The sequence below is a fragment of the Myotis lucifugus genome, unplaced genomic scaffold (assembly GCF_000147115.1).
Source record: "Myotis lucifugus unplaced genomic scaffold, Myoluc2.0 scaffold_50, whole genome shotgun sequence".
In the NCBI taxonomy this organism is placed as follows: Eukaryota; Metazoa; Chordata; class Mammalia; order Chiroptera; family Vespertilionidae; genus Myotis; species Myotis lucifugus.
In genome coordinates, this window is record NW_005871098.1 from 1,404,863 (window position 1) to 1,475,261 (window position 70,399).

Below are 70,399 nucleotides of genomic sequence, written 5' to 3' on the forward strand. Positions count from 1 at the left end.
CCTAACACTCTGCTGCTGGCCTGCTTGCCCCCCAACTGCCCCCCTGCTGGCCTGCTTATCCCCACCTTCCCTTCCCCACTGGCTGATGGCCCACAAACTGCCCTCTGCTGGCCTGCTCACTCAAAACTGCCTCCCCCGCTGTCCTGATCACCCTCCACTGACCCCCACTGGATGGCCCTGCTTGCCCCCCCAACTGGACCCTGCTGGTCCGCTGTACGCCCAACAGCCCCACTCCCCCATCAGCCTGAATCACTACAACTTCCCTCCCCTTTTGGCCTCTAACCACCTCTACCTCGGCCCTGCCACCATGGCTTTGTCCAGAAGAACATCTGGAAGGTCTTCTGGAAGGTCTCCCAGTCTAATTAGCATATTACCCTTTTATTAGTATAGATAGAAGCCTGGTGCATGGGTGGGGGCTGGCTGGTTTGCCCTGAAGGGTGTCCCAGATCAGGGTGGGGGTTCCCTTGGGGTGTGGGGTGGCCTGGATGAGGGGCCTGTGGTGGTTTGCAGGCCAGCAATGCCCCCATGGGGTGAGGGTCCCCACTGGAGGTGTGTGGCCAGCCTGGGTAAGGGGCTGATGGCTGTTTGCAGGCTGGCCACGGCCCTCGGCAACCCAAGCTCCCAGCCCCTCCTTTTTTTCTTTTTTTTTCAGCACCTCCTTGAGCGGAGGGAAGCAGGTATCTGGGATTTATTTATCTTCTATAATTGAAACTTTGTAGCCTTGAGCAGAGGCCAGGGCTGGCTAGGGTGGGCGGGAAGCTTGGCTTCCTCCATCGCCGGGGGCAACCCAAGCCTCCTGCTCGCTCCAGCACTGTGGCCGCCACCATCTTGGTAGGGTTAATTTGCATACTCGCTCCTGATTGGCTGGCGGGTGTGGCTTGTGGGTGTAGCAGAGTGACACCAATTTACATGTTTCTCTTTTATTAGTATAGCTTTTCCTTTTTTTATTTATTTAAGAATTGCACCTTTATTAGGAGTCCTACACTTGCCCTTCTTAGCTTTTATTCTTTATTGTTGAAAGTATTACATATGTCTGCTTTTCCCCCCATTATCCTCTTCAAGCCCATCCCCACCCCCAAGCCAGACCTTCTTTTTCTCTGGAACTATTATGGTAATCAGGTTATGCTATTCTCTCTAATAACAGCGTTGTATGCAAATTGTCTCCTCAACCAGAGTTCTTCCAGGAGTTCAACCAGGAGGGTGAGGGCAGGGCAATCTGGGGGAAGGGAGGGAAGCCCTGGACAGCAGCCCCTACCAGGGCAAGGGAAGGAGGCCCTGTCCGGCAGCTGCGACAGGTGGCTGGGGGAAGGGAGGAAGGCCCCAGCTGGCAGCAGGCAGCCAGTAGGGACTCTACCAGTGTAGGTATTTCATGCACTGGGCCTCTAGTTTATTATATTCCACAAATGAGTAAACTTAGCTTTCTCTGACTTATTTCACTCAGCATAATGCTGTTCAGGCCCATCCATGCTGTTGCAAATGATAAGAATTTCTTCTTTTCTACAGCAGCATAGTATTCCATGGTGTAGATGTACCACAGTTTCCTAATCCACTCATCTGCTGATGGTCACTTAGGCTGTTTCCAAATCTTAGCTACTGTATACTGTGCTGATATGAACTTAGGGTCATATATTCTTTCTGATTGGTGTTTCTGAGTTCTTGGAATATATTCTTAGATGTGAAATTACTGGGTCAAATGGGGTTTCTTTTTTAAATTTTTTGAGAAAACTCCATACTGCTGAACTAGTATGCAATCCCACCAGCAGTGAAGGAGGGTTTTCTTTTCTCCCTATCCTTGTCAGCACTTGTTGTTGATTCATTGATGACAGACATTCTGACAGGTTTGAGGTGGTATCTCATTGTCATTTTGATTAGCATCTCTTGGATGATTAGTGACTTTGAGCATTTTTCCATATGCCTCTTTGACTTTTGTATATGCACTTTTGAGAAGTGTATATTTAGGTCCTTTGCCAATTTTTTGATTGGATTGTTTATCCTCCTTTTTGTTAAGTTTTATGAGTGCCCCTATAAATTTTGGAGATAAAACCCTTATTAGATGTAACATTAGCAAATATGTTCTCCCATAAAGGAGGCACTCTTGTTATTTCCTTGATTCTTTCTTTTGCTGTGCAGAAGCTTTTTATTTTGATGTGGTCCCATTTGTTTATTTTCTCCTTAGTTTCCATTGTCCTAGGAAATGTATTGGTAAACATGTTGCTAGCAGATATGTCTGATATTTTTCTACCTATGAATTCTTCTAATATTTTATGATTTCCTGTATTATGTTTAAGTCTTTTATCAATTTTGAGTTTATTCTTGTGAATGGTGTAAGTTGGTGGTCTTGTTTCATTTTTTTTTTGCATGTATCTAATTTTCCAAATTCCATTTATTGAAGAGACTGTCTTGACTCTATTTTATGCTCTTGCCTCCTTTGTCAAATTTTAATTGAAAAAAATGGCTTGGGTCGATTTCTGGGTTCTCTGTTCTGTTCCATTGGACTATATGTCTGTTCTTGTGCCAGTACCAAGCAGTTTTGAGAAACGTGGCTTTGTAATATAGCTTAATATCTGGTATTGAGATCCCTCCAACTTTGTTCTTTTTTCTCAGGATGGCTGTGGCTATTCAGGGTCTTTTTTTTTTTATTCCATATGAATTTTGGGAGAGTTTGTTCTAGGTCTGTGAAATATGCTGTTGGTATTTTAATGGGAATTGCATTACATTTATAGATTGCTTTGGGTTGTACCAACATTTTAATGATGTTGATTCCACCAATCTATGAACACAGTATATTCTTCCATTTGTTTATGTCTTCCTCTATCTTTTTTAAAAAAGTACTGTAGTTTTCTGAGTACAGGACTTTTACCTCCTTAGTTAAGTATACCCCTAGATATCTTAATTTTTTGTTGCAATGTTTAATGGGATTCATGTATTAGTTTCTCTTTCACAGAGTTAATTATCTATACTAAGAGGAATATCAAATTTTCTGGGACGCCGTCACATAACGACCAATCAGAATGGGGGTGGGGCTGGGCAGAGAGCTCTCAGCATGCCTGTGCTGGGGGTCTAAAGGACACGGAGAGGAAGGGAGAGAAGATAGGCAGTTAGGGCGATCAGGCCAGGAAGGGAGAGCAGGTAGGCAGTTAGGGGGATCAGGCCAGGAGGGGAGAGAAGTTAGGGAGATCAGGCCAGCAGAGGAGAGCAGTTAGGGCCATCAGCCAGCATGGGAGCAGTTAGGGGCATCAGGCAGATAGGCAGGTGAGTGGTTAGGAGCCAGTGGTTCCAAATTGAGAGAGGGATGCCAGATTGGAGAGGGTGCAGGCTGGGCTGAGGGACCCCCCCATGCACAAATTTTGTGTACCAGGCCTCTAGTCCTATATAATAAAAAGCCAGTGACTTAATGGTGGAATGATCAGAATGACCACAGCCCCTCGCCCTGGCTGGTCCTGCCCCACAGCAGAACCCCCAACACAATCGGGGATGGCACTAGTCAGCAAACCACCTGTGGCCCCTTGCCCCACCTGGCCATGCCCCAAGTGGGCACCGCCACCACATTCTGGGGCAGGGCCAGCTAACAAACCACCCATGGCCCCTCACCCTGGACTGCCACACCTGATAGCAGGCCTCATCAAAGTGGGCAGGCTGGACCCCACCAGTGCATGAATTCATGCACCAGGCCTCTAGTAGGTGTATAAAAAAAGCCATAGATTTCTGGGTGTTAATTTTGTATCCTGCAAATTCATTTATTAAGTCTAGTAGTTTTTTAGGGATTTCCATGTACAATATCATGTCATCTGCAGATAATGACAGTTTTACTTCTTCATTTCTCACTTGGTTACCTTTCATTTCTTCCTCTTCAGTACTATTTTAAACAGGAATGATGAAAGTGGGCATCCCTGTCTTGTTCCTGTTCTTAGGGGAAATGGTTTTAGTTTTTGCACATTGAGTATGATGTTGGCTGTATGTTTGTCATAGAAGGCTTTTCTTATGTTGAGGTATGATCCTCTATTCCCACTTTGCTGAGAGTTTTTATCAAGAAAGGGTATTGGATGCCCGAAGCTGTTGCACCCTCTGCAGCCAGGGTCCTGGAGCTACTGAACCTGGAGGCCAGGAGTAGGAGCCAGAGCACTAAAACTGTGGAGTTTTAGGGAGGACAAAATGGCGGTGGAATAGTTGGATGTGTCCCGAGACTTGTTCTGGAGTAGATATAATGAGCAACTAAATCAAATAACAGCAATCCCGAATTGGTGAAGTAGACACAGCTGGTGAGACAAATTTGCAGCCAGGAAGGGCAGAGGATGCCTGGAGAATGGTAAAATAAGGGATCTGGGCTGGAGAGAACTGCGAGATCTCCAAGCCCAGAGGGTCAGAGAGAAATCGCATGGCACCGAGGCTGCGTCCCTTGGGACAGTCATAGTGTCTGACTGTGGAAAGGAGGTCTGCAGGACTTCTGGTGGCAGGGGATTCTAGATCTAAGTCCACAGCCAGGAGATACTGAGCCCAGAGGGGGCAGCCTGGTGGGCTGCCCATGCCAAGCTGTGCCGGGGGGGGCAAAGGGGCTCGCAGTGGTGCAGCTCTTTCTCCTCTTTTTGGTTGTTGTTTTTATTCTCTAAACCTAGTTCATAAGACATTTCAAATACAAACATTCACCCGTGGGTGAGGTTTAGGTGGAGGTTCAGGCTGGGCTGAGGGACCCCACCATGCACAAATTTTGTGCACCAGGCTTCTAGTCCTATATAATGAAAAACCAGTGACCAAATGGTGGAATGACTGGAACGACCACAGCCCTTCGAACTTGTGGAGTCTGGGGAGAGGCCAGGGAGAGGAGAGGGTCAGGGAGAGGTGGCCGCAAGTCTGGCGCTGAGTCATACCTGTTGTGCCAGACCTAGTCATCCATTTTCTCCTGAAGTCCCTCCCTGCAGTCTCCAGGCAACCAATACAACCACACCCAGACTATAGCCTGAGTGGTACAAAGGATACCAAAAAAATCTGAATAGTCCCTGAGAGCCCTCAGGGACTGGCCTAAATAGAGGCCATTCAGTCTCTGCAACAGGAAACTGAGAAGTGGAAAACAGTACAGAAGAATGGGATCCTAAACTAGCCCTCATGGGTAATTAAAACTCAGTGGAAATGAATGGCACTTCACTTTTTCATTTTTATTATTATTTTTTATTATTATTTTGTTATCTCTTTCTTTCTTTTTTCTTTATTTTTCTTTTTTATTTGTTTCTTTATTTTCTATTTCTTTTCACATTATTTTTTCATCATTCTATTTTTTAATTTTATACTTTTTAAAATAAATTATTTTAATTTTTTATTTTTTTTTCTTCTCTTTCTCTTTCTTCTTATTCACTCACCCTCTTTCTACTTCCTCTATACTGAACTGAGGTCCTCCCCATATTCATCCAATTACTTAACCTTGCTTTCTGTCTCCACCCTCTTTACTGGGTATTTGGTGTTTGTATGTTTTGGTTTATCTGTTTGTTCTCTGGTGTTTTCTCCCCATGTATATATATATATATATATTTCCTTTTTCTTTCCTTTTCTTCTTTTTCTTTAATCTCATACTATATTTTCTCTCTTCGATATCATTTGTGCTCTCTTTTCTCTCCCCTAATTCTCTTTTCTCTGGTGGTCACTTATATTGGGGTTATCGGTGTCATGAGTACATTAGTGTTTTGTACCTCTTGTATCCTGTCTTGTCAAGGTGCATTTTGTTATTTTTGGCCAATGTGGTAGAGAGCAAGCCACATAACCAGACACCCACAGAGGAGACTCCATCCATGAACATGGCAATAACACTCCAGACCCAACTACAGAGACAGGACGAAGACAGCAGTGAGGGTGAGAACATGAGTGAAGGAGTAAAAGAGAGAGAGAGAGTGAGAGAGTGTGTGGGTGTGGGTGTGTGTGGTGCAATTAGATCCCGTAGGACGCTCAGGGGTAGGCTGATCAGATTTGCCTAATGATGCAGCCTCTGCTACCATTTCAAACAGTCCTGAAGTGGCAAGCTCTTCTGCAGAGGCTGCATATTTTTGAAGGGGAGAGCTGCTGTGACTGGGAGCCCAGCCTCACCTCCACCCAGGATGCCCTCAGATAACACCTGGGACTCTACAGCCACCCCCACCAGGGACCTGATGCCTCTGGTGCAGTTCCATGGTCACTGAGACTCCAGCCACCTTGTGCACGGGCTCCTGTATGTTCTGAAGTATGCTCCCCACTGGCTGGCCCAAAGGTTTAGCCCAGGGCACCGTGAGCATGTGAGCAGCAGCCATGTGAGCAGCCCACCCCAGTTCAAGGAGCAGCAGCCTCACGTGGCCAGCACTTGTCCAAAGACCAGCAGCCAAGCGAGCTGCCACCACCAAAGCAGCTTGCCTCTGTCCAAGGAGAAAAAGGTATGCAAGAAGCCCACCCCCATCTGAGGAGTAGTAGCCTCGTGAACAGCCCACCACTGTACTAGGAGCAGCAACCTTGTGAGCAGCCCACCCCTGTACAAGGACCAGCAGCCATGTGAGCACCCAGACCCCACCAGCCAGAGGAGTCACCACTGTTGCAAACAGTGCCTACCAGAGGAGCCACTGCCAACTGAGGAACAGCCACTGCCACAACTGTCGGAGGAACAGCCGCTGCCTGAGGAGCAGCCCCCATATGACTCGACAGCCAGATCCTTAGATGAGAGCAAAAATGGGGAGACAAAGAAACCCTCAATGGAAAGAAAAGGAGTAATTGCCAGAAAAGCAGCTAAGTGAAACGGATGCATGCAATATGTCAGAAAAAGAATTAAGAATAAGGGTCATACAGTTCATATACCAGATGGATAAAAAAAAAAAAAACAACTTATGTAAGAATCAAGAAGAAATAAAGAGTGACATAGCTGCAATAAAAAAACACCATGGAAAGTTACAGCAGTAGACTAAGAGAAGTGTAGAATCAAATTAGCGAATTAGAAGACAGGGAAGCAAAACAAACACAAAATGAACTGCAATTGGAGAACAAAAGTAAAATACAGGAGGAGAACCTAAGGGAGATTTAGTACAACATGAAACGAAGCAACATATGAATGATAGGGGTGCCAGATGACAAAATAAGGAACAAGTGTTAGAAAACTTATTTGAAAAAATAATGTGAGAAAAATTCCCTAATGTGGAGAAGGAAAAAGTCAGACAAGCAAAGAGAGTCCCAAACAAGATAAACCCCAAAAGACCCACACCAAGACACATCGTAATTACAATGGCAAATGTTCAGGACAAAGAGAGAATCTAAAAGGCTGCAAGAGAGAGACAGAAAGTTATGTACAAGGGATCTCCCATTTGATTATCAAATTTCTCAACAGAAACACATCAGGCCAGAAAGGAATGGAAGGAAATCTACAAAGTAATGCAAAGCAAGGGACTGAATTCAAGAATGCTCTATCCAGCAAGGCTATCATTCAAAATTGAAGGGGAAATAAGGAGCTTCACAAGCAAACAAACAAAAAGGCTAAGGGAGTTTATCACTACCAAGCCAGCAATCAAGAAATGCTAAAGGGACTGGTGTAAAAACAAGAAATAAAAAGGGAAGAAGGAACACAGGCACAAAAAATAAAAGTGGCTACAAACAAGTACCTACCAATTATAACTTTAAACATAAACAGACTAAATGCTCCAAACAAAAGATATCAAGTGGCTGAATGGATAAAAATACATGACCCATACATATGCTATCTATAAGAGACTGACCTCAGAACAAGGGACTCACACAAACTGAAATTAAAGGGATGGAAAAATATCAGGCAAATGAAAATGAAAAAAACATCTGGGGTAGCAATACTTATATATGATAAATTAGACCTCAAATTAAAGGCTATAACGAGGGATAAGGAAGGCCACTTCATAATACTGAAGGGATCGATACAAAAAGAGGACTTACCCTTGGTAAACATATATTCACCCAATGCAGAAGCACCCAAATACATTAAAAAACCAACCAACCAAACAAACAAACAAAAAAACTCCTGGAAGATATCTAGGGATAGATTGACAACAATACAATCATAGTAGGGGACTTTAATATCCCACTGACATCACTGGATAAATCTTCTAGACAAAAATCAGCAAAGAAACAGCAAAGAAATGTCTTGCTAGATCAGATGGAATTAATTGACATCTTCAGAACATTTCACCCCAAAGCCAGAGAATATAAATTTTTCTCAAGTGCACATGGGACATTTTCAAAGATACACCACATATTGGGTCACAGGCAAAGTCTTTACGAATTCAAGAAGATTGAAATCATATCAAGCATCTTCTCAGAACACAATGACATAATATTAAAAATAAAGTACAATAAAAACAATAAAAAATTTAAACACTTGGAAGCTGAGTAGCATGCTATTAAACAATGATTGGGTTACCAAAGAGATCCAAGAAGAAATTAAAAACACTATGAAAATGAATGATAATGAAAACACATCAATCCAAAATCTGTGGGACAGTGTGAAAGAAGTCTTGGGAGTGAAGTTCATAGCTCTACAGGCTTACCTCAAAAAGCAAGACAATATAGTAATAAATCATCTAAGTCTACAACTTAAAGAATTAGAAAGAGAGCGACAAGAAAACCCAGAGTGAGCAGAAAGAAGGATATAATAAAAATCAGAGTAGAAATAAATGATATACAGAAAAAAAACAAAACAAACAAACAAACAAAAACAACAACAATACAAAAGATCAATGAAACTAAGAGTTGGTTCTTTGAAAGGATTAAAAATATTAATGAACCTCTAGCCAGGCACACCAAGAAGCAAAAAAGAGGACTGAAATAAATAAAATCAGAAATGAAAGAGGTGAAATAACAGATCCCACAGAAATACAAAGGAATGTAAGACAATTCTATGAACAACACTATTCCAACAAACTAGACAACCTAGAAGAAATGGACATATACCTATGAAAAATACCACCTTCCAAAACTCAATCAGGATGAATCTAAAAATCTCAATAGGCTGATAACTATGGAAGAAATTGAAGCAGTCATCAAAAAGTTTCCTGCAAACAAAAGCCTTGGGTCCAGACGGCTTCACAGGGGAGTTCTCCCAAACATTCAAAAAAGAACTAAAACTTCTCCTCAGACTATTCTAAAAAATTCAAGAGGAAGGTACACTTCTAAGATCATTCTATGAAGCCAGCATTACCCTAATACAAAAACCAGATAAAGACAACACAAATAAAGGGAATTACAGGCCAATATCCCTCATGAACATAGATGCGAAATTCCTCAATAAAATTCTAGCAAATTGGATCCAGCATTACATCAGAAAGATCATATACCATGATGAAGTAGGATTTATCCCAGGGGTGCAAGGATGGTACAATATCCACAAATCAATAAATGTGATACACCACATAAACAAATTGAGAGATAAAAAATCACATAGTCATATTAATTGATGCAGAAAAATCATTTAACAAAATCCAACACCCTTTCTTGATAAAAACCCTCAGCAAAATGGGAATAGAGAGATCATACCTCAACATAATAAAGGTCTTATATGACATAGCTACAGCCAACATCATACTCAATGGTCAAAAACTAAAACCATTTCACCTAAAAGCTGGAGTGAGACAGCAATGCATACTTTCACCACTCCTGTTTGACATAATACTGGAAGTGGTTGCCATAGCAATTAGAAAAGAAGAAGAAATAAAATGTATCCAAATTGGAAAAGAAGACATAAAACTGTACTTATTCGCAGATGACATGATACTGTACATAGAAAACCCTAAAGACTCCATCAAAAATTATTAGACTTAATAAATGAATTTGGCAATGTAGCAGGATACAAAGTTAACGCCAAGACATCTATGGCATTTTTATACAGCAATAGTGAACTTACAGAAAGAGACATTAAAAAACCTCCACACAATTCTGTTTACCATCACTCAAAAAAAAAATGTAAGATATCTAGGAATAAACTTAACTAAGGAATAAAAGACCTGTACTCAGAAAATTACAGGACCCTGAAAAAAGAGATAGAGGAAGACATAAAAATAAAGAAGAACAAACTGTGATCATGGATTGGTAGAATCAACATCATCAAAATGTCCATACTACCCAAAGCAATCTATAGATTCAATGCACTCCCCATTAAAATACCAATGGCATATTTCACAGACCTAGAACGAACTCTCCAAAAATTCATCTGGAATAAAAAAAGACCCCGAATAGCTGCAGCAATACTGAGAAAGAAGAACAAAGTATGAGTGATCTCAATATCAGATATCATCTGTATTACAAAGCCACTGTTCTCAAAACTGCCTGATACTGGCACAAGAACAGACATATCGACCAGTGGAATAGAATAGAGAACCCAGAAATCGACCCAAACCGCTATGTGCAATATTTGACAAAGGAGGCAAGAACATACAATGGAGTCAAGAGAGTCCCTTAAATTAATGGTGTTGGAAAAATTGGACAGATACCTGAAAAAAAATAAAACTAGATCACCAACTTACAGCATACAGTAAAATAAACTCAAAATGGATGAAGGACTTAAACATAAGGCGGGAAACCATAAAAATATTAGAGGAGTCCACTGGCAGCAAAATCTCAGACATATGCCAAAGCAATATCTTCACTGATACAGCTCCTAGGGCAATGGAAACTAAAAAGAAAATAAACAAATGGGACTACATAAGAATAAAAAGCATATGTACAGCAAAAGAAAACACCAACAAAACAACAAGAAAGCCCACTGCATGGGAGAACATATTTGCCAATGTTATCACTGATAAGGATTTAATCTCCAACATTTATAGGGAACTCATACAACTTAGAAGGATGATAAACAACCCAATCAAAAAAATGGGCAATGGTCCTAAATAGATACTTTTCTAAAGAGAACATACAAAAGGCCAAGTTTATTTTAATGTATTTGTGTGCTTCTGTCCCATAGATATGAAAACATGCTCAAAGTCATTAATCATCTGAGAAATGCAAATCAAAGCAACAATGCGGTACCATCTCACACCTGTCAGAATGGTATTACCAACAAATCAATAAATGACATGTGTTAGCAAGGAAGTAGAGAAAAAGGAACCCCCGTGCACTGCTGGTGGGAATGCAGACTGGTGTAGCCACTGTGGAAAACAGTATGGAGTTTTCTCAAAAAACCAGAAATGCAACTCCCATTTGACCCAGTGATCCCACTTCTAGGAATATATCCCCCAAAACTAGAAACACCAATGAGAAAGGATATATGCACTCCTATGTTCATAGCAGCACAATTTACCATAGCTAATATTTGTAAACAGCCTACAAAGTGCCCATCAGCAGATGAGTGGATTAAAAAACAGTGGTACATCTACCCAATGGAAGGAATTCTTACTATTTGCAACAGCATGGATGGAACTGGAGAGCATTATGCTAACTGAAATAAGCCAGTCAGAGAAAGATAAATATCACATGATCTCACTCATTTGTGGAATGTAATGAGCAACATAAACTTTTGAACAAAAACAGATCCAGAGACAGAGAAGCATCAATCAGACCATGAAACCTCAGAGGGAAGGTAGGGGAGGGTTAGGGTAAGGGGGAGAAATAAACTAAAGGACTTGTATGCATGCATATAAGCCTAACCAATGAATACAGACACCAGGGGAGTGAGGGCATGAGTGGGGGATGAGGTAGCCAAGGGAGGATAAGGACACATATGTAATACCTTAATCAATAAAGAAAAAAAAAGAAAAAAAGAAAGGGTGTTAGATTTTGTCAAATGCTTTTTCTGCAACAATTGGAATGATCATGTGATTTTTGTCCTTCAGTTTATGTGATGTATCATGTTTATTAATTTGCGAATATTGTACTAGCCTTACTTTCTGAAAATAAACCCCACTTGTTCATGGGTGTATTATTTTTTGAATGTATTTCTGGATGCAATTTGTTAATATTTGTTGAGGATTTTAGCATCTACATTAAAAAGCATTGCTGGATGCGATTTGCTAATATTTTGCTGAGGATTTTAGCAAGTATGTTCATCAGAGATATTGGCCTGTAATTCTCTTTCTTCGTCTTGTCTTTACCTTTTTTTTGTGGTTTAGGGTAATACTGGCTTCGTAGAATGAACTTGGAAGTGTTCCTTTCTCTAGAAAGTTTTGGTATAGTCTGAAGAGGGTAGGTTTATTTCTTCTTTGAATGTTCAGTAAAACTCCCCTGTGAAGCTGTCCAGACTAGGGCTTTTGTTTGCTGAATTTTTTTAAATTTTTATTTATTTTTTTTCTATTTCAAATTGAGTTTTTTATTTCCTTATTATTTTATTTTTTTTTTTGCTAAAAGTATTACAAAGGGTATTACATATGTGTCCTCCCCCCCCACCCTTGACAATCCCCTGGCCTCCCTTACCCCCCAGTGTCTTATGTCCATTAGTTATGCTTATATGCATGCATACAAGTCCTTTGGTTGATCTCTTACCCCCCTCCCTCCTGCCCCCCAACCCTCCCTGGCCTTCCCACTGCAATTTGACAATCAGTTTGAGGCAGCTCTGCCTCTGTATCTATTATTGTTCAAAAGTTTGTAATGGTCTTTATTATCCATGAATGAGTGAGATCATGTGGTATTTTTCCTTCATTGACTGGCTTATTTCACTTAGCATAATGCTCTCCAGTTCCATCCATGCTGTTGCAAATGGTAAGAGTTCCTTCTTTTTTACAGCAGCATAGTATTCCATCATGTAGATGTACCACAGTTTTCTAATCCATTCATCTACTGATGGGCACTTAGGCTGTTTCCAGATCTTAGCTATGGTGAATTGTGCTGCTATGAGCATATGGGTGCACATATCCTTTCTGATTGGTGTTTCTGGTTTCTTGGGATATATTCCTAGAAGTGGGATCACAGGGTCAAATGGGAGTTCCATTTCCAGTTTTTTGAGGAAACTCCATACTGTCTTCCATAGTGGCTGCACCAGTTTGCATTCCCACCAGCAGTGCACAAGTGTTCCTTTTTCTCCACATCCTCTCCAGCACTTGTCGTTTGTTGATTTGTTGATGATAGCCAGTCTGACAGGTGTGAGATGGTACCTCATTGTTGTTTTGATTTGCATCTCTTGGATGATTAGTGACTTTGAGCATGTTTTCATATGTCTCTTGGCTTTCTGAATGTCCTCTTTTGAAAGGTGTCTATTTAGATCCTTTGCCCATTTTTTTGATTGGATTGTTTATCTTCCTTCCGTTAAGTTGTATGAGTTCCCTATAAATTTTGGAGATTAGGCCCTTATCAGATATGACGTTGGCAAATATGTTTTCCCACGCAGTGGGTTTTCTTGTTGTTTTGTTGATGGTTTCTTTTGCTGTGCAGAAGCTTTTTATTTTGATGTAGTCCCATTTGTTCATTTTCTCTTTAGTTTCAACTGCCCTAGGAGCTGTATCAGTGAAGAAATTGCTTCGGCGTATGTCTGAGATTTTGTTGCCTTTGGATTCTTCTAGAATTTTTATGGTTTCCTGTTGTACATTTAAGTCCTTTATCCATTTTGAGTTTATTCTTGTGTATGGTGTAAGTTGGTGGTCTAGTTTCATTTTCTTGCATATATCTGTCCAATTTTCCCAACACCATTTATTGAAGAGACTATCTTGGCTCCATTGTATTTTCTTGCCTCCTTTGTCAAATATTAATTGAGCATATTGGTTCGGGCTAATTTCTGGACTCTCTATTCTATTCCATTGATCTATATGTCTGTTCTTGTGCCAGTACCAGGCAGTTTTGAGAGCAGTGGCTTTGTAATACAGCTTGATATCTGGTATTGAGATCCCACCTACTTTGTTCTTTCTCAGGATCGCTGCAGCTATTCGGGGTCTTTTTTTATTCCAGATGAATTTTTGGAGAGTTTGTTCTAGATCTTTGAAGTAGGCCATTGGTATTTTAATGGGAAGTGCTGAATTTTTTTTTTTTAAATACTGTTTCAATTTGCTCAGTATTTATCAGCCTATTCAGGTTTTCTGATTCTTCCTGATTGAGTTTTGAAGGTCATATATTTCTAGGAATATGTCCATTACTTCTAGGTTGACCAATTTGTTGGAGAGTTGTTCATAGTAATTTTTACAACCCTTGTATATCTGTGGGGTCCATTGTTATTTTGCCTCTTTCATTTCTGATTTTGTTTCTTGGTGATACTGGCTAGGAGTTCATCAGTGTTTATTTTTTTCAAAGAACCAGCTCATGGTTCTATTGATCTATGGTACATTTTTTTGGTCTCTGTCATTTATTTCCACTCTTATCTTTATTAGTTCCGTCCTTCTACTTACTCTGGGGTTTTCTTTTCTCTTTCTAATACTTTAAGTTGTAGGGTTAGATAACTTATTACCAATTTTTCTTGTTTTTTTGCAGAGGGCTTTAGAGCTATGAACTTCCCTCTCATAATTGCTTGCACTGTGTCCCATAGATTTTAGATTGTGTTTTCATTCTCATCTATTTCCAGGATTTTTAAAATTTATTCTTCGATCTCTTTGGTAGCCCAATCATTTTATAACATTTATTGATTTGCAAATATTGTACCAGCCTTGAATCTCGGAGTCAGCATGCTATGGAGGCATGCTATTTAGCCTCCATATTTCTTAATTGTTTTTACTGTAGTTTATTTCTAATTTTATTCCATTGTGATCTGAGAAGAAACTTGATATTATTTCAATCTTCTTGAATTTGTTGAGATTTAGCCTGCATCCTAATATGTGGTCTATCTTTGAAAATGTCCCAGGTGCACTTGAGAAGGATGTGTATTTCATAGCTTTTGGGTAAAATGTTCTGAAGATGTCAATTATTTCTATCTGATCTAGTGAGTCATTCAGTATTGATGTTTCTTAGCTGATTTTTGGTCTAGAAGATTTATGCAGTGATGACAATGGGGTATTAAAGCCCCCTACTATGGTTGTATTGCTGTCGATCTCTCCCTTGATGTTCTCTAGAAGTTTATTTTAATGTATTTGCATGGTCCTGTATTGGGTGCATATATGTTTATCAGAGTTACTAGTGGCCCGGTGCACGAAATTCGTGCACGGGGGAGGGTGTGTTCCTCAGCCTGGCTTGCACCCTCTCCAATTTGGGACCCCTCGAAAAATGTCCTGCCAGTTTACAGGGATCGGGCCTAAATCAGCAGTCAGACATCCCTCTTGTAATCCAAGACTGTTGGCTCCTAACCGCTCACCTGCTTGCCTGCCTGCCTGATTGCCTCTAACCACTCTGCCTGCCGGCCTGCTTGCCCCCAACTGCCTCCCCGCTGCCGGCCTGCTTGCCCCCAATTGCCCCCCCCACCAGCCTGCTCGCCCCCAACTGCCCCCCCGCTGGCCTGCTCACCCCTACTTTCCTTCCCCACTGGCCTGCTCATCCCCAACTGTCACCCTGCTCCAAACTGCCCCCCTGCTATCCCCCCTGCTATCCTGATTACCTCCAACTTACCCCCACTAATGGCCTGCTTGCCCCCAACTGCCACCCCTGCTGGTCTGCTTACCCCCACCCCCCACCAGTCTGATCACCCACAACTGCTCTCCCCTCTTGGCCTCTAACCGCCTCTACCTCGGCCCTGCCACCATGGCTTTGTCCAGAAGAACATCTGGAAGGTCTCCTGGAAGGTCTCCCAGTCTAATTAGCACATTACTCTTTTATTAGTATAGATACATTTGTCTGTAAATATGATTATGATTACAGACATGAGTAGGACCAGGTAAAATTTTATAGAATGGGCCTTTTATTACAGATGGTTTGCCATGTATGCATTTTTTCTAAAGAAGTAAAAATTACTTTAAAAAAATGTTTCAGGAAGATTTTGAGAAATTTACAGTATCTGCTTTTCTTCTAAGAAAGTTGTCACTTTTATGCCAGAGTGAGAATTATTTGTATGCTTTGTATGTCAGCATTGGGCCTCTGTGACTGGGGGGCACTTAGCTTGACTTGAGAGTAATTATCTTGCTCACTGGCTGGGAGGGAGGGTGTGTGGCAGAGGAGATAAATACTCGGTTCCGGATTATTCATAGATTGCTGACTTTCTGGATTGCTTGTGCAAGTCCCTCCTTTTATTGATGTCCACCTTCTGTTGACAGACATCTACCCTGGGATAGAAATGAGATGAAACTCTCTCTTTCTTGTCATTGTAAAAAGTATTTGAATTTCTAAGGTGTGATAAGGCCACCCAGCCATCCACAGTCAAGGTACACATTTTCATGGAGGATGTTCCCACTCTTGAATAAATTAAAACAATTTTTTTCTTTTAATTTAAACTTTCTTCTATAACTGTTTTCTTGTTATTTAAAAGATAGTTTTTTTTGAAACTGCTTCCAAAGCTTTTCAAGCTATATATGTGCTTGGAATTAATTTATAAATAAGAATTAAGCCCGGTGGGTGTGACTCAGTGTTTTAGCATTGACCTATGAACCTGAAGTCACAGTTTGATTCCAGGTCAGGCCACATGCCCAGGTTGTGGGCTTGATACCCAGTACAGGGGCGTGTAGGAGGCAGCCAATCAATGATTCTCTCTCATCATTGATGTTTCTATCTCTCTCCCTCTTCCTTCCTCTCTGAATCAGTTAGAATATATTTTAAAGAGAGAGAGAGAAGAGTATATATGTTTGTAAATAAGAAAACATGTATTTGATGCTCATAGAAAGTCTTATTTTCTTTCATTAAAACTTGTGCAGTATAGGGAACTCCATAGGTTCTCTTAATTTGAAGAAAGTTAGAGGGAAAGGTACTAATTCAGAGTTCCTTGGGAAAATGTGCCACTTATATATTTTTTACGTTTATTTTTTTTAAATCAAAAACTGAAATATTTTCTATTCAGAAAATATATTTGGATCTAAAGATCTTCTATAATTTTAACCCTAAAATATCAATTTAAATATTTTAAAAATGGTTTGGATGTTTGCTTTTTAAATAAGTTAAGTTACTGGAGTTCTACATGTTACTGGATCACCTGGGGTAATTTTCTGATTGGAAACTTAAGAATTATAGTCAGAGGGGAGGACATGAGAATTTTTAAAGAACATATTCAATTTACTTTAGAAGCTGAACCTCTCTTATCATGTGACTTGTTTTGTATGTTTGTTAAACTATATTATCACATAAGCATTGCTGCTATTGGCACAAACAGTGACAGTTGATTCGGGTCATCTGAATGTCCACTGTCTGTTTTAATTTGTATGTTCGTTTTGATTCTGTCGTATGCTCAATCTTCAGTGGAAGTCATGAGAACATATTATTTTTGCCTGCTCCCTACTTTACATTGGAAATATTCTTTTTTACCCAGACGGACCTTAAGTTTGATGTAAGGGATTGTTTCCATTGCCAAATTTTTTCTTTCTTGCCAAGTAAGAGAGTTGTGAACTCTTCAGTGATGCCTTCCCCAGGATATTTGCAGATGTGGTTGGGAAAAGTCATTTCATCCCCAACCTTTGCATGTCAGGTGCTGGGGTGTCCAGGCTCCTGCTTGCCCCGATTGCCTTGGGGATCATGCAGCCAGCCTGCGCCCGGGCTCCTGCTCACCACAATCACTGCGGGAATCATGAGGCCACAGGCCAGCCCGGCTTTCTGATGGCCGCCTTTGCCCACCCCCATCTCTTGCCTGCCGCCTGGGTTTCCGATCACCATTTTTCCATTCTTCCCCTTTCCCCTCCCATCATTGCAGGATATGCAAATTAGCCGCCATCTTTGTTGGCGGTTAACCGCCATCTTGGCTGGCAGTTAATTTGCATATCGCCCTGGTTAGCCATTGGGAAGGGTAGCGGTCGTACGCTAATCACCATGTTTCTCTTTTATTAGATTAGACTAGAGGCCCGATGCACAAAAATTTGTGCACTGGCGGGGGGGGGGGTCCCTCAGCCCAGCCTGTGCCCTCTTGCAGTCTGGGACCACTCAGGAGATAACGACCTGCTGGCTTAGGCCTGCTCCTGGGTGGCAGAGGGCAGGCCCAATCCCTAGGTGCAGCCCCTGGTCGGGCTCAGAGCAGGGCTGATTGGGGAGTTGGGGTGCCACCCCTGTCATGCACAGAGCAGGGCGGATCAGGAGGTTGCAATGCCACCCTCAGTCACGCTCAGGGTGGGGCCGATTGGGGGGTTGGGGCACCGCCCCCTGTCACACTCAAGGCAGGGTCTATGGGGAGGTTGCGGCGCCACCCCCTGTCATGCACAGAACAGGGCCAATCGGGGTTGGGGCGCTGACCCCTGTCACGCACAGAGCAGGGCCCATCAGGGGGTTGGGGAGCTCCCCCCTGTCATGCACAGAGTAGGGCCGATAGGGGAGTTAGGGCACCGCCCCCTGTCACACACAGAGCAGGGCGGATCAGGGGGTTGGGGCGCCGCCCTCTATCAGGGCCCGTGGGGGGGGGGTTGGGGCGCCGCACCCTGTCACACACAGAGCAGGGCGGATAGGGAGGTTGTGGCCCCGCCCCCTGTCACACACAGAGCCGCAGGGCGATCAGGGGGTTTGGGCGCTGCCCCCTGTCACACTGATCCCGGTGCTGGGAGGCATATTACCCTTTTACTATATAGGATAGAGGCCTGGGGGCCGGCTGGTTTGCCCTGAAGGGTGTCCTGGATCAGGGTGGGGGTCCCCACTGGGGTGCCTGGCCAGCCTGGATGAGGGGATGATGGCTGTTTGCAGCTGGTCACACACCCTTCAGGTTGGGGGTCCCCACTGGGGTGCCTGGCCAGTCTGGGTGAGGGGCTGAGGGCTGCATTCAGGCTGACTGAAGCTCCTAACCGCTCCTTTTTTTCTCTTTTTTTATTTTATTCTGGGCCAGCTTTAGCTCTGGCTCTAGCTCTGAGGCTTTGTATCTGGTTTGTTTGCCGTTCTATAATCGAAACAATGTATAACTTCAGCTCTGAGATCCTGGCTGGCTGAAAGCTGGTTTCAGCTTCTTATTTGCAACATAGTACATAGTTGCTTAGAGTTGCAACTCAGAGGCCGGCAAGTCAGGCGGGGAACGTTGGAGTCTGCAGTCCCTGGAGCAAGCAAGCCTCATGTTCACTTCCAGCTGCCTGGCTGCCGGCTGCCATCTTGGCTGACAGTTTATTTGCATAAGGATATGCTGATTAGCCAATGGGAAGGGTAGAGGTCGTACGCTAATTACCATGTTTCTCTTTTATTAGTGTAGATAGCCTATTGTTGAATCAATCCCTATAGTATTATGAAGTGGCCTTCCTTATCTCTTGTTTTAGTTTTCACTTTGATGTCTATATTATCAGATATAAATATTGCTACCCCAGCTTTTTATTCACTTCTGTTTTCCTGAAAAAAATTTTTCCATCCCTTCATGTTCGAGTCCTTTGTTCTGAGGTGCATTTCTAGTATACAGCATATATATGGGTCATGTTTTCTTATCCATTTGGCCACCCCATGTCTTGTGATTAGAGCATTTAGTCCATTTACATTTAAGATTACTATTGAAAGGTATGTGTTTGTTGCCAGTTTTATTCTTTTTTAAAAAATATATTTTATTGATTTTTTACAGAGAGGAAGGGAGAGGAATAGAGAGTCAGAAACATCGATGAGAGAGAAACATCGATCAGCTGCCTCCTGCAAGCCCCCTACTGGGGATGTGCCAGCAACCAAGGTACATGCCCTTGACCGGAATCGAACCTGGGACCCTTCAGTCTGCAGGTCGACGCTCTATCCACTGAGCCAAACTGGTCAGGGCGCCAGCTTTATTCTTTACATATATGTTTCTCCTTCTCTTTCTATTCCTTCTTCTTATACCAGTCCCTTTAGGATATCTTGCATTGCTGGTGGTGGCAATACACTCTCTTAGCCTTTTTTTGTCTGTGAAGCCCTTGATTTCACCTTCTATTTTGAATGATAGTCTTGCTGGATAGAGTATTCTTGAATTCAGTCCCTTGCTTTGCATCACTTTGTATACTTCATTCCATTCCCTTCTGGCCTGATGTGTTTCTGTTGAGAAATCATTTGATAGTCTAATGGGAGATCCCTTGTAGGTTACTTTCTTATTCTTTCTTGCAACCCTTAAGATTCTTTCTTTGTCATTAACGTTTGTCATTGCAATTATGATGTGTCTTGGTGTGGGTCTTTTTGGGTTCATCTTGTTTGGGACTCTTTGTGCTTGTGTGACTCCCCCCAATCGGGGAAGTTTTCTGTCATTATTTCTTCAAATAGTTTTTCTATTCATTGCTCAGCTTCCTCTCTTTCTGGCACCCCTATTATGCAGATGTTGCTTCATTTCATGTTGTCCCAAAGCTCTCTTAAATTCTCTTCCTGTTTTTTATTTTTTTTTAAATTGCTGTTCAGTTTGGGTTTCTTTTTTACCCTATCTTCTAACTCACTGATTCAGTCCTCAGCTTCTTCTAGTCTACTGTTAAAACCTTCCATTGTGTTCTTTAATGGAGCTAGGTCATTCTTTATTTCCTCTTTATTCTTATACATGCTGGTAAATTTCTCATCTAACATCCTTATAACCATTACTCTGAATTCTTTCTCTGAGAAATTGATTGCCTCCATTTCATTTAGCTTTTTTTCTGGTGATTCCTCCTTTTCTTTCTTTTGGGGATTGTTTCTATGTCTCCCCATTTTTGCTGTCCCTTTGTATTTGTTTCTATAAAGTGAGTTGCTGTCAACTTTTTGCCCTGGGCAACATATTTGAGTTCTGAAAAGTTGAAGGCCCTAGTGGTCCAATGATCCTGGATTCCTTAGCCCAGATGCTGGGTCTGCATTGAGTCTTATGCCTTTGTTTTCTCTGCTCTGAGTTGTACTCACTTCCCCTAGGGATCTAGTCCCTCAGTTGTCTGCTGCAGATTCTTGGGTTCATTGTGGGGGGGCGGGGCGTGCACAGTTGCTCTGGTGTGTAACTCCCTATAAGGTCCTAGAGCCCCCTGGAATTCAATTCACTGTGTGGCCCGGCACTCATGACAGGGTGATGTCCTAGGATCCTCCGGCTCATAACGTCAGTGTGGTCCTGGGGGCTGGACGGGGTGGCAGTGGTCCTTTGTAAGTTATAGCTTCAATTTTATACTTGCACTGTGTCTACCCAATGTGTTTGGCCAATTGTTTCAGTTCTTGCTGTTTTTGCTGTATTATTTTCTCTTCATAACAAATCAAAAGCCTCTCATTGGTCCATCTAGTTAAGCATGTAGTTAGTTGGTTACATTTCTAGGTTTCCTGGGTCTCCTTGAGTCCTGCCTTTGCAATCCAGACGTTTAAGATCCTTTATAACCAATACTCTGAATTCCATGACCAGTGCAAATCACAGTGTGGCAGAGGCTGTTCAGAGCCACCAGGGACAGTGAAGGCCACAGGACTCCCAATTGCAAAGAAAACCTGAGGAAGAAGTGGAGTGCCTTATTTGTGATTAATGAGTTCTGTGCTACACTACCCCAAAGTCATGAAAATATTCTATGATTTGTTTTAGAAGGCTTTTATTTTTTGCCCCACCCTGTACATAAGTCAGCATCAAATTTAGATATTATTCATAAAATAAGTATTTTGTCTTTTAATACCTGACATATTTCAGCTTGTTTAAGCACTGTGCATTTTCTTTTTTTTTCTTTCTTTTTTTAAAATCTTTATTGTAGAGAGTATTACAGCTATCCCCTCATTACCACCTCATTTCTCCCCTCCACCCAGTTCCTGCCCTGCCCCACCCCAGGCCTTCACTACTCTAATGTCTATGTCCTTAGGTAAGATCTTTGGTTAATCTCTTCCCTCTGAGATTCATCAGTCTGTTCCATGTTTCCATGCCTCTGATTCTATTTTATTCACTAGTTTATTAGATTTCTTGTTTGTTTATTTTCATGTTTAGATTCAATTGTTAATAGGTATGTATTTATTGCCACTATATTGTTCATATTTTAAATCTTTTATTTTTTTCTTCTTCTTAAAGAGTACCCTTCAACATTGCATGTAATACTGTCTTGGTGGTGATGAACTCCTTTAGCTTTTTCTTGTCTGTGAAGCTCTTTATCTCACCCTCAATTCTCAATGAGAGCTTGCTGGGTAGAGTAATCTTGGTTGTAGGTTCTTGCTATTCATCACTTTGAATACTTCTTGCCACTCCCTTCTGGCCTGCAAAGTTTTTATTGAGAAATCAGCTGACAGCCATATGGGCGCTCCCTTATAAATAACTAACTGCTTTTCTCTTGCTGCTTATAATATTCTCTCTTTGTCTTTAACCATTGGCATTTTAATTATAATGTGTCCTGGTGTAGGCCTCTTTATGTTCCTCTTGTTTGGGACTCTCTCTGCTTCCTGGACTTGTAAGTCTATTTATTTCACCAGGTAAGGGAAATCTTCTGTCATTATTTCTTCAAACAGGTTTTCAATATCTTGCTCTCTCTCTTCTCCTTCTGGCACCCCCATAATGCGAATGTTGGTACACTTAAAGTTGTCCCAGAGGCTCCTTACACTCTCTTCATATTTATGGATTCTTTTTTTTCTTTTTGCTCTTCTTTTTTTATATAAATCTTTATTGTTCAGATTATTACAGATGTTCCTCTTTTTTCCCCCCATAGCTCCCCTCCACCTGGTTCCCACCCCACCCCATGCCCTTACCCCCTGCCACTGTCCTCATCCATAGGTGTAAGATTTTTGTCCAATCTCTTCACGCACCCCTCACACCCCCTCCCCCCAAGAATTGTCAGTTAACTCCCTTTCTATGCCCCTGCTTCTATTATATTCACCAGTTTATTCTGACTTAATTTTTAGGTTCACTTGTTGATAGGTATTTATTTGTTGTCACTTTATTGTTCATAGATTTTATCTTTACCTTTTTCTTCTTCTTCCTCTTCTTAAAGAATATCCTTCAGCATTTCATATAATCCTGGTTTGGTGGTGATGAACTCCTTTAGCTTTTTCTTGTCTGTGAAGCTCTTTATCTGACCTTCAATTCTACATGATAGCTTTGCTGGGTAGAGTAATATTGGTTGTAGGTTCTTGCTATTCATCACTTTGAATATTTCTTGCCACTCCCTTCTGGTCTGCATTGTTTCTGTTGAGAAATCAGCTGACAGTTGTATGGGTAGTCCCTTGTAGGTAACTAACTGTTTTTCTCTTGCTGCTTTTAAGATTCTCTCTTTGTCTTTAGCCCTTGGCATTTTAATTATGATGTGTCTTTGTGTGGTCCTCTTTGGATTCCTCTTGTTTGAGGTTCTCTTCGCTTCCTGGACTTGTAAGTCTATTTCTTTCATCAGGTAGGAGAAGTTTTCTGTCATGATTTCTTCTAATAGGCTTTCAATATCTTGCTCTCTCTCTTCTTCTGGCACCCTGATAATTCGGATGTTGGTACGTTTGAAGTTGTCCCAGAGGCTCCTTACACTATCTTCATATTTTTGGATTCTTTTTTCGTTTTGCTTTTCCGGATGGGTGTTTTTTGCTGATCCTTGAAGGTTTCACTAATTTCCTCGGAAGTTCATAGAAGATTCTTGAGTAATCTTATAACTGTGGTTCTGAACTCTATGTCCTCCATTAGTTTGCTTTCCTCTATTTCTTTCATTTGTGACATGTTTCTTTGTCTCCACATTTTTGGCTGACTGCGAGGACCCACTGTGTCTATAAGAAGAACTGCTATGCTGGAGACACCCTTATGGGCCAGGACTTGCTTCAGTGGGGCTTTGGTGCTCACTGAGTCTGCCTCTTGAGTGTGTCCCTTATGAATGTGAGGAGTTGAAATCTGGTATTTGACCAGGGGTACCCTGGCTCCTGGATCTCCAAGTCAACCACTGTGTGAGTCCACCCAGCAGGAGCTACAGCGATATCAGCAGGTTTCTCCTCTTTGTTTGGGATTTGGAAGTTTTGGAGCTCTCTGACCCAGCTGCAGTTAGATTAGGCTGCAAAAGCCGAGGTGATTCCTTTGTGCCGCTGAGCCCAGCTTGGGAGGGGATGTAATATGAGTGGGGCAGGGTCTCAGAGAATCACCAGGGTGGAGCAAACAGCAATGGCTGTGGTCAGCGTCTCCGTGACTCCTCGCATCTCCGTGACTCCGTGTCTCCGCAACTCCACATCTCTGCAGTCCTGCGCCCCCACAGCAACAATGATCCCTGCAAGAAGCTCTGTGAGAAAGCCACCCTCACTTTCCAAACCGCTGCAAGACAGTCCAGTTTCTCCCGTAGAGTCTGGGACCCAGAATCTCGCTAAACGAGTTCAGTGCATTCAAGAGCTTGTATTTCCTTCCAATTGAAAAATACCGCGCATCCAGGTGCAGCCCGCCTCGCGGGCACCTTTGTACCTCTGTTCTTGGCCCTTCTGCACCTCCTACCCAGTCTCAATGTGCTTCTTTCTTTCCTTCTAGTTGTAGAACTTCCACTCGGCCAGCTTTACCATGGTTCTGGATGATAGCTGTTTTGTCTTACAGTTGTAGTTTCAACGTTCAAGCATTGTGCATTTTCTAATGTTTTTAATTAACTCTGGTCAAAATCTTGCATTCAAATTATTTTGCCAGTGTAATAACCACCTTAGATCCTAAAAATTAATTTTAAAACTGTTTTAAAGAAGTTATGAAAGGCACAAAACAAGTTCTTATCTCTCAACAGGATAAGAATGAAAAGAACTATAATTATGTAGTTGGAAAGAGTTTTAAATGATCAATTAATAGTGTAACTTAGTAATTCCTGAGTGGCAGTGATATAAAAAAACATTCTCCAAGCAGCATTAAATTTACTATTTATTAGTTACCCGTAATTAACAATGGGTAAATATGGGAACAAAATATTTAATCAAATGCTTTAAAGCTTTGAGTAAATATTAATAGTTGAAAATTGTATCCAAGAATGGTTAAACATATTTAGAAGAGACAATGGTGACTCAGATAGTACCTTAGATATATTGCTGTTTCAGTTCCAGACCACCACGATAAAGCAAGTGTTGCAATAAAGCAAGTCGTTATCTTTTTTTTTCTTGAGGAGAGAAAATTTTTTTTTGCCTTGTAAAAGGTGCAACATCTGTGAAGCACATAAAGCAATAAAACGAGGTATGCCTATAAACGGTTAACTATTAATTAGAACCAAGTATATATATTATAATCAAGGTCCATGATCATTTCAAAATGTGGTTTTATTAATGCACATTAGGATGAGTGCCATTCTTATTCTACCTTCTTCTGAAAGAAATATTGCCAATTTTAAATAGTCACAACAAAATTTAGATTAGCCAAAACTACACACGGGTATGTGTTGGGAGAGGAGGGGTTCATTTTTACCATACTGTGAATATAAACTCATTTTGAGTTTATAAACAACACTGAACAACAATACTTCCTTCTAAAATTTTAAGGCAGATCTGTTTAGCATCATGTGTGTGTTATTAATATGGTACAGTGTAGTTTTAGCAACTGTTTTAACTTCCCAGTGAAAATAATACATGTGGTCAGAAACAGGGAACAAAATCTTTTTAGCCCCTCTGCCTTACCAACATTATAAAAACACAAGTTTTTCATATATATATATGTTACTGTATCAAAACACATTTTAACAGACTTCACAGCTTATTAAAGCTTCAGTTTATAGGCATTCATATGAAAGATTTCTAATATGGAATGTTCATTTAGAATTCTTGCCCTAACCGGTTTGGCTCAGTGGATAGAGCGTCGGCCTGCGGACTGAAGGGTCCCAGGTTCGATTCCGGTCAAGGGCATGTACTTTAGTTGCGGGCACATCCCCAGTGGGGGGTGTGCAGGAGGCAGCTGATCGGTGTTTCTCTCTCATTGATGTTTCTGACTATCTCTCTCCCTTCCTCTCTGTAAAAAATCAATAAAATATATTTAAAAAAAAAAGAATTCTTCACTGGGCTTCCAGTGTTCTACATCAGAAATGCAGAAGTTCTTCTTCAGTGCAATGTTAGACATTTTACCTCTGTTCATTTATGCTTTTCTTTCAAGGTTTCCAAATTTTACTTTGGATCTTCATTTTTGTATGCTTGACTTATTTCCTTCCCTATATTTTCAGGTAAGGCAGGTTGATATCTGTATAAATATCCATATGGACGAAGATGATAAACGAGGTATCCTAACTCATACATGGTTGTAGGATCAACATAGTGAAAAGAAACTGCAAGATCAGAACAGCAACCAGGACCCTCTACAGGAGGGTAATAGTTATAATTCCAGTACCAAAATGTTTTAGGTAGATAACCCTTGATTAAGTGGTGCTCTGGTACAAAGGGATGAAAAGTTTCTTTTCCAATGGTATCTCTGGAATCTCCCGCTTCTACATTTATAATTTCCATGCATCTTCCCAGTGCTAAATCTTCAATGGAGGAACTATGTGTACATTTCTTTGTTTTAAACGCATCAACAAATCTCTTCAAGGTTTCTTTGCTCGGTACATATCCTGCTCCTTCACTCATGTGGCCCTACTTAACATAGGGCTTAAATCTTCTCCCAAAGTAAATGGGTTCTTCAGGGCTGTGTTTTGAGAGAAGCCATCTCAAATTGTCTAGTATAACATATGTATCGTCATCAGCTTTCATAAACCAATCAGCATCTTCTAAATAGTGATCATGAACATACTGAAAAGCTTTAATTGTTTTCCAGCATAGCTGGTCTCTGCCTTCTCTGGTTTCTAATCCCACAGCAGGGAAGTCTTTGTCTTCTTCTGAACTCATAAACAACACTTTATTACAGCGCTGGGCCCATGTAGCTTTGACATGTTTAGCCTTTTTCTCTAGATTTTGAGGTCCTGTCATAACCCAGCAAAGAATTTTAACCTTCTGATAGAGGTTTTCAGCGATGTCAGTGTTCTCATCTTTATGTTGGCTAGCACCTGCATTGAAGTTCATCTGTCCTTCTAGATGATTCTGTCCATTATCATCTGAATGCCTAGCATGAGGATCATTATGAAGAATCTTGGGTTGGGTGTCACCCTGTTCTCCCAACAAAATACTAAATAGCTGAGAACATAAAACAAATCCAACTGCTGATCTACAGAGGAAGATTAAAAAATTCAGCCAAGATTTAGAGGCGATTTCCCAAAAGTGTATTTCTGACATCAGCGGCGACCTTCGCTCCACTGGGCAGCCGCAGAAGTGCTCGTGGCCGCTAGCTGGGGCCGCCCACTGCCGCCTAGATTTCTCCCTGGCAGCAGCGGGGGCTGTGGTCGCGGCCAAGGGGGGCCCCCGGCGCCCCGCTCCCGCCCTCTCGCACTGCCCCTCCCCTCAGCTGGTCCAGGCTGCGGCCCGCCTGTTTTAGAAGGCTTTTAGTTAGAGCTTTTATATTAGGTTTATTGTCCATCCCAAATTAATTTTCATGTTTGGTTTGAAGTATATGTCAAGATTCATTCACAAATAAAACCACAATTATGTAAACTATAATCGAATTTCTAAAATCTATGATGAGGCTATGTACAATTTTAACTTGAGAGATTTACATTGTGAATAGTGACCTGGAATGGTAGAAGTTTAAAAGAGTTCTTGAGGATGGTTTAATTACCTGCCTCAGAATTCCCAAGTGGTTGTAAAATTTTCTACTTCCAAAGCAACATACATGAGTCTCAATTTCTTCATAGTCTTGGTGTAGCACTTTTCAATTTTAGCTCTTCTAGTGGGTATCTCATTATGGTTTTCAAGTATTTTTATAATGAGATTTTGTTAAGTACTTTGAACATGTTTGGTATTCTCCATATTATCACTGACAAAAGGAAAAGAGTATAGACAAAATGCATGAGAATACTGATGCAGGGTGAGTAGACTTAGCATCATGGAATCCAGTTGGGGGCTACGGGGAAAGCGTTTGGGCAGAATCTGAGATGATTTAAGGTCAGAATTTAAGCCTATGAATTTGTTATTTATTACTTGAATATCAGCTTTTTCACAAGAAGGTGAGGATCTAGCTTAATAAAATACTATTCTCTTTTTTCTCTCAAATAATCTGAAGCTCAATTATTTATATTTAATACTTATATTTTTGTTTATCTTAAAACATTAATAAATTATTAGCATTTCACAGTAACATTTAATAGCTATTAATAAGGCTTCACATATTTTAAAAGTGTAAACTAATGAAATATTTATACTTTGCCAAAGTTGGGATTGAAAGCATTACCTTCACATATGCCACCTCTTTATCAGGTTCTCATCCAGATATCCATCTGCTGTTTTTCTTTTGTTAGAAGTTAAATAATACATTTTTCATGTAACACAATCAAGAACTAGAGAATTTGATATAGTTATAAATACTCAGGAGCGTGGGATCCAATGGCATGTGGTATGCGATAGAAACTGAGCAAATTTCATTTGAGTCCAGATGTATACAGCATCCAGGTTGTAAGAATAAACATGTTTTGTAAATTTTTTTAAACAACCAACTGCATTGTTATGTTTTTTAGCCTAATACTGACATTTCTGTACATGATTCCAGAATGTTGCTTTAATGAACTACGTCGGAACAAGGAATTCCATACTAGTATTCTGACACATTCGTCTGAAAAATACTCACATACCACTTCATGTCCTCTGTTTTCCTTTAAGTTTTATTTATTCTGAGATGTTTACCCTTATTTTACATAGAAATATAAAGAGAATATCAAATCCCCAAATCATATTTCTGCCTTTGCCAGAAACAATCATCACTATAAAAGAGAAACCCCCCCGCAAATGATGATTGTGTGCTAGCTAGAGTATGAGAGGGCTACCATTTCTACTTCTTTTTTTTTCAGTCCTTTATTGTTTCCAATTTCTATCATCTATAATAATAAAAGCGTAATATGCTAATTAGACCAGATGTCCTTCGGGACTTCCTTCTTCCGGACAAAGCCCCAGTGGGCGGGTGGGTGGGGGCTGTGGCAGAGGCAGCAGAGGCCTCCCAGCTGCAGCAGAGGTGGTGGGCAGGGGCCGAGGCAGAGGCAGAGGGGGCCAAGGCCCTTGTAGGAATTTCATTCATTGGGCCTCTAATAAGCTATAAAAATATGTTTACTGAAATGTGTGAAACTTTAGAATATAACTGAAGATAAATGCTAAATTATATATAATTTAATCTGTTTTCATAGAAAGCAAACTTATTGTAGATTACATTTTCAAATATTTCACATACTTATCATCAACAGAAAACAACAGAGTTACCCATGGCATTAAACCAGCCCATGCCAATTATGTTATTTTATATGCTGCTTTCAAAGCAATAGTTCTGTAAGGAATCCAAATGAAAGCTCAGTTCAGTAGCACTCTGTATTCTAAAGTGTTTGTTATGAGATCAGAAATATAACAAATGTGACATGAGGGTACAGTGTTCAAAGAAGAAAAATGGCATATCATACATACAAGATGAGCTGATTATAATTAGTGAAGGCCAAATTATAGTGTGTCTATAGATATTATAAAAACACAAAAACATTGAAACTACCTAAAATAACATAATCAACAAAGTCTGAATTTACTGATTAATTTTAGCTAAGCTTTTTAAAATTTTACATATTACATTTTACTACCACTAGCATCACAACCTGTTGCTCTGTGTTTTTTTTTCCTAGAGAACTTGTCTTCTGTTTCAATTTATTGTAAACTAAAGTAAGATATTTATTGTCAGTTGGTAAACATGCCAACATCTACTGTACATAGAAATAGGAAAATGTCCTTGGAAAAATCATCATTTTTTTGTTTAGGTAAAGAATGCCATTTATTTAGGTACAAATTTTTGATTTACATTACTTTAAGTATGAGACAAAAATAGAAATTTCTCACCTTTTCGATGATTTCCTTGGGCATGAGACCAGCACAAGGATGGTTTAAAAATAAATTTTTCATTAATTTTCTACCCATGTAATCACAGATGCTGTTTAGAAATGCTTGTGTGTGCATGCATGAATGTCTGTGCACATATGCATGTGTGCATGAGTGTGTGCATGGGCATGGGTGTGTACAGCATTCAACTATCTTCCCTTGCACCACTCTAAAATCTTGGTTTTAAGGATAAAAGTTTAATCCAAATATGAAACATGGGAATGGAAAAAGAGGAGTTAAGTTGGCTTCCTTCCAAATTACATTTAAGTTTCCCATCAAACTGGTATCAGAATTGCCTTTCCTAACAAAACACAAATATTAATGGGTTAATCGTGCCAAGGTATAATAGAAAGTAGCTTAGCTTTCCTTGTGCTGGCCTTATATGCACTGATGTCTAAACTTCTAATTTACCTTTCTTTGCCTCTTGATGACAACACAAGTATATCCCATGATTTTATAGTAACTTTACAGTAATAGAAGTGTCTTAATTTCAGGAATTATATAAGCCCAACCCATTCTATATCAAAACATTAATTTCTCCTTCCATTGAAATACCGCCCTAACCTAGTTGACCTATGGCCACACAAACAGCAACAAGGAAAATGATATGCATTGTCTATTCTTTTACTTTTTTTCTACTCAGGTTGTGGAGCCTAAAGCATTTACAATTTGGGACAATGCACTCCCTTTATGAAAAATTAATACAAATAATAAATACAGAATTTGGTCCATGGCATCCCAAGAAGGCCTGTGCACGTGAGAGGCTCTGAATTTGAACTTCATTAGCTTCAAGGTACATTCTCCCCTACCTTCACCTAGCACTTCCTCTCTTTCTCCTCATCCTCTTGGTTCTTCAAGAATTAAAGCATAATGAGGAAGGTCTGGAGCTGAAGAAAGAACAGGTATTTTCACCAGGCAGAATTATTGCCAGTTCCTTCTTAGCTAGTACTGGCTGGTTCTGGCCCTTTGTCATGGCAAACATCCAAACTTGAATATTTATGAAATACATCCTTGGATTATTTATGAATCATCTCTTTGTATCTACCCAATCACATGTATGTTCTCTGATTAAAAACTAGAACTCCTGAGCTGACCTCTAGATTTTCTGTCAGCTAGTGCCTCTGGCAGTACACTTTACTAGGTCCCCACCATGGCACACAATCTTTTTATTGGTGGTTGGTGGGGAGGAGAGTACTTTCAAAATGACTTCAGCATATTTGTCTCCCACAGTATCCATTTGACTCAAAGGAAAATAAACTCTCTTGTTTGTCAAATTTCATCTTGCTTCTACTGTGTTTTTTCTTATCTTTGCCTTCCCAATGTAGGGATGTTCGAGGCATCCTCCCACCTGCCAGTGTGAGAGCCAGGCTGCAATTTCTTTGCTACCAAGACTCTAGGGCAGGAGTGGGCAAACTTTTTGACTTGAGGGCCACAATGGGTTCTTAAACTGGACCGGAGGGCCGGAACAAAAGCATGGATGGAGTGTTTGTGTGAACTAATATAAATTCAAAGTAAACATCATTACATAAAAGGGTAGGGTCTTTTTTTTGTTTGTTTGTTTAGTTTTATTCATTTCAAATGGGCCGGATCCGGCCCGCGGGCCATAGTTTGCCCACGGCTGCTCTAGGGTGTGACAGGCCAAACTTTCCTAAGACTTCACAACATTCTCCACCCTGGTAGCAGCATGGCCCTGTCGATGGGTTTTTGAGCTCAGCTACCCAAGGCCAGAGAGCAAGACTTAGTTTTTCATTTTTGACCCCAATTTTTTCCAATATCTCAAATATATTTAGAGGCTTATAATTTGCCTTAAAGGGCACCTCAAGGAAGAAAAAAAACCCCATCTTCACCAATATACCCCTAGCTTTCATTTATATAGATTGCAGGTAGGAAATGTTGGCTGGGTGAGTTTGGCTTTTTTTTATTGTTTAAAGTATTACAAATAGTAGTATATATATCTCCTTTTTTTTTCCAATTGACCTTCCCCCAGCCTCCCCCGGCACATGCCCTCACCCCCCTCCCAGTGTCTTGCGTCCATTGGTTATGCTTATATGCATGCATACAAGTCCTTCGGTTGATCTCTTACCTCATCCTCCCAACCCTCCCCAGCCTTTCTGCTGTAGTTTGACCATCTGTTCGATGCTTTTCTGCCTCTGTATCTATTTTTGTTCATCAGTTTATAATGTTTTGTTTATTATCCATAAATAAGTGAGATCATGTGGTATTTTTCTTTCACTGACTGGCTTATTTCACTTAGCCTAATGCTCTCCAGTTCCATCCATGCTGTTGCAAATGGTAAGAATTCTTTTTTTTATAGCAGCATAGTATTCCATTGTGTAGATGTACCACAGTTTTCTAATCCACTCATCTGCTGATGGGCACTTAGGCTGTTTCCAAATCTTAGCTATGGTAAATTGTGCTGCTATGAACATAGGGATGCATATATCCTTTCTGATTGGTGTTTCTGTTTTCTTGGGATATTTTCCTAGAAGTGGTATTATTGGGTCAAATGGCAGTTCCATTTTTAAATTTTTGAGGAAACGGCATACTGTTTTCCACAATGGCTGCACCAGTCTGCATTACCACCAGCAGTGAAGAAGGGTTCCTTTTTCTCCGCATCCTCTCCAGCACTTACCATTTGTTGATTTATTGATGAATAGCCATTCTCACAGGGGTGAGGTGGTACCTCATTGTTGTTTTGATTTGCATCTCTCAAATGATTAGTGACTTTGAGCATGTTTTCATATGTCTCTTGGCTTTCTGAATGCCCTCTTTTAAAATGTATCTATTTAGGTCATTTGCCCATTTTATGATTGGGTTGTTTATCTTCCTTTTGTTAAGTTGTATGAGTTCCCTATAAATGTTGGAGATTAAACCCTTATCAGAGATAACATTGGCAAATATGTTCTCCCATGCAGTGGGCTTTCTTGTTGTTTTGTTGATGGTTTCTTTTGCTGTGCAGAAGCTTTTTATTTTTATGTAGTCCCATTTATTTATTTTCTCCTTAGCTTCCATTGCCCTAGGAGCTGTATTGTTAAAAATACTGCTACAACAAATGTCTGCTATTTTGCTGCCTATGGCTTCTTCTAAGATTTTTTATGATTTCCCATCAATTGGAAAGAAGAAATAAAACTGTCTTTATTCACAGATGACATGATATTGTACATAGAAAACCGCAAAGGCTCCATCAAAAAACTACTAGACTTAATAAATGAATTCGGCAATGTAGCAGGATACAAAGTTAACACCCAGAATTCTATGGCTTTTCTATACACCAGTAATGAACTCACAGAAAGAGAAATTTAAAAAGCAATCCCATTTACCATTGCCACAAAAAATTAAGATACCTAGGAATAAACTTAACCAAGGAGAAAAAGGACTTGTACTCAGAAAATTTCAAAATGCTGAAAAAAGAGATAGAGGAAGACATGAACAAATGGAAGAATATACCATGTTCATGGATTGGTAGAATCAAAATCATTAAAATGTCCATACTACCCAAAGCAATTGATAAATTCAATACAATCCCAATTAAAATACCAATGGCATACTTCAAAGACCTAGAAAAAATTCCCTAAAAATTCATCTGGAATGAAAAAAGACCCCAAATAGCTGCAGCAATCTTGAGAAAGAAGAACAATGTTGGAGGGATCACAATACCATATATCAAGCTATACTACAAAGCCACTGTTCTCAAAACTGCTTGGTACTGGCACAAGAACAGACATATAGACCAGTGGAACAGAACAGAGAACCCAGAAATCGACAAAAGCCATTATGCTCAATTAATATTTGACAGAGGAGGCAATATCATAAAATGGAGTCAAGACAGTCCCTTCAATAAATGCTGTTGAGAAAACTGGACAGATGCTTGCAAAAAAATGAAACTAGACCACCAACTTACACCATACACAAAAATAAACCCAAAATGAGTTTGGCTTTTTTTTAAATGAGTCCCACCATGATGTGTATACTACTCCTCTTTGGATTATGATATTTGTACACAATATCATAAGCAATATGGCATCAGTCAAGATTATAAGATAACAGAAAAAGTCCTATTCTAAATGTTGTTGCATAAACATTTCTTTATGGGCTTTGAAATGACCAAGCAACTATTTAGCCCAAATTCAATGCTTAATATGTGACCTATAAATGGGAAAGTTATATTAATTCAGCCAGAATTTTATTCATGTACTAGAGGTCCGATGCATGAAATTCGTGCCTCAGCCTGGCCTGCACCCTCTTGCAATCTGGGACCCCTAGGGGGATATCCAACTGCAGGAATCCTTGTGGGATCGGGCCTAAACCGGCAGTCGGACATCCCTCTCACAATGCGGGACCACTGGCTCCTAACTGCTCTCCTGCCTGCCTGCCTAATCGCCCCTAACCACTCTGTCTGCCTGCTCCTAACCGCTCTCCTGCCTGCCTGCCTAATCGCCCCTAACCACTCTGTCTGCCTGCCTGATCACCCCTAATCGCTCGTCTGCCTGCCTGATTGGCCCTAACTGCCTCTGACTGCCTGATCGTCCCTAAGCACTCTGCCTGCCTGCCTGATCACTCCTAACCATTTGCCTGCCTGCTTGATTGCCCCTAACTGCTCATCTGCCTACCTGATTGCCCCTAACTGCTCATCTGCCTACCTGATCGCTCCTAACCGCCTCTGCCTCAGCCCCCGCCATGGCAGCTTCGTCCAGAAGGTAGTTCAGTTGTCCGGCCTAATTAGCATATTACACTTTTATTATTATAGATTTTTGCAGTGGAATACCAATGTAAAGTTTTAAAATAAGTGTGGGAATATTATTTAAGATGGGAGACCTATATGCATATATGGATGGGCTTTTAGTGATGTCTCAAAAACTGTCAATATTTAAATTCTGTGGGTCTCAAAACTCTTCTTCTCCAATGAATCTTTTGCACATGGTTTCCTGGTTGATCCTTATAAAATGAAGTTTTTATAATTTAAAAATGTTCTTTCCCTCTTATATTTCCTAAAAATCTTTTAGCAGCTATTTCATTGTCCAACAACTAAATTTCAGCTTTCTTCACTTGTTTATTTAAGCCCCCTTTTATTAGAGCTTAAGCCTCTTTACAGTCTTATTTTTATTCCATCCCAACCTATTTGATCAATTCTAGGTCATCTATTGCCCAAACACACCTCCAAGAACATATTTATTCATTCTCTATATCTTGTATTTTCCCTCTTTTCATTTCTGCTTATCTCAATTATTAATGTCTTTTCTAATACATCAATACAGAATAGATGGACCTTGTTCAGAATTAATAGTATGGTTTTTTTTCTGCTTATGAGTCACTCTTGTTGATTATATACTGCTTATTTTTTTTTCTTTCTTCTTTCAGTCACTTGTATTAAGTCATTACCCTATTTAGTAATAATGTGTCTTCCAAACTGCATTGTGATCTGCTTACAGGTCTTTGTCTTACATGAATAGAATGATGTCTTGTATTTTTATTGTACAGCATATGACAGAATTGATGAGCAACCAAAGAAAGAAAATTTCTATATCCAAAGACTAAACAAAATAGCTGAATTTTAAGAATAAAGTTAAAATAATTAGCTTTTTTTTAAGGAAGCATAAATACTGGAGAGAAAAAAATCTGTAGAAAATAATTCATTAAAGAGGCTATAACAATTTCCCATGACCTGTTTTCTACTATCAACTATATCAAGGCTTAGGTAGAGGACACTGTGGGTCAGTGCAACAAGAGTTAGAGAGGTTCTTTTTATTTTTCTACCCCTTCTTTCCTCCTCTCCATCTTATACCTTCTGTTCCTCCTCACCCTCCTTCTTCTTCATCTCATTTTTTAGTTGACCACTGTATAATGGTTAGCTTTGTCATTCAGGACAACATTATAATAGACAACCATGAGGTACAGAACCTCTTATTCTCTTCCAGGACTATAGAGTGTATATTTAGCTGTTCTTCTGTCTTCATCCTATTGTCTAGAAAGAGAGTTTAACAGGGATGCTACCCAGTTACATCCAAAATGTACCATACTCACTTACTCAGCTCCAAGTCTTCATAATATTGTTACTACTCTTTCTGCTTCCAACCTTGGCCTGCTTCAATTAATTTTAAGTTCAAAAAATTATGTGATATTTTAAAATACAATTCACATAATTTTATTTTCCTGCTCAAACCTGACATAATCTGCCATGATTTTCAGATTAAAACCATATCTTTATAATTAACTGCACAGTACTGCTCAGCATGGTCCAACCCCACCCTCCCTATAATTTCTCCTCATCCCCTGCTACTCTCCCCCTTTCTTTGTCACCTTCAGCAACCCCTCACAAAGCTTATGCACTTGCTACCCATCAACCTTCAATGCCCTCCTTTTTGATGTCCCATGCTCTTTTCTAAGATTATCTTCAGCTTTTGTATTTTCTTAAATGCCACTTTCCCTATCTACAGTGGCATCCCCCACCTTATTTTTTTTTACCTCTCTCACAGCTTTTTTTTCCCTCCATAGCTCTACAAATTTATGAATTCCCTTTGTTTATTATCTATTTTCCTTCAATAGAATATACATTTCACAAGCATAGGGAGTTTTATGTACAATGTGTTGCTACATCCCTAGCATTTAGTATATCACCTGATGTTGATTTGGAACTCAACAAATATTTGTTGAATGAATGAATGAGCACATATATGAATGCCAGACTACTAAGTCAATTGTGGGTACACAAAAATGTGTAAAGCATAACCTTTATGATCCAGGAGTTTACAGTACATTAGAGGAGATTATTATGAACATAATGAAGATAGTACAAGTATAAAATACTTTTCTATAGAATAAGTATTATAATACAAACTTTGAATTTGATTGGGACAAGAGAAAAAATTGTATTTAGTTGCAAAAGATGAAATTTGAATATAAGAACATGAAAGTAAGACCTATTTCTTGCCTGGAAATAGGGTAGGGAAAAATAAAAATGCTGTGGTAGAAAAATATGATGTGTATACAGGTAGTCAATTGTGCAGTTTGATGGTGGTGATGAATAGGAGGAGGCAGAGTGTAAGTAGAAAGGTTAAGTTGTGCCATGTTAGAGAAGGTTCAGAATGTCAGACAGGGAGAATGCATGGTGGTTTACAGGCAAAAAGAAACCTTGTAAAATTTTGAGCAGGAAAATGATATGGACATGCCTGTTTTGGGGAGGATAAATAGAAATGAGGGAGAAAGCAAGAACAGATTGAAAGCAGAAAGACTAGCCAGGAAATTATTAAAATATCTAGGGAAGAACAGAGAGGACTAAAGTCATAGTGGCTGTGAGGAATAGAAATGAAAAAGTGGTTTCCAGGATAAGGGAGGATAGACTGGAAAGACCTTGATGATTACTTTGATGTTTATTATAAAAGTGTTGTCCATCATTTATGCAGAGAATGTTTCAGACAAGCTATCAATGAGAGTGATAATTAAATTAAAATGTTTTATTTTCACTCAGTTCTGTGATACAAGGGTGTGAAAATATATTTAGAAGCAGAAATTCTAAGGACCATTTCTTTGCAATTCATGTGGAATGAAAGTTTACCCCCTAACCTGAAATTTCCATTCAGGTCAGAAGCTGAGTTAGACTAATTTGTGCAACCTATGCCTGTAATCATCAATTCAAACAATGGTCTTGCACATATGGAAAGCCAGTCATCCTCATTGCCTCAATTTCACTGGGGAATGAGAAAAGAAAAAAAAATTCTATATGTGAAACATTTCATGCTTGCAAAAGGAAGATGAGCAGCTCTCTCAATGAGAATAAAATCTCTAAAAAGATCTCATAAATTAGAGCAAGAGACTTGCATTCTACAACACAAAACCCAACAAACAAACAAACAAAGGTGATTAAAGCATGAAGACAGATATACACTCTATGGTCCTGGAAAAGAGTAAAGGGCTCTGTTCCTCATGGTTGTCAGAAAAGAGGAGCAGCAAACAAAGACAGAAAGGGTTATGTTGGGGACACAGAAACATAATTGGATTCCTCTGCCAAGCCTGGTAATTAAAATGAAGACACACAGTACCTTAGTTGCTCTGCAATCCCATAATATGTTTGAGATTAACAACCCTTGAATCTTGGTTTTACTGTTATATTATCTGAACATACAATATGTATGTCTTGCCATTTTCAGAATGCATGCAGAGAGGTTTCTCAAGGGGCGTGAGGATTTAGAAGCAGCTAACCAGAGAACCTGTGTGCTCTGATCACACTTCCCTGGCTGCCATGGATATTTTAGCCAAATTTAAACAGAAAATAAATGAGAGAGGAGAGAGAGAGAGAGAGAGAGAGAGAGAGAGAGAGAGAGAGAGAGAGAATAGCAAGCTTTTCAGTGATTTAAAGCTTTGCCTCTGTATTTCAGAGAAAAATTAGTCTCTGTTCTGTAGCTTCGCATTGTTACCTGTTTCACCAGTATTTCTTTTTCTCTTTTTGACCTCACTAGTGCCTTTTAAAATTAAAGTTATAAAATATGTTGTTGGATCGAGCTGCCTAGGGAGAGCTGATAGTCTATGAGGGACCAATATCTTCATTGATGCTGCCCCACCTCGCACACCTCAAACCCTGTGTCAGATCCGGGCTGTCCTGAATGCAGAAGGAACTTGGTTCCTGCTCACTGGGGCTATATGGCCGTGCCTGGACAGCACCTGTGGGGCAGGTAACCCACAGCTGGCCAGCCACATCCAGGACACTACACACAATAAGGCCCTCTGCTGCTGAAAGGCTTTCTGATTATGAATATGGTAATTTCAGCCGAATTCCTGCTTGTAAAATGCTGAGAGTTGCTCCATGCTCTGGTGAGCATGCTTGTCAGGAGCCAGATATGGTTATTGTAAAGGGAACCAGAAGTACATGCCAGTAATTAATATTATATCTTGTCCCCCAAAACATTCCTGGTCCCCTTATGTGTTAGTTAACTGACTCTCCACTTCCTCTGAAAGGTAATGATGAAGTCAGTATAAACATTGAGCTTTATACCCAATTTCTACTATTAAAAGCAAGAAAGACAAACACATTAAAGCAGGTTGGCAATGCCTAAAAAAAAAACCTCAGTGATACCTGGTATGCTTCCCAGAGGACTGGGAGTTGGGGACCTGATTTTTCAGACTGAAGGGGTTGTTTCTGGTGATGAGCTCATGGTGACAGGTATCACAAATAATCTGGAGCAAAAGGAAGTTGAATGGGTTTAAAAAGAAAGAATAGGAAGACCCTGCAGTATTTTACTTCTGTTTCATTCCTGGACTAATACCTTTTACAAAAGAAAACCCTGCCAACAACAGCTCAACACTAATTCAGCCTGGCATGGTATGAAATTGATCCCAGCTCTTAGCTCACCTGCTGGTTATTGAAAGAAGAGGTGAGCAAAAGACCAGAGGCGAATAGGTGATTATTCTTACAGTATTGTAAGGTGCCCTGGGGAGAAGGGGAGCAGATGTGGGTGTGGAGAGGAGTGGCCTCTGCATAGCTGAGGCTCTAGCTGGTGAATCTGCGAATGGAACAGCATTAAGATGTGATGCATCGCTATTAGTGAGTGCCATTGTGCCCTTACTGCAAGCACTCAAGTGTTCAGAGGGGGAATCAAGGATCCCAAATGGAGAAAAACAATATGCAGAGCCTAATATCTTTAAATGAGTAAATTATGTTTTCCTTGAGAAAGCAGAAAATGTTAATGGCTAAGACTTCCAAGACCTTTTATAATACAGGTAAGTAAGAAAGAAAAGATTATCCCAGTACTTTTGTATGCAATTAAAGCATGCCACTCAGTGCCCTGAATAAAGCTGGGAGCACTGATATAAATTTACTGCTATGTCATTAAAATGTGCTATTGCACTTGCTTTTTGTCTTTATGAAAAATATTTTATGAGATTGGGAAAAATGGCGGAGGTTTAGATGGACGTGTCAGTGCTTTGTCCCGGAGCAGATAAGGGCGAGCAGCTGAAACGGGTAACATACAGCCCGAATAAGCAGAGGAGATTCAGCTGAGAGACAGTCTGCAGCCAGAAAAGACAGAGAACTCCTAGAAAAAGGGGACGGTTAGAGATTGAGGCTGAAACCTCCCCCAGGGTGCCGGCTCAGCGGCGAGACCATGCCATCTTGAGTGGCTGTTGCCGGCATCCAGAGACCAGCTACTAACCCGGAGGCAACGACTCTCAAGCAGCGCCACTACATGAACTCAGACAAGCTCTGCTTCTCCCCATGGAAAGGTTAGACTTCCCCCAAAGGTGCGGTTTGCAATTCAGGTTGGAGAGAGAAACGCCCGCACGGGTGGAAATCTGCGCCCCACAAAGTCCATGGCTGTTGGGGCCAGCGTGACCCGCAAGTAGGGAAGGGCTCCCGCGGGGCTGCTGGCAGAAGGGAACGCTATAAATAAGCCCATAGTTGGACTGGATGCAAAGGGGTAGCCTCAGATTTTGCCAGCCCGTTGGCTACTTGGTGCCAGGGGCCAGAGCGCGTGCAGAGACTCCGCGCAGATCTGGAAGGTGGAGCCCCGCGAGTTCGCACAACTTCCCAGGTTCTTGTTTACACACTTCCTTTTAAATCTGTGCGTTTGATTGTTGAACCCAGTGCATGGTATTACCCAGTTGGGGTCACTTGCAGAGCCTGTAAGGGAAGGTTGTTTTTGGGGAGCCTGGGAAACAGAGCTGGGAGTTGCGTCTGGGGAACCAGCTCTGGGCGGAGCTGGTTAAGGTACAATAGAGAACTCCTGGTCAGAGAGGACTTATAGCCTTGGAGGTCAATCCAGACACACTTCCACCCAGAGGTAGAGCCACGAACAGACTCTTCTGTAAATACAGATAAAGGCAGTCTGGGGAACCAATACGGCCTGCCTTAAAATCAGGACTGTGGCTTACAACAAGGAGGAACAGTGTATCGGAGGGAAATTCAACATTCTCCTGAATACCTGGCGTGCCAAAAAGAAGAGTAGGAGATCTGAAGCACCTTCATTACTGCACATTTTTATTTTTATTTTTAACTATTTTTTCACCTTTTAACCAAGAAACCATTTTTTTTTCTTTTTTTCATCACCTGATTTTACCCTTTTAATTACATTTTTATTTTTAACCGGTATTATTACTGCTACCATTTTACCATTTTTTAAAGTGTCATTTTATTTTCTCTTTATTTTATTTTGGGAATAATGTTCTCCATTCTATTTTCATCGTTCCTTTAGCAACATTTTTCTCTACCTCAATTTTGCCTCTGTGCTAAAACCCTCTTCCCCACTTTTTCCATTTTGTTGTCCTGTTTCTCTTACCCTACTCCAGCTTTAGATTTTCCCTATTCTTTTTACCCCCTGTCAAAATTTCACCCTACTTATATATCCTATTTCCAATCCCCTGCTCTAAATTCTTATACACCTCTCCCTTATCTTTCTTCACTATCCATTTTTTTCCTTCTTTTCTCTCTCTATTGTTTTATTGTTGTTTGCTTGATTGTTGAGTATATTGGGTTTTTTTTTTTTAGGATTGTTTGTGAGGTTATCCTGCTTATTCTTTTTATTTTTTTGTCCCCCTCCCCCGGTTATTTTTGTGTTTCTGTTTTCCCTTGCATCGCTTGATATTATTGGTTGTTTGTAGTTTGTATTCATCTCCAGGGATCTGTTGCTGGAATTTGTTGGGATTAGTGGCAGTGCTATCGGAGTTTGCTCCTCATATAAATAGTCTCGTCCCCTCTTCTACTTCATTCTCTATTCTCTCTTACTTTTTTTTTCTTCTTTTTTCCCCTCCCTTTTTCCAATTTAATTTTTGCACTCCTTTTTTTTCTTTCTTTTTTCTCTTCTATCTTTTTCTCTTCTTTCTTCCTTATCTCCTAACTCTATTAGCTCGAGTGACCACCTTTATTTGGGGTTATTAATATCATAAATACATTCGTGTTCAGTGCCTGGTACGTTGTGCCTTGTTGTGTTGTATTTTGTGCCTTTAAATCAACGCAGGACATCCAAGCAACAGCAGCCTCCTGATCACCACACACTCTGTCTGGGGAACAGTTGCTGTGTGTGAAGCCTCCCTCCACCAGCCAGAAGAGCCACCACAGCTGTGAACAGCACCCACCAGAGGACCTGCTACCAACAGAGGAGCAGCTGCTACCACAATCGCCCAAGGAGCAACCACAGCCCGAGGAGCCACTGCCACCCAGGGAGCAGCCACTGCCACCCAGGAGGCAGCCACTGAACGACTCAACAACTAGATATGTCGGTGAGATCAAACATGGGTAGACTAAGAAACCCCCAAAGGAAAGAAAAGGAGGGCTCGCCAGAAAAGCAGCTAAGCAATACAGAGGCATGCAACATGACAGAAAAAAAATTCAGAATAAGGGTCCTAGAGAGTATGAACCGTATGTAGGAAAAATTCAACAACTTATGCAAGAAGCAAGAAGAAACAGATGAAAAAATCGATAACTTATGTAAGACCCAGGAAGAAATGAAGAGAGATATAGCTTCAATAAAAAACACCATTGAAAGTATCAAGAGTAGACTAGGAGAAGCGGAGGACTGAATTAGTGAATTAAAAGACAAGGAAGCAAAACACACCCAAACTGTACTGCAATTGGAGAAAAAATTTAAAAGACAGGAGGAGAGTCTAAGGGAACTTTGGGACAACATGAAACGAAACAACATACGAATAATAGGGGTGCCAGAACAACAGAAAGAGGAACAAGGATTAGAAAACGTATTCGAAGAAATAATATCAGAAAACTTCCCTGAGGTGGGGAAGAAAAAAGTCATACAAGCCCAGAGAATCCCAAACAAGGTGAACCCTAAAAGACCCACACCAAGACACATCATAATTACCATGGCAAATGTTCAGGACAAAGAGAGAATCTTACAGGCTGCAAGAGAGAGACGGAAAGTTACATACAAGGGATCTCCCATTAGATTATCAAATGATTTCTCAACAGAAACACATCAGGCCAGAAAAGAATGGACGGAAATTTACAAAGTGATGCAAAGCAAAGGACTGAATCCAAGAACACTCTATCCAGCCAGGCTATCATTCAAAATTGAAGGGGAAATAAGAAGCTTCACAGACAAAAAAAGGCTAAGGGAGTTTATCACCACCAAGCCAGCAATGCAAGAAATGCTAAAAGGACTGGTGTAAAAAGAAATATAAAGCTCAGAATGAAAACAGCCACACACAAAAAGAAATGGCTACAAACAAGTACCTTTCAATAATAACTTTAAATGTAAATGGACTAAATGCTCCAACCAAAAGACATTGAGTGGCTGAATGGATAAAAAATCATGACTCATACATTTGCTGTCTACAAGAGACCCACCTCAGAAGAAGGGACTCACACAGACTGAAAGTGAAGGGATGGAAAAATATCTTTCAGGCAAATGGAAAGGAAAAGAAAGCTGGGGTAGCAATACTTATATCAGACAAAATAGACCTCAAAGTGAAAGCCATAACAAGAGATAAGGAAGGCCACTTCATTATACTAAAGGGATCGATACAACAAGAAGATATAACCCTGGTAAACATATATGCACCCAATGCAGAAGCACCCAAATACATAAAAAAAAACTCCTGGAAGATATCAAGGGAGTGGTCGACAACAATACAATCATAGTAGGGGACTTTAATACACCACTGACATCACTGGATAAATCCTCTAGACAAACAATCAGCAAAGAAACAGCAATCCTAAATGACTCACTAGATCAGATGGACTTAATTGACATCTTCAGAACACTTCACCCCAAAGCCACAAAATATACATTCTACTCAAGAGCTCATAAGACACATTCAAAAATAGACCACATATTGGGTCACAAACAAAGTCTCCCCAAATTCAAGAAGATTGAAATCATACCAAGCATCTTCTCAGACCACAAGGGCATAATATTAGAAATGAACTACAAAAAAAAAAACAACCCAAAATACTCAAACACTTGGAAGCTGAATAGCATGTTATTAAATATTGATTGGGTTACCAATTAGATCAAAGAAGAAATTAAAAGCATCCTCGAAACTAATGACAACAATCCAAAACCTATGGGATGCAATGAAAGCAGTCCTGAGAGGGAAGTTTATAGCTCTACAGGCCTATCTCAAAAAGCAAGAAAAAATGGTAGTAAATCATCTAACTCTACAACTCAAAGAATTAGAAAGAGAGCAACAAGAAAACCCCAGAGTGAGCAGAAGGAATTAGATAATAAAGATTAGAGCAGAAATAAATGACATAGAGACCAAAATGATAATACAGAAAATCAATGAAACCAAGAGCTGGTTCTTTGAAAGGATAAACAAGATTGACAAACCTCTAGCCAGGCTCACCAAGAAGCAAAGAGAGAGGACCCAAATAAACCAAATCAGAAACGATAGAGTCAAAATCACAACAGACCCCACAGAAATACAAATGATTGTTAAACAATACTATGGAAAACTCTACTCCAACAAACTAGACAACCTGCAGGAAATGGACAAATTCCTTGAAAAATACAACATTCCAGCACTCAATCAGGAAGAATCTAAAAATCTCAATAGGCCAATAACTATGGAAGAAATTGAAGGAGTTATCAAAAAGCTTCCAGCAAACAAAAGCCCAGGACCAGACGGCTACTCAGGGGAGTTTTACCAAACATTCAAGGAAGAACTAAAACCTATCCTCCTCAGACTATTCCAAAAAACTCAAGAGGAAGGAACACTTCCAAGCACATTCTATGAAGCCAGCATCACCCTAATACCAAAACCAGATAAAGACAACACAATGAAAGAGAATTACAGGCCAATATCCCCCATGAACATAGATGCCAAAATCCTCAACAAAATCTTAGCAAATCGGATTTAGCAGTACATCGGAAGGACCATACAGCAAAGAAACAGCAATCCTAAATGACTCACTAGATCAGATGGACTTAATTGACATCTTCAGAACACTTCACCCCAAAGCCATGGAATATACATTCCACTCAGGTGCTCATGGGACATATTCAAAAATAAACCACTTTGCTCGTGACCCATGGTCAATACACCATGACCAAGTAGGATTTATCCCAGGGATGCAAGGATGGTACAATATCTGCAAATCAATAAACGTGATACATTACATAAACAAATTGAAAGAAAAAAAACACATAGTCATATCAATTGATGCAGAAAAAGCATTCAACAAAATCCAACACCCATTTTTGATAAAAACTCTCAGCAAGGTGGGAATAGAAGGATCATACCTCAACATAATAAAAGCCATATATGACAGGCCCACAGCCAACATCATACTCAATGGACAAAAACTAACACCATTTCTCCTAAGAACAAGAACAAAACAGGGATGCCCACTCTCTCCACTCCTGTTCAACATAGTCCTGGAAGTATTAGCCATTGCAATTAGACAAGAAGATGAAATAAAAGGCATCTAAATTGGAAAAGAGGAAGTAAAACTGTCCTTATTTGCAGACAACGTGATATTATACATACATAACCCTAGAGACTCCATCAAAAAACTACTAGACTTAATACATGAATTTGGCAATGTAGCAGGATACAAAATTAACCCCAAGAAATCTGTGGCATTTCTATACACCAATAGTGTACTTTCAGAAAGAGAGATAATAAAAACAATCCCATTTACCATCGCACCAAAAAAATTCAGCTACCTAAGAATAAACTTAACTAAAGAGGTAAAAGACTTCTACTCAGAAAACTACAGGACATTGAAAAAAGAGATAGAGGAAGAAGTAAAGAGATGGAAGAACATACCATGTTCTTGTATTGGTAGAATCAACATCATTAAAATGTCCATACTACCCAAAGCAATCTATAAATTCAACGCACTTCCCATTAAAATACCAATGGCATACTTCACAGATCTAGAGCAAACTCTCCAAAAATTCATCTGGAATAAAAAAGACCCCGAATAGCTGCAGCGATCCTGAGAAAGAATAAAGTAGGTGGGATCTCAATACCAGATATCAAGCTGTATTACAAAGCCACTGTTCTTAAAACTGCCTGGTACTGGCACAAGAAGAGACATATAGATCAATAGAATAGAATAGAGAGTCCAGAAATTAGCCCGAACCAATATGCTCAATTAGTATTTGACAAAGGAGGCAAGAACATACAATGGAGCCAAGATAGTCTCTTCAATAAATGGTGTTGGGAAAATTGGACAGATATATGCAAGAAAATGAAACTAGACCACCAACTTACACCATACACAAGAATAAACTCAAAATGGATAAAGGACTTAAATGTACAACAGGAAACCATAAAAATTCTAGAAGAATCGAAAGACAACAAAATCTCAGACATATGCCGAAGCAATTTCTTCACTGATACAGATCCTAGGGCACTTGAAACTAAAGAGAAAATGAACAAATGGGACTACATCAAAATAAAAAGCTTCTGCACAGCAAAATAAACCATCAACAAAACAACAAGAAAACCCACTGCTTGGGAAAACATATTTGCCAACGTCATATCTGATAAGGGCCTAATCTCCAAAATTTATAGGGAACTCATACAACTCAACAAAAGGAAGATAAACAATCCAATCAAAAAATGGGCAAAGGATCTAAATAGACACCTTTCAAAAGAGGACATTCAGAAAGCCAAGAGCCATATGAAAACATGCTCAAAGTCACTAATCATCCAAGAGATGCAAATCAAAACAACAATGAGGTACCATCTCACACCTGTCAGACTGGCTATCATCAACAAATCAACAAACGAAAAGTGCTGGAGAGGATGTGGAGAAAAAGGAACACTTGTGCACTGCTGGTGGGAATGCAGACTGGTGCAGCCACTATGGAAGACAGTATGGAGTTTCCTCAAAAAACTAAAAATGGAACTCCCATTTGACCCTGTGATCCCACTTCTAGGAATATATCCCAAGAAACCAGAAACACCAATCAGAAAGGATATGTGCACCCATATGTTCATAGCAGCACAATTCACCATAGCTAAGATCTGGAAACAGCCTAAGTGCCCATCAGTAGATGAATGGATTAGAAAACTGTGGTACATCTACACAATGGAATACTATGCTGCTGTAAAAAAGAAGGAACTCTTACCATTTGCAACAGCATGGATGGAACTGGAGAGCATTATGCTAAGTGAAATAAGCCAGTCAATGAAGGAAAAATACCACATGATCTCACTCATTCATGGATAATAAAGACCATTACAAACTTTTGAACAATAATAGATACAGAGGCAGAGCTGCCTCATACTGGTTGTCAAATTGCAGTGGGAAGGCCAGGGAGGCTTGGGGTGCAGGAGGGAGGGGGTAATAGATCAACCGAAGGACTTGTATGCATGCATATAAGCATAACCAATGGACATAAGACACTGGGTGGTAAGGAAGGCCAGGGGATTGTCAAGGTCGGGGGGGAAAAAAGAAAAAGGACACATATGTAATACCCTTTGTAATACTTTTAGCAATAAAATAAATAAATAAATAAATAGATAAATAAATAAAAAAAAGAAATGTAAAACTAAGTGCAGAGTGTCACATCCCAACCTTATTAAAACCTATTTTCAAGATGTAGCTTCTTATAAATTAAAAACAGACTCTTTCTTTATAGACATTGAAAATATATCCAATATCTAGAACTCCCATCACGATTTAGAAGTTAATATCATTCCTTTGTATCATATCTTATTTTTATTTTTACCTGAAAAGGGAAGTCTGCACTCATTGATGAGACAGAAATTTTTCTCTGTCTTTTTGAATGTCTGCACATGAAGTTTAGTTTATTCATTATGATTTCAAATGACAGTTGTTAAAAATTGAATAAATTTTTGATTATTAATCCAACTACAAAATAAGAAAACTGGTTGAATCACTGTATAACACAAGTAAAATCATAATGAAATAATTTGAGTTTCATTTGAATGTAATAACCCATATGTTGTAATTTTTATCTCTTGTTGATAAACTATGCTAATAACCTTCTCAAAACCTGTATATATTTGTAAGGAACTGAAAAGTATTATGTTCTAGGAACTTCATAAACACTTATGATATAAATATATATTTAAAATAAAATTTTAAAATTGTAAATGAGTTGTTTGTACTTCCCTCTTAGAACTGCTTTCGCTGTGTCCCATAGATTTGGGGTTGTGTGTTTATTTTCATTTGTTTCCAGGAAGTTTGTTATTTCTTCTTTAATCTCATTAATAACCCATTCATTGTTTAATAACATGTGTTTGAATGTTTTTGAGGTTTTTTATTGTAGTTGAATTCTAGTCCCATGTCATTGTGATCCAAGAAGATGCTTGGTAACATTTTAATCTTCTTGAATTTGTTAAGACTTATTTTGTATCCTAACATGTGGTCTATCTTTGAAAATGTCCCATGTACACTTGAGAAGAATGGATATTCTGCTACTTTAAAGAATCCAGGTAAAAAGTGGGCAAGGAACCTAACTAGACACTTCCTTAAACAGGACATTCAGATAGCCAATAAACATATGAAAAAAATGCTCACCATTACTAATAATTAGAGAGATGCAGATTAAAACTAGGATAAAGTGCCACCTCCCACCTTCCAAAATGGCTACCATCAATAAATCAATAAGCAAGCAATGGTGGGGATGTGAAGAAAGGGAACCCCAGTACACAGCTGATGGTAATGCAGACTGGTGCAGCCATTATGGAAAACAGTATGGAGTTTCCCCCAAAAATTAAAATGGAAGTGCTGTTTGACCCAGTGATCCCACTCCTGGGAATAGATCCTAAGTATCCTGAAACACCAATCAAGAAATAACATATGCGCCCCTACGTTCATAGCAACATTATTTACAATAGCTAAGATCTGTAAACAGCTTAAGTACCCATCAGTCGATGAGTGGATAAAAAAGCTGTGGTAAATTTACACAATGGAATAATATGTGGCTATAAAACAAAGAATATCTTACCCTTTGCCACAGCATGGATGGACCTGGAGATTATCATGCTAAGCAAAATAAGCCAGTCAGAGAAAGATAAGTATCAGATGATCACACTCATATGTGGAATCTAATAAACAAAATAGATTCAGAAACATAGAAACATGGAACAGACTGACGGATTTCAGAAGGAAGGTGGGGTGCGTGGGCTGGATGGGGAGTGTTTAACTGGAAAACTTATATGCATATTTGTAGCCCATGGACACAGACAGTGGTGAAGTCCTGGGAGGAGCGGGTGCAGGGTGGAGGGAGTCAATGGGAAAAAATGGAGGGCCTCTATAATACATTCAACAATAAAGATAAATTTTAAAAATAATAGGCAAAGGACCTAGTTACTTCTCCAAAGTGGACATACAGACATATTAAAAATGCTTAAAATCACTAATCATTAGAGAGATGCAAATTAGAACCACAATGAGGTATCGGCTTGCACTTGTCAGAATCAACAAGTGATAGGTGCTGGTGAGTATGTAGGGGAGTGGGAGCTCTGGTACACTGGTGGTAAGAATGTGGACTGGTGCAGCCATTATGAAAGACAATGGGTTTGTGGGGCTAGGGTTGGGTAGAGGGGGGCAAAGGGAAGGAAAATGAGGACATCTGTAATACTGTCAACAAGAAATAAAAAATCACATATGAGTGAGATCACGTGATACATATCTTTCTCTGACTGGCTTATGTCACTTAGTATAATGCTGCCCATGTCCGTCCATGCTGTTGCAAATGGTAAGAGTTCTTTCTTTTTTACAACTGCATAGTATTTTATTGTATAGATGTACCACAGTTTTTTAATCCACTCATCTGCTGATGGACACTTAGGCTGTTTCCAAATCTTACCTATTGTAAATTGTGCTGCTATGAACATAGGTGGGAATGGGAACATATGTAATATTTTCAAAAAGAAATATTTTTAAAAAAGAAATAAAAATCAATCAATCAAAATTTACCTAAATTTAAAAATTGTGAATGACTTATTTTAGTGTGCTTCACTGTAATATTAAAGTGTTGGGTTTATTCTTTTTTAAAATTTTCTAGACATCCTTCTTTCTTTCTTCTTTCTTTCTTTCTTTCTTTCTTTCTTTCTTTCTTTCTTTCTTTCTTTCTTTCTTTCTTTCTTCCTTTCTTTCTCTTTATTTTATTAACTAGAGGCCAGGTACATGAAATTCGTGCACGAAGGGTGTGTGTCCCTCAGCCCAGCCTGCACTCTCTCCAATCTGGGACCCCTTGAGAGATGTCCGACTGTCCATTTAGGCCCAATCCTGGTGGGATCGGGCCTAAATGGGCAGTTGGATATCCCTCTCACAATCCAGGACTGCTGGCTCCCAACCACTCGCCTGCCTGCCTGCCTTATTGCCCCTAACTGCTTCTGCCTACCAGCCTGATCACCCCCTAACCACTCCCCTGCCAGCCTGATCAACATCTAACTGCTCCCCCGCCGGCCTGATTGCCCCTAATTACCCTCCCTTGCTGGCCTGGTCACCCCTAACTGCCCTCCCTTGCCAGCCTGGTCACCTCTAACTGCCCTCCTCTGCCAGCCCAATTGTCCCTAACTGCCCTCCCCTGCAGGCCTGGTCCCCCCCAACTGCCCTCCCTTGCAGGCCTGGTTCCACCCAACTGCCCTCCCCTGCTGGCCTGATTGCCCACAACAGCCCTCCCCTGCTGGCCATCTTGTGGTGGCCCTCTTTGACCACATGGGGCGGCCATCTTGTGTGTTGGAGTGATCGTCAATTTGCATATTACCTCTTTATTATATAGGATTCCCACCCAATGACATTTTCCTAATGACTTCTTAGATTGGGAGGGAGGGAGGAGGGTGAGACAGAGAGAGAAAGAAACATGTATGTGAGAGAGATACATTGATTGGTTGCCCCTCGCAAGAGCCCCAAACAGGGATTGAACCTGCACCCCTTCAGTGCATGGGCCAGTGCTCCAACCATTGGATAATACTGGCTAGGGCAGTGATGGCGAACCTATGACACGCATGTCAGAGGTGACACATGAACTCATTTTGGGTGACACACATCGACAGAGACAAAAATTGCATAATTCAAATATTTGTCTCTTGCAACGGCCAAAGTTGGGCATCACTTGAGTAATATTATTACTCACGTTACTCATTATCAAGAATACAATTCTAAAACCGGATGTAAACATGTACATCGGTGTTGTGTAGCAAAGATACAGAGTGAAAACATCCAAGATACATTGTTCCAATATTGACATTAATATAAAAAGGTTAAGAATTGCACTATAAAGAGATTAATCTTTACTCATGACACTTCATTTTTACTTGAGTGACAAAATGCCCAATTCTGGAAATGGCCTCACTATTGTCAACATGTGCCTTGGGTAAGCTTCCTGTGCGTTCAGGTGCATTTGGCAAATGGATGCACTTGATCGCCATGTTCGTTAGGAGACAGGAGTGGGAGGGTTAGAAGAAAAAGATATACAGTGCAACAGTGCTTGACGAGACATTCTGCATGTCGGATAATTGATTACAGCACCATATATTTGTTGGTTATACATACTATCTTTGAATTGTTTTGCACCAGGAGTCAGTGCAACAACACTGCAAAAAGTTAATAGGTAAGAAACCTATCAACCTTTTATAAAAAATGCCATGATTTATATTTATTTATTTTTGCAGCCTTGTGATGGAAAATCAAAAAAATAAAAAAGCAAAATTGAATGATAAAGGAAGTGGAAGTAGCAGTAACTGACCCTTTCAAGACATATGGACCGAGATGTACGGGATTGTTGACAGAAACAACAGATCATTGTGCATACTGTGTAATGAAACGGTAGTAAGCAGAACGTGGAATGTAAAGAGACATTTTGAAACTAATCATTGTCAGCTCTTGAAAAAAAGTATCGATGAAAGGAAGGAATACATTTCTAGGCAGCTACACCTCTATAAAAGTCAATCAAATTCCATCATTAAATTTGTAAGATGCTCTACAAATTTAACATCAGCAAGTTACTGTATTGCTCACTCCATAGCTCAGCATGGAAAAGCCCTCAGTGACGGAGAATTTATTAAGGAAACATTTCTAAGATGTGCACCAGCTCTATTTCACAATATGAAAAATAAAGATGATATTATTAAAAGAATTTCTGAGTTACCACTCAGTAGAAATACTATCAAAGACAGAATAATAGATCTTAACAAAAATGTACAACATCAATTAAAAAAGACTTAAATAGTTGTAAATATTTTTCGATTTCTCTTGATGAAACTACTGATGTCACATCAAATGCTCGGTTGGCCATTATTGCTAGATATTCTGATGGTCTCACAATGAGAGAAGAGTTGATAAAGTTAGAATCAGTGCCAATAAGTACATCAGGAAACGAAATATGTAAGATTGTTATAAAAACATTCAGTGACCTAAACATTGATATCTCTAAAATTGTGTCAGTCACGACAGATGGGGCACCAAATATGGTGGGAAAAAATGTGGGATTCCTGAAATTGTTTATGGAAGCTATTAGACATCCACTTGTACCTTTTCATTGCATTATCCATCAGGAGGTGTTGTGTGCCAAATCGGGATTCTCAGAATTGAATGATTTAATGTCAGTTGCAACAAAAATTGTGAATTTTATAGCTTCTCAACCCCTTCACAAGCGAGAATTTTCTGCACTTTTACAGGAAGTTGATTCAACCTACAGTGGACTACTGATGTTCAATAATGTGAGATGGCTGAGTCGAGGTAAAGTACTTGAGCGATTTGTGGAGTGCTTTGAAGAAATTACGGTATTTATTGAGAATAAGGATTTGGCAAACTTTCTTCAGATCAATGATCATAAGTGGGTCAGCAATTTGATGTTTTTTACAGATCTCTCTGTTCATATGAATTAACTGAACTTAAAATTACAAGGTTTTGGCAAAAGTATTGACGTTATGTTTGGATACATCAAATCTTTTGAAAGTAAACTTAAAATTTTCAAGCGAGATATTGAAACTAAAACTTGTAAGTATTTTCCTTGGATAAAAATGTATTTCGAGAAGGCCACTACAATGAGTGTAATGGAGTCCATACTTATGTACCAGAATATAGTAACTCGTTATTTGAACAGTTCAGCGAAAGATTCGACCAATTTAGAAGCCTAGAACAGACCATTAAAATAATTAAGTATCCTGATGTAGTTGTTTACAGTACTTTGGAATTAAAGGATTTCCAATGGATGCAAATTGACGATTTAGAGATGCAACTTGTAGATTTTCAAGGTAGCATTTGGACTCATGTGTTTGTCGACTTAAGGTCGAAACTTGAAAATCTGGAATGAAATCATTTGAATAATGAAGAAGAGTACAACTACGAACAAGAAATTTTGAGTGCTTGGAACAGAGTACCTGACACTTTTAGCGACATAAAAAATCTAGCGATGGCTTTGCTAACAATTTTTTCATCAACATATTTTTGTGAGACTTTGTTCTCAGCATTAAATAATATTAAAATGAACAAAAGAAACCGGCTAACAGATGAAGTTAGTGGCGCTTGCCACTTGAAGTGCACCAAGTGTGAACCTGCAGTCGAAGAATTAGCAGACAAACTTCAGCACCAAAAAAGTCACTAATTTCTAGTTTTCGTACTATTTGATTATCATTGTTTTTATTATTATTTTTCCTAAATGCACATTGTTTTTCTCTTTTTGTTCATTTTATATATATTTTTGGTTGATTTTTCTTTGTTAAATGGCATTTAGATATATAAAATAAATATCAAAAATATAAATCTTTTTTTTACTATGGTTGCAAATATCAAAAAAATTATAAATATTTCTATATGTGACACGGCACCAGAGTTAAATTAGGGTTTTTCAAAATTTTGACACACCAAGCTCAAAAGGTTCACCATCACTGGGCTAGGGCCTTCTTTTATTTTAATAAATTTATTTATATTATGTCCTTTTTTCCTGCTTATTTTCTGAAAAGTAAATGCATAGTCTGTTTTAATTCTCCTAGAGTTTTTATTAATAATTTAAAAACACCAATTACTCTCCAATTATATTATCACATGTAACATTAGAGGTTGATTTTACCTTTCTATATGATGAGAAAAGTTTATTATTTTTTGCTTATGCCTTTTCAGCTTCTGAATTGCTTGTTCTGACTCTTCTAATAAACAAATCATCCTATATAATAAAAGCCTAATATGCTAAATGTAAGGACATCTGGTCATCCGTTCAACCAGTCAAAGCATAATATGCTAATGATATGCTAAGGCCGCTCAACCACTTGCTATGATGTGCACTGACCACCAGGGGGCAGATAGTCAACCAGTTGACCAGTTGCTATGAAGTGCACTGACCACCAGGGGGAAGACAGTTGACCAGTCACTATGACATGCACTGATCACCAGGGAGCAGATGCTCTGACTGGTAGGTTAGCTTGCTGCTGGGGTCTGGCTGATCGAGACTGAGCGAGACAGGCAGAACACACCCTAGAGCCCTCCCACATCCCTTCCTGGCCCCAATTATGCACCGGTGGGGTCCCTCTGCCTGGCCTGTGCCCTCTTGCAATCCAGGACCTCTCAGGGGATGTCGGAGAGCCGATTTTGGCCCGATCCTACAGGCCAGACTGAGGGACCCCACTGGTGCACAAATTCGTGCACCGGGCTCTAGTAAGAATGATAATAGATAATGAAAAATAGACTAAAAAGTGTTTTCTATTTTTTTTTTCAAGTGTTCTCTGGCAAAGAAAAATTAACCACTTATTTCAAATGGTCTTTACCATTTGGGTCATTAATGTTTTCAATTGTCTTGTTTCAGATTTGATGAACCTGTTAATACTGCTCATAGAAGTTTTTGAGGTTTATTTGTGGTAAATGTGATAAAACACACAAAAAAGTAGCAAAGGGAGTAAATAATCATTGATACTTTTTATGTCAATAAGAATTTTAATCACAGATTGACCTTTAAAAATTAATATACATTTTATCATGTAAAAGATCAATTTCAGGAAAGTTGGTCAGACAGTTTTTATCCTAAACAAACTCAGTAATTAAATTAAATTTGAAATTTGTAAATTTAATCATTCTGTTAATTGGAAATGCTCACTAAAAAATATGAACTTTAGATCATTCAAGGCAGTTTTGGTTCCACAAGTCCTTGTTACTAGTCACAATATTTTTTATGTTGAACACAGATTCACATTATACCAATCTTAAGAAAAAAACAATCACTTTTTAAAATATATATTTTTATTGATTTCAGGGAGGAAAGGTGAGGGAGAGAGAGATAGAAACATCAATGATGAGAGAGAATCATTGATCAGCTGCACCTGTATGCCCCACACTGGAGATTGAGCCCGCAACCCAAGCATATGCCCTGATCAGGAATCAAACCATGACCGCTTGGTTCATAGGTCAATGCTCAACCTCTGAGCCACAACAGCTGGGATTATATATATATATATATCCTGGGTAAACCCAACATATATATATATACATATATATATATATATACACACACACACACACACTAATAAAAGAGAAACATGCAAATTGGTGTCACTCCACTACACCCACCAGCCAATCAGGATGAGTATGCAAATTAACCCAACAAAGATGGCAATTAATTTGCATACACAGGCGAGGAGCGAAGACTGAAGGCCCCGGCCGGAGTGAAGACTGAAGACTGAAGAGGCTTGGCTTCTCCACTGTGGGCACAGAGGAGAAACCAAGCCTTGCTGCGGCCGGAGGGGAGAAGTCTAGCCTCGAGGCTTGTCTTTTCCGCTGCGGCGGACCAAAGGCCTGGGTCCCGGGTGCCGGAGGAAAACCGGTGCCGGCAGCCAGGGGAAAGAAGGCCTATTGTGTGAATCTTTGTGCAACGTGCCTTTAGTATATATATAATTTCCTTCATGTCACCTTAAATAAAGTGCTTCTTTTTACTGACTATCATGGTACTACCTTAAGTGCTATAAAATCTCTGATTCTTATTTTAAATTTATTTTATATAATGTATTTTCGTCTTCAAGAATCATTTTAATACTTGAATTTGGGGAGGATTATATTTTCTGTAGAATTAAAATCTTTTTATAACTCCAACTTCCTATTCTTTATTTTTGGCTTATCTCTGATTCAACTGCAATGTACTTTTTAAAAATTGTTTCTATTGAGTAACATAGTGCCATTCTTTCTGAGCTCTTCTTATGTGAAGTTAACTTTCAATTGATTTTTCATGTGATTGGAAGCTTACATGTTGAAATTTTGTGTCATGCCATTTTCTTCCCTAAGTATTCTGCAAACATTGCTAAATCTTCTGCAGTTTTGGTTATAGAAGTAGACATTTGAGGCAAATTGGATTTGTGATTTCCATTAACACAATATTTATTTTATTCTGATGCTGAAATAATATTTTCTTAATAAATTAAGTTAAAAAAATTAACCCAGTAGATGTACCATAGTTTTCTAATCCACACATCTGTTGATGGGCATTTAGGCTGTTTCCAAATCTTGGCTATTGTAAATTGTGCTGCTATGAACATAGGGGTTCATATATCTTTCTGATTGGTGTTTCTGGTTTCTTTGGATATATTCCTAGAAGTGGTATTACTGGATCAAATGGCAGTTCCATTTTTAAATTTTAGAGGAAACGCCATACTGTTTTCCACACTGGCTGCACCAGTCTGCATTCCCACCAGCAGTGCACAAGTGTTCCTTTTTCTCCACATCCTCTCCAGCACTTGTCATTTGTTGATTTGTTGATGATGGCCATTCTGACAGGTGTGAGGTGGTACCTCATTGTAGTTTTGATTTGCATCTATTGGATGATTAGTGACTTTGAGCATGTTTTCATGTGTCTTTTGGCTTTCTGAGTGTCCTCATTCAAAAAGATTCTATTTAGGTTCTTTGCCCATTTTTTGATTGGATTGTTTATTTTCCTTTTGTTGAGTTATATGAGTTCCCTGTAAATGTTGGAAATTAAACCCTTATCAGAGATAACATTGGCAAATATGTTCTCCCATGCAATGGGCTTTCTTGTTGTTTTGTTGATGGCTTCTTTTGCTGTGCAGAACTTTTTATTTTGATGTAATCCCATTTGTTTATTTTCTCCTTAGTCTCTCTTGCCTCAGGATCTGTGTTTGTAAAGATATTGCTACAACATATGTCTGCAATTTTGCTGTCTATGGAGTCTTGTAGGATTTTTATGGTTTTCCATCTTACATTCAAGTCCTTTTAGCCATTTTGAGTTTGTTTTTGTGTATGGTGTAAGTTGGTGATCTAGTTTCATTTTCTTGCATGTATCTGACCAAATTTCCCAGCACCATTTATTAAAGAGGCTGTTTTGATCCCATTGTATGCTCTTGCCTCTTTTGTTGAATATTAATTGAGTATAATGGCTTGGGTCAATTTCTGGGTCCTCTATTCTGTTCCATTGATCTATATGTCTGTTCTTGTGCCAGTACCAGGCAGTTTTGAGAACCGTGGCTTGGTAATATAGTTTGATGTCTGGTATTGTGATCCCTCCAACTTTGTTCTTGTTTCTCAGGATAGCTGTGGATATTCGGGGTCTTTTTTTTATTCCAGATGAATTTTTGGAGATTTTGTTCTAGATCTTTGAAATATGCCATTGATATTTTAATAGGTATTGCATTGAATCTATAGATTGCTTTAGGTAGTATGGACATACTATGCTACTATATAAAAGAAGGAATTCTTACCATTTGCAGCAGCATGGATGGAACTGGAGAGCATTATGCTAAGTGAAATAAGCCAGGAAGTGAAAGAAAAACACCACATGATCTCACTCATTTATGGATAATAAAGAACATTATAACCTGATGAACAAAAAGATAGATACAGAGGCAGAGAAGCATTGAGCAGACTGTCAAATTACAGTGGAAAGGCTGGGGAGTGTTGGGGAGTGAGGTAAGAGATCAACCAAAGGACTTATATGCATGCATATAAGCATAACCAATGGACACAAGACACTGTGGCGGGGGGTGGGGGGGTTGAGGGCATATTCCAGGGGGTAGGACAGGCTGGGGGAAGGTCAATGGGGAAAAAAAGTAGACATATGTACTACTATCTGTAATACTTTAAACAATAAAATAAAATTTAAAAAATAAAAAATAAAAAACAACAAGAAAACTAAAAAAATAATAATAACAAAATAAAAAATAAAAATAAAAAAATTATCCCGGGTAAACCCAACACTCCTTCAGGATTGTAAAAAGTTAAGTTAATTTAAGAGCAGCATGTGCTATGTAGTTTATTTATGTGTTTAATCTATCACGCAGAATTATAACTTCCTGCTTACTAGTTTCCCTGCCTAACTAAGCTTTTTATCTCCTTCGTTACATTGACAGTGTCATTTAAATGCGGTACCTTTAGCATGTTTCACAATACTGGTACAGTATACCTCTTAATTAATATTTTTTGAGGAAATGAGAAAGCAAGCAAATGAAATCTCACTTTAAATGTCCAAATTCAACAAAAATTCTTTAAATAAAGTTCAGTGCAAGTCAACAGATAAACATAAAGAATGAGAATTAAAACATATTTTAAAGAAATTTTGAGAAAATATTAAAATATTGTAACACATTTTAAAACTTTGTTCCAAATAACCCATTGAATAACAATTGTTATGACTGAATTCTAGTTGCTTTCTTCGCTAACATATATTGACTCTTTTTTAAATGCTTACTTCATTATGTGGTTGGTGCTTCTTTTTGTTTTGTTTTGGTTTTATTCATAGGAATCTTTATTTCTTTTTCTGTTTGTGTTTTTTGTTTGTTTAAAGTATTACATATAGTATTACATATGTCTCCTTTTCCCCCCACTGACCTCCCCCTGGCCACCACCTCTCCCCACCCCCCCGGCACATGCCCTCACCTCCATAGTGTCTGTGTCCATTGGTTATGCTTATTCAATGATATGATTATTTCCAGTAGGCACTGTCTTTACTAGAAATCTCCTGTTTTTTAAATGTAAGCATTATACATAAATTTTAAGTTTGCCACTAAAGGAGGAAAATTCACTTAAAACACACACACACACACACACACACACAAAAAAAAAAAAAAAAACCCTGAGAAGGAAACTTCTAATCTCAGCCTTGGCTGCATAGCTCAGTTGGTTAGAGAATTGTCCCAATATAGCAAAGTTGTGGGTTCTATCCCCGGACAGGGCACACACAAGAACCAACCAATTAATTCAAGTCAATAAATAAAAAAAACTTAAGAAAAGCCTTTTAATCGCCTAGCTTCCTTATAAATAGTTTTGGGTTCAAATTTCCACCAGGTCCTTCTCTCCCACCAGAGCTGTAGTAGGTGGAAAGCATCCATGCCATATTACAGAATAATAAGCAGAAAATGCCTCAGTTTCTGAGTTTATAAGGAGGCTTTAGGTCTTTCAAGGCATGAAGGCCTCATCTTGCATCCTGATTTGGGCATCAAATCCCATGGTCCAACACCATAAAGTTTAAATCTACAGGGCAATCCAAAAATATATATACACACTTTAATACCTGATAGCTCAATTTTGAAAATGAAATGTATTTTAATAAATGCTGCCTTTATAATTATTCAAAGTGTGTGTATACATTTTTTGGGACACTCTATATTTTGGAAAACTTTAGGATTTCCTGACTTCAACTTTGCATTACATTTGTGTTCCTGCTTCACTAACTTTTTTTCTTTTCTTTTGAGCTCAACCATATAATCTTTGATAGTTTTCATTTACAAAGCATTCTTACATATTTGGAGCAGTTCACTCTGCCATTTTAACACATATTCATCTTTATACTTCCTCAAGTCTGTGGACCATAGTTGCTCATCAATTGTTTGCTGCGTTAATTATGTGCTATGTGAATAAAGCACATATGAATGCCCTAAATCAGTGGTCGGCAAACTGCGGCTCATGAGCTACATGCGGCTCTTTGGCCCCTTGAGTGTGGCTCTTCCACAAAATACCGACTTCTGCGCATGGGCCACGAAGTTTCAATCGCACTGTACATGCGTGCCCGCATGTGGTATTTTGTGGAAGAGCCACACTCAAGGGGCCAAATAGCCGCATGTGGCTCACGAGCCGCAGTTTGCCGATCACTGAACTAAATGCTAATGTTCATCGGAAGGTTGAAGAATAAGCATCAAAATTGCTAATCTTATATAATCAAAGAAAAACAATAGAAAGGAATAATGGGAAGTATGAGAATATAAAAAAGCAGGCAACAGCACTAATTAATATATTATCTGATTTTCAAAATTTGCCTGAGACCTGACTTCTATAGAGAAATCAAACAAAAGTCACCATTATTACCCTAGGGCCCTAGTTTTGCTTCATTGACACTTTACTTATTATATTAAGCTTCTATCACTTCAGAAAACATACACTATACAAATTCTGCCAAATGAAGATGCCATCTATATATACATATAAAAGCCTAAGCTACTGTTATGACTGGATGACTGAATAACCGGCTAGTAGCTATGACGTGCACTGACCACCAGGGGGCAGATGTTCAATGCAGGAGCTGCCCCTGGTGGTCAGTGCGCTCCCACAGCCAACCTGCCACGGTCCCTTCCTGCAGCCAGCCAACCTCCTGGGAGAGACAGCCCCAATTGGCCTTGATCACCAGCCAGGCCAAGGGACACCCCACCTGTGCACAAATTCATGCACCGGGCCTCTAGTTGAAAATAAATACTGAAAATGCTATCTAATGCAAATATCTGATAAAAAATTTCTCTCCATGACACCCTGAGCTTGACAAATTGGATCATACTGCAGATGTATACTTTTTTTTTTTAATGGTAATGCCAGTTTTCTCCAAAACTGAAACTATGTGTTCACCGCTTGCCAGATGTACAACTCCCTCTGGTTAATTCTTGCAAAAGTGGCTTTTAGTGGTTTAAAAACACACACACACAAAGTGAACAAATGTCTTTGTGTCTTTATTGCAGTTTATCTACCCAGCACATACATTGCCTTCTCAGAGTACCTTGTGGCAGCCTAGTTTTTGTTTCATTTTGTTTTTTTAACCTGCATTTGCTAAATTTAGTATGAATGGTAGGATAATTCTTGCTAGGAAAGTGAATTAAAAAGATAAAAGAAAGAAGCATTAAGTTCTTGCCCCAACCAGCTCCAAATGTGCCTTTATGACTATATTATTCCATAAACAACAGGGCAAATGTGCCAGCTGCTCTTGACTCTCGGAGGGCATGATATTTCCTCCCATTCTGGCATCAGCCACCACCCCAAACGAAAGAAACCCACAAGCCAAAGTAGACAGGCATAGCTTTCACTGGGGCTACAGATAAACACTAGGACCTGAAAGCTCTCTGCTGAAAATGAGTTCCTATAAACATAAAAAGGTAAAATGTAAAAAGACACTAAATCCAGTATAAAAATAGGCTTTTAGACATTTGTTTTGTTATATTCTTCTGATAATCTATAAGTGCAATTTCCAAAGCTCTTAGTAACGATGCATTATATGGTACTAAGGCAAAAGGAAAAAAGAGGATTTAATTTTCTGAATGAACTTACTCATAATAGTATGGACACTTACCTTTGTGTTGTTGTATTTTTGTACAGCTAAAAAATGTATTGGATATGTTAAAGTCAGAATACCATTAAGAACTATAAAATATGAGGAGTAAATCCTGTTTTATTTTATGTTTTTTAAAAATATATATTTTGAATGATTTCAGAGAGGAGGGAAGACAGAGAGAGAGATATAGAAACATCAATGATGAGAGAGAATCATCTATTGTCTGCCTCCGGCATACCCCTTATTAGGGATTGAGCCCACAATCCAGGCATGTGTCCTGATTGGGAATTGAAATATGACCTCCTGGTTCATAGATTGATGCTCAACCACTGAGCCACACCAGCCAGGCTTATTTTATAGTTTTATTTCATTTCATTCAATGGTAATATTAGACATTTTCTTACTCTTAAAACAAATACAAAACAAAATCTCACTCCCAAAACAGGATGGAAAATTCTGTCCTGAACATCATTATCCCAACACTCTTGACCACTGCCCACAAATTACTATGTGACTGTCTTATAGTGGAAAAAAAAAAAAACACCACACAAAACAAAACCAAGAAACAAACAAATAAACAGGAGTACATCATCCCAAGCTTGATACGTTCATAGGTGATGATTGACCAAAGGGCACCTGTATATTGTGGCAATATTTTGTCCTTTCACACATACTTACTTCAAATCTTTGCTAATTCTATCGTACCCCCCACCCCTTGTTCTGAAGTGAAACACTGAGCCTGCCTATGTGCTGGTGAAGGGCAAACAGATTACAACTCACCAGGGCCCATCCAATACAATGAGACCATCTGTTGGCACATATTGACCTCTCTCAAGCAGACAGATGAAGCTTCAGAAAAGTTTTCAGAAGACAACCTAAATTTAAATCTTAACCATGATACGCATGAGATTTGATGTTGGTTATTTAATTTTTTAAACTTCTGTTTTTTAATCTGTAAAACAAGTACAATACCCCCTGCCATTTATTCCTCAACCTGGTGTTTTGTTTTAGGGTGTGGTTTGTTGTGTTGTTGTTTTTGCCACAATAGAGTGAGATGACATTTATGAAAACCTTTTGTTTACAGAAGTGAGATTCTCCTATTTTGGAAAGGTGTATATTTGATATATACAGGTGACATTTAGAACTCCCTATATGTCAAATACTGTTCTGAGTGTTTTAAATATTTAACTAATTTATTTCTCTCAACAACCATAAAGTAGAGATTATTATTTTCCCCATTTGACAGATCAGTAACCTGTGACACTGAAAGCCTAGGCAACTCATCCATGTTGTTAATCCTTACACTATACCAAAGTGTTATGGATGCCACTAATTGAACTGCTGCCATACATATGTTATTAGAACAATGAACTAGAGTCTAAATTGGTTAAGCTATAATATTTGAGGTATAAGTCCTAAAAATACAGTCCAATTCAGTCTCAGAATAAAGTTAACACAGATACATCAAAGTGTCCAATTTCCACATGGAAACAATGAAGTCTAACCATAGAGAGACAAAGCCTCATGATCATGATAGTAAACTGTTCCTGAATGGTCCATAACTGCATAAAGTTGGATATTTCAATAATCATCACTTTGTTCATATTATTATCATTGTTCATGTAACAACAGGAAAAGAAGGGTGGCAAAGAAAAATCTGGAAAATCTTAACACACCACTCTATGAAGTGTGTTGCAAATGTTACAAAATGTTATAAAATAAAATTGAGCAAGAGAAGGCTCCGAATAGGAAAAGTAAGTATTATTAAATTAGATATATAATCTGGAAAGAGTGTTCAAAGAAAGCATTAGAGTCATTCTACCCATTATGTACTGTTTGATTAGGAGCTGACCACAAGTGTAATGGCACCAACATCATTTTTATGGGGGAAGGCAGAAATTTGGATGCATTCATGGGTCTATCACGGGGTATATGTTTCTCCCTTTAGCTATATTCTCTCTTTTTTATGTTTTCTGAGAGGTTTTATTGTTGCTTCTCACTTAACAATGACAAACATTCATGTCAGTTTCCTATGGTACAGATAACTATTTTTGGGCCGTAGATACTGCATTTGTTCTATTGCTGAATAACATATTGCACCAAACCTTAAAAAGAACTTGTATTATCTCCCAGTTCCTGCGGGTTATGAATCTGGGCATACTTAACTGGGTAACTCTGGGTGGGGGTTTCTCACAAACATGCAATCAAGGTCTTAGCCAGGGCTTTGGTCATTTCAAGGCTCAAATGGGGTAGTATCTGCTTCCAAGCTCACTACCATGGTTGTTGGAAGGATTTGCTTCTTTATGGGCTATTGGGCTGAGCCTCAGTTCCTCACTGGCTATTGGCTAAAGGATGCATTCAGTTCTTTGCCACATCACCTCTTCATATATCAGCTCAAACATTACAATTTTCTGGTAAACAGGGAGTCTTCTAGATTTGGGCCTCCAGTCATGAGATATAGAGGCAAGATAGTTTAAGGTATTGATTAAATACAAGGTTAATATAAATACAGTGGAAAACAATGACTGAACTCAAGGGTAATGAAATGTCTTTGGAAAATAGAAAGCCTGGGAACTGAGAGCCCACATGTTTGGTGAGTCCTTCATCTGAATGTTGAAGTCATTATAAGTATTGGCGGGAGTTGACATTCACAGAAAGATTGTGAGAATCAAACAGGATGGGTTATAAATGTAAGGTAGGGTAACAATGTGACACAGAAAGCAAGGAGAGTCTCTGATCTCACTAGGCTAGCATAATATGTACGGTGTGAGAGATTAAGCTGCCTCTGCTTGAGTGGACTACAAGGGAAGTGAAGACCTCTAGGGAGGGAGGCCCATGTTATTTCAGTCAAGGAGAAGAATAGTTCATTGAAGTTTTTGTGCAAATGGAGGAGTTACTTTACTATGATGCATTAATTCCACAATTGTCCAAACAGGTGGCCAACTTTATCAAGCTACAGTATTAGAGTAAATCTCTCTCTTTCCATGCTTTGTTCCCCTTGTACTGCATATTGTCCCTATAAAGTCTTGTGCATACTGTTTTATCTCAGGCTTTGTTTTCTGGGGACCCCAAGCTAAGACAAAGGGAAAGGGAAACAAAAGATATTTATCCAAAGAGCATATTTGAACACAGATGTGTGTATGACATATCAGTAAGTGATAACAAACTCCCATCAAAATAAAAAGATTTAAGTTATGAACTATCATGTTTCTCATAATCACCATTACCACCATCCTTATCAGTCTCTCTCTATGGGACTCACAGGAAGGTAATAAATCACAATATTTAATTCTGGAATATTTACAGGAAGAGGCCAAGGCCAGACCACAGATGTGCATAAAGATGCTCATCTTCACCCAATTGACATTGATTCATTAGAGTGATGAAATGTTTCTTTTCCTTTAAAGTTGCATATTTTGTTCAGAAGTCCTAGGTTACTAGAAGTCTTCAAAGATACCCCTATATCTATACATATAGATCTACACTAATACAAGACAAACATGCAAATTGACCATACCTTTGCTACACCTTAAGTCACGCCCACCAGCCAATCAGAGCGACTATATGCAAATTAACCCAACCAAGATGGTGGCCGGAAGCCACAGAGCTGGAGTGAGCAGGAGGCTTGGTTGCTCCAGTGATGGAGGAAGCCAAGCTTCCCCAGCTGTAGCCTCCGCAAAAGGCAACAAAGTTTCAATTATAGAAGGTAAATAAATCCCAGAATAAAAAAAGAAAGAAAAAAAGGAGAGGCTGGGAGCTTCCATCACCGGGAGGCTTGGCCAGCCTGAAAATTGCCCTCAGCCCTTCACCCAGACTGGCCAGGCACCCCAGTGGGACCCCCTACCCTAAAGGGGGTGTGGCCAGCCTGAAAACAGCCATCAGCCCCTCACCAAGGCTGGCCAAACCTCCATGGGGTGAAGGTCCCCACTTGGGGGGGGCGCTTGACCAGCCTGCAAACACCCATCAGCCCGTCACCCAGGCTGGCCAGGCACCCCAGCTGGACCCCCACCCTGATCTGGGACACCCTTCAGGGCAAACCAGCCAGCCCCCACCTGTGCACCAGTCCTCTATCCTATATAATAAAAGGGTAATATGCAAACTGACCCTAACAGCAGAGCGACTGGGAATGACTGGTCACTATGACACAAACTGACCACCAGGGGACAGATGCTCAATGCAGGAGCTGCCCCCTGGTGGTCAGTGAGCTCCCACAGGGGGAGCTCTGCTCAGCCACAAGCCAGGCTAATGGCTGCCAGCACAGCGGTGGTTGCGGGAGCCTCTCCCGCCTCCTCAGCAGCACTAAGGATGTCCGACTGCAGCTTAGGTCTGCTCCCTGCTGGTAAGTGGACATCCCCTGAGGGCTGCCGGGCTGCCAGAGGGATGTCTGACTGCCAGCTTGGGCCTGATCCCCCAGGGAGTGGGCATAAGCCAGCAGGTGGACATCCTCCGAGGGGTCCCAGACTGCGAGAAGGCACAGGCCTGGCTGAGGGACCTCCCCCCCCCCCCCGAGTGCACAAATTTTTGTGCACCGGGCCTCTAGTATATATATAAAAGCCTAAGCGACCAAACAACCAAAAGATCAGAATCTTCCTTGCCTCTTCTTAGCTTCTAGTGGCTGAAGTAATCATTGGCACTCCTTGGATTGTAGCTGAATCACTACAAAATCTACCTCTGCTTCACATGGCTCTCTTCCTTCTGTGTGTGCCTCTTAGTCTCCAAGCTTCCTTTCCTTATAAAGATTATAGTCATCTGATTTATGTTCCAGGCTAATCCAGTTTGACATTAACTCGATTACTTACATCTTCAACATCCTATTTTCAAATAAGGTCACATTCACAAGACTTCAACATAGCCTTTTTTAAGGAGCACAATCCAACCCACTATAAAACATTATTAAATAATTCTTGGAATTTCAGCACTAACTTCCACAAACCAAAGCATCTACTAAAAGAAAGGGTAACTAAAACTCAGATATTTTTTTTATTCAGGTAAACTGGCAAATCTCATGATTTCAGAGCAATCACTTAAGAGAAGTTATTTCCTTAAGTCCAATTAAGATAGTTATTTTTTCATGAATCTGTCTGGACTTTAATTCTGATATTCTCCCTGTTCAGAAAGTATTTTTTGTTAAAACAAACAAACAAACAAACTATCACCTTGATTATTTTTAAACCATTTCTGAGCCATAATTCCTGAGGAAATGTGAATGTGTAGTTTGTTTATTCATTTTACCAAAAAAAAAAAAAGTATGACCAAATTCTGGATGTATTCACCCTTAATCCTTCTCTTTGATGACAAAGTTTTCCTACTTTCTTTATTAGTGGTTTATTGTTTTTTTTTTTGAACTTTTGACATGCTCAAGTCAATATCATGATGCTACCCACAGAACTTAATATTTGACTATGTAAAGTATTTTCTGATGTGTTTTTCTTCACTTCATTTGATCATTAGACTCTTTCTCCAGATCCCTGTTAATTAAAAAATGAATAATTTACAGTCATTTTCTCACAGGTGTCCTTAGCCCTGCTTCTTCCATAATTAGTCCATTTTGTCAGTCAGCATTGTCACAAATTATGTAATTAAGTAACATTGAACTTTATGCCATTTCTCAACTGGCTTTCTTCTAATACACAAACCTCATTTTTTCCATTGGCTATAGATATTTTAAATTGATTTCAGAGAGGAAGGGAGAGGGAGAGGGAGAGAGAGGAAAGGGAGGGAGGGGATGGGAGAGAGAGAGAGAGAGAGAGAGAACATCATGATGAGACAGAATCATTTAATCAGCTGCCTTTCTGGCACACCCCCCTACTGGGGCAGGTGCCCCTGACCAGGAATCGAACTGTGACCTCCTGGTTCATAGGTTGAGGTTCAACCACTGAGCCACGCCAGCATGCCTGCCATTTGCTTTAAAACTGACCACTAGTATGGCAACACTACCCCTATTAAAGTAGTTATTTTTGGTGTATGCATGTAAACAAACAAGCACAGTTGTTTGTTTCTTAACAGTCCTGTCCAGAACACTTTTCTCAAACAATTTCTCAACCTATAAATGAAAGCCCTTTAAAATTATTTCTTTATATACAACTTTGCCTTTACTATCTTGGTTTTAGTTTCTTTATCTATGAAATGAATAATTGGAATAATTATTACAATTCATGTGTTTATGCCTTTGCTATCTCTTAAACTTGACACAAGCTCTAAGTGCTATTTGAAATCAATCATATGAAAACAGTATGAAAGTTTATTTGATATAAAGATATAAATAATATACTGCTTCATCTCATAATTTATAATTTGTCTCAAATCTTTCAAGTAAAAAAAGTATATACATAAATTGAATGAATAAAAATATAGAATTCCCAAAAACAAATGTTTTGAAAAATACTGTTTACACTCTGAGCTCAACTGATGCTGGCATGCTACTCTGAGTAAAAAATTCAGTTTAAATTTCAAGTTAAAACAAGTCAGTGATTTTTGCTAGTAATAATTGTGAGTGATGGACTATTTTATTTTTACAAAGTCAAGTGGCAAAAGTCATCTGATTAGACAGACTCTTTTTTTAATATATATTTTATTGATTTTTTACAGAGAGGAAGGCAGAGGGATAGAGAGTTAGAAACATCGATCAGCTGCCTCCTGCACACTCCCTACTGGGTATGTGCCCGCAACCAACATACATGCCCTTGACCGGAACCGAACCTGGGACCCTTGAGTCTGTAGGCCGACGCTCTATCCACTGAGCCAAACCGGTTAGGGCTAGACAGACTCTTGACAAGAATGTTGGTGGTATACTATAACGTGTTTTTTCTTTAATTGTTATGTGGGAAAGAGAAACTAGGAGATCTTTGACCAGAGGAGACGTAGGAAAATGTTTTGATTTTTGGCTGCTGAGTCGATGTATAATGCTAAAAACATAATACATAAATAGAATGAAGCCTATTATTATTAGTGTAATTGTTTGAATAAATAATGTATGCATGATACAGAGACCTTTTTAGTAGCTGAATTAAATGCAAAATTTTTACTTCAAGATAAACTGAAACTAGAAAGACAGTCCAAAAAGAATTAAGAGTAATTAATATCTAATTCAGATTTGGCTATATGAATTTAGGTTTGAATAAAGATAATAATGAAGAAATGATAAAAATTACTCAATTCTACATATTTACTTAAAAGAGATTTGATTACTATATAATAAAAAGTCAAACTAAAAAAAGAAAACAGAGAGTAAACAAAAGTATAACCTTAGATTGTGACATTAAGTTTAATTAAGTTAAAATGAGGCTGGTATGGTGGGTCTTAATTCAATCTGACCAGTGTTCTTATAAGAAGAAGAAAAATAGGAAACCAGGGATGCAGGTATACAAAGAAAAGACTGTTAGGACACAGCAGGAAGGCAGCCATCTGCAAGCCAGGAATGAAGCCTCAGAACTAACTGAACCTGCTGACACCTGACTTTGAATTTACTTTCTCCAGAACTGTGAGAAAATAAAAGTAATGTTATTTAAGCCCCCCCCCTCCAGTCTGTGGTAATTTGTTATGACTGCCCTAGAAGAGTAATGCATATGAGTAAAATCTTGAGACAACTCAACAGGAGTTGCTTCAGAAACCTTTCTATGTATAACATTGCATTGTCAACGTTTAGCACCAAGTTCTGATTCAATCAAAAGATAGCTGTTCAGTTTCTCTTGTTGAGCTTTTTGGTGATCATTTCTTCTACTATAAAGATATTCTACCAGAAAAGGTCCTCTAGCCCTGGCTTACCTCTGTTCTGTCTTTCTGGACACCAGTTTTGTTTCCACAGTTTGATTCTCCAGGCACTACAGAGGGTCTTACTGGGCAGCCAAACTTCAGTAGATATCACTACTGAGAAATAATTTTGCTGAACTTCAGATGATTCCAGTGAGCTACCTACCCACCAGCTGCTTTGTGCTACCCAGAGCCAAGACTGGGGTCAGGTGACCTTGGTGTGAGTGCCTGCTCAAGTTTTGCACCTTAGTCATCTCTCTTCATCTGAATGGCAGTCCTGCTGGTGCCACATGCTCTCGAGATTTTCTTAATCCAGGTCTCTTTGGCATTCCTTCAGAGCATATGAAATTTGGTAGTGGGTACACAAGGGATATATATATATATATAATCTTACAAATGAACTATTTAGGAGTTGCAGAGAGAGTTTGATTTCCTTGATGCTATAAAAATAGCTTGATAACATGAGGATCTTTAGAGTTATGATGTTAACAATGCTTGGATGGTGGAAACTTCAAATGAAATAATATAAGGAGATGGGTTGTAATAAGTACCAAAGTATCTGATTCAAAAACATCAGAAAAAAACACAGGTTGCAAGCCTAGCTCTACACCTACCAGCTGTGTAGCATAGAGAAAAATACAGCCTCTCTGACCCTCTGTTTCCTCATGGGTTTATTTAGATGATTAGAAATAACCTATATAAAATGACTTCCTTTGTGTCAGGCAAATGGCCTGAATTCACTTATTATCCTGGTTCTACACTTATTATAATTGTTTCTTGATTAATGCAAATCTAACCACCATCATCTCAGCAGGCCTGATTTTGAACTCACAGGACACACATCAGAAATCAAAATTTACCTTAGCAATGATTTAGTCCAGTCTCCTCATTGTTCAGAGAAAATTAATGCCCAGAGAAATTAAATGACTTGCCCCAGGCTACAGAGCCAGTTGGTGGCAGTGGCAGTGTCAGCCACAGAACATATGATTTCTTACTCAGGTTGAGAATACTTTTTGTTTCACAGAATTTCATTAATAGCAGTATACTTGTCTTCATAAACATGCATTTATAAATGTATAGTAATTACATGTAGACAGTCAATGAAATGAGATAAATGGTATAATTATGAAATCTAAGTGTGATGGTCATAGTGTGCACATTTACTCAGAACAATCCAATGAATAAAGTAATTGGAGGTTCTTGATTGTCTCTAGCAAATCTTCCTCACAAGCCTTAACCCTGCTGAATAGGAAGGTTAAGCAGGCACCAAGTATAGTGGTGGAGACTTTAACTGGCTCATTAGCAGCATCTCAGACCCTGTATTAAATGTTCTTTCAGGAAAGTGCTTTGTTTTACAAATAGTCAAGTCTCAAAAAGGCAAATGGGAAAGTAGGGAGGAGTAAGAGGGAGCTCTTGACTTTGCAGAAGCACAGGAGAGATCTGAGGCTTTCCTGGGCCTCCCAATCCCAGCTGAAAAATGGCTGGTTCATGCTGCACGATTCTTGCACAAGGATCTGTAGAAACTTGTGACTTGTTCTTTTAGACACTTCAGGGCTTAGTTGTCCTCCCTTCTTATTTTCAAAACACTCTCCATCTGG

At 39.3% G+C, this 70,399-nt stretch overlaps 1 pseudogene; it reads right to left on the reverse strand.

Moving 5' to 3' along the window:
- Nucleotides 1–25,781: 25,781 nt before the first annotated feature.
- On the reverse strand, nucleotides 25,782–26,934 carry LOC102430506 (annotated as a pseudogene).
- Nucleotides 26,935–70,399: the final 43,465 nt, after the last annotated feature.